This window comes from Spinacia oleracea, chromosome 2 (genome assembly GCF_020520425.1).
Source record: "Spinacia oleracea cultivar Varoflay chromosome 2, BTI_SOV_V1, whole genome shotgun sequence".
NCBI classification, from domain to species: Eukaryota; Viridiplantae; Streptophyta; class Magnoliopsida; order Caryophyllales; family Amaranthaceae; genus Spinacia; species Spinacia oleracea.
In genome coordinates this window covers 58,365,673-58,437,761 of record NC_079488.1, presented here as the reverse complement: position 1 = coordinate 58,437,761, position 72,089 = coordinate 58,365,673, and the positions used below count along the sequence as shown (strand labels likewise).

Genomic DNA, 72,089 nt, shown 5'->3' with positions numbered 1-72,089 from the left:
TCGTTAAAAACTGAATGGCGACTCCTATATTACTAGTCGATTGGGTGTAAACTCACAGGAAATCCAAATACACTTGATCAGACGACGTCACGCCCACGAGGGACGAGGTCATGCATTAGCCTCGTGCTTTTTCGACCCCCTCACACTTATATGCCCTTCTTCTACTACCCATCTCTCATAAACTAAAGCATTGGAATAATTTAAATAACAAAGTAAAAGGATGATAATATAAGAAAATTATAATATAGAATAATAACATAAATACAAATATAAAATAAATAAAGTAAAATAAATTAAGGAAATGCGTAGCGAATAAATTCGAAAACAAAGTTATTAATTCGAAAGAGATTTATATTTCCTAAATAACGAATTCTAACTCTTGAAACAACTAAAAAAAAATTTGAACTTCTTGAAAAAAAGTGTACTCATTTTTTTTTGAATAATAAATAATAAGAAAAATAAAAATGTCGAAAGTATCACTTTAACTTGAATAATAATTTGATTTCGAACTTAAATAAGAAATATAATATACTTTCAAACAAGATAAAAGGAAATCGGCCCCCCAAAAAAAAGTACCAATTTTTGAACACTATAATACGTAGACGCTCGATTTTTCAGAAATTTATTTTAAATAACTAGATAGTTAGTGAAGGAAATAATGCCCTTGGTCCAAGTAAGCATTCAATGTTAAGTCTAATAAATGCGGTTCAGTATTAATTAACAAGTTAATCATTCAGTGAGATCACATGAGCTGAATGCCTAGCTAGAGGCCGCTTCAGTTCAAGTGGAATTAATGATATTAATCCACAGCTTACTCTTGACTGAACCCGTAGGGTCACACAAATAGTACGTAAACGGATCAAGTATTTAATGGCATTAAATACTCCATCTATGGATATTCGGAATCGACGGATCTTGGTTTCAGTGGGAGCTGAGATCGTCACAGGCAAGAAATGAATACTCCGGAAACGATGATATTGCCGGAAACGGAAATATGGATCGTATCGGAAATATAAATATTATCCAAGTCGTAGATGTTACCGGAAACGGAAACATGGTACGTATCGGAAAATATTATCGGAAATGGAAATATTGCCGGAATCGGAAATATTGCCGGAAACGGAAATATTGTCTGAATCGGAAATATTATCGAAATCGGAAAATAATTCCGGAAACGGAAATATTAAATATTTGTTCGAAACGGAAATAAATTCCGGAATCGGAAATGTTAAATATTGTTCGTATCGGAAATGAATTCCGGAATCGGAAAATTAATCGGAAGCGCGTCGTACGAATTAGCATCGGACGAGCTTGCTAGACGAAGGCCCAGCACGAAGGCAGGCCCACGTCCAGCAAGGGAAACGCGCGCCACAACACGCCAGCCCAAGGCTGCGCCAGGCCCACCGCAAGGCAGGCCCAGCGCGCGCCCAAGGCTGCGGCAGTCGTGGGCTGCGATGCTCGGGCTGTGCGCGCGCGCGCATGGCGCCCCTCGTGGGCTGCTGTGCGTGCGTGGGTGTTTGTGTTCACATACGAAACCTAAAACGTACAGGATTCGTTTAATGATTAAATTCCTAATTCTATTTGATAAATTAATTAAAAAAGAGTTTTATTGTGATTCTAATTTAATTAATTCGTATCCTAATTCGATTCCAATTCTCTTTCCATACCCCTATAAATATGTGGCCTGGGTTCACAATTTATAACAAGTTTTCAAGTATTCAAAGTGAGTTTTCAAAAGAAAAATTCAGACACATTCCTTGCTCAAAAGTGCCGAAAATTTTAGTACCTTAAGGGCGATTCTAGTTGGTCAATCTTAAGGCGGATCCGGACGTACTGTGGACTATCTACGGAGGGACGACACTTGGAGTCCTAAAGACTTGTTCTTGTTCGGTTCGGGCGCAGCTAGGGAAGGCACGCAACAAAGAGTATGCATCTAAACTATGCTATATGATTATGTGTAAATAATATGTATTCCTGGCTAAATGGTTTTTCCGCATGATTTATGAATTGTCATATGTATCATAACCTAACAGTTAGGCGCCTAAAAATTTATTAAAGTAAAACCTTAAGCTCTGATACCACTTTGTAACACCCCGACAATTCTCTCTTTTCTAAAATAACCTTTTAATATAAAACGTAGAGAATTATCAAGGCATTATCGCCCGTGTGAAAATGTAACGGCTTATTCAGAATTTTGCAGCAGAAAACATAAAACTAACTTTAGGTTTATAAATAATCGATTACAGGTTTAATCCCAAAAACCAACCAACGAAAATAAGGAAATATAAATAGTACGACAAGTTTAAAGTCCAAATTAACTAAACCCAAATAACATAGCAAGAAAAAATCAATACAAGCTCTCTAATCCCGATCCCCATGATGCATCATCTTCAAACTTGTAGATGGGCAACGCTTATTGATCCTTAGAGACTGCTCACCAAAGATGGGTCATCACAGGATCAATAAGGCATAGCCATGATCAACACACACAAACAAAGCACGTAATCAGCAAAGCTGAGTACTACATACTAAAACAAAAACAATCCTAACATGATACTAATAAACGAACAACCTTAACATGATTCTAATGAAACATAAGTAAGGGCAAACAAAACATATTAATTTGAAGACCACACTTGACTAGACTAGGCTAGACTGGACTAGACTTTTATAACAATAACATTATTTTAATTGAAATAGTCAATGGACCGAGTTGCTACTAGAAACTTCTTCTTCTTCACTAAGGAACACGAGGTACGGGCGCGACTCCGTAAACCCCAATGACCTGCGATTTCGAGGGACTTTTGCATAAAATAGAACCGGTGATCAATCCGGCCCTAGAAAAAGCGATAGGCGACCCATGACCCCAACTCCTGATTGTCCGTCACTTTAGACGTGCACAGTCTAAAGCTATTGCTACTCAGTTTCACTTTACATGATTTACAAATTAATTTCTGTTGTGACTCAACAATCATACAAACAACATTTATTCACGACTGTTTTTATCTTGGAATTAAGTAAGTGATCACAAGGGTATTAATCAAGACTCATTCCAATTAAATCCAACCTTTCCTTTAATACTGATCAACCCCTCTATATGGGTATAAGGTTTCAACTTACTAAACAAGGTCCTCGGCCCTCATAAAGTAGTGAAAAGCTAAAAGGGAACAATGAACAATCGATCTGAATCAAAATATATAATAATCTAATGTTCCCAACCAACATGTTCGCATCAATCATCTACTAACATGTTATAATTCTCATAACGAAATACATATGCTTAACATGTCCATCCAACAATATTAAACATGCACTTTCAACATAACCAAGTTCATCAACAATTTCAACATAACCAAGTTCATCAACACTTTCAACTTGGTTTCAACAAATAACACACATTCCAAGCACACAGGTATGTACGTACCTTGTGTAAACAAACTGATAGGCCACTTTAACGAATTCAAAAGTCGCCTACAAAGAATTCTCCGCCTAAAACAACCAATAAAATTCCCCAATCAATATCCAACAATTTACAACAATACTAAAGTACTCTAAATACACCCTAAACATATTTTGAACCATCCCCAATATCGAAACTTAACTAAATAACCTCCAAGCATAATAACTATTAAACTAATGATCCCAAAACGTTCTAAACTCCAATAAAACATCCCTTTTAAAATTTCCAGCAATGTAAAATAATTTCAAACGTCCACAAAACATAATCAACGTTCTTAAAATCATAAAAATAATAGCTTTAATAATATATAATCATTCTATTATGATTTTAGAATATTAGAACCTTAAAAATCCATGCTTTAATAATTAAATTCCTTATTTCAATTCAATTACATAATCTGAAAATTAAATTTATTATTTAAACATAATATATAATCTGAAAATATAATTTAATCATAATAACTTATAATCTGCATTCAATAATCATGAATTAAATCACTAAACTAATTAAAACCCTGACTTATATATTAATCAACCAAAAACTGAAAATAATTAATTTATAATATCAACACCAAATCTGAAAATTATAATTTAACTATAAAGATTAATAATTTAATTCAAGAAACATAAATTCAAATTAATAAAATTAATTAAAACATTTAAATAACTTAGGGTTTAAGAAATAACCAAAAGAAGAGAGAGAGTGCAAGCCGGCGGCAGGGCGGCGCGGCAGCGGGACCAGGCAGAGGAGTACGCCGGACGGCGTCGGGTGGACGCACGGTGGTTGTGCGGTGGTCGCGGAGGCAGAAGACGCGTTTGGAAGGGAGGAAGTGCACGAACGGGAAGGAAGAGCAGGAGGAGTGCTGGTGGCAGCTTGCGGCGCGACGCAGGATGGCCGACGGCGCTGCCTTGGTGGTCGCGGCTGGGCCGCGGCGGCTGTGCAAGAAAAACAGAAGCTTGAGGAGGGGAGAAAAACGAAAGGGAGAAACAAGAAACAGAGAAGAAGAGGAAGGAGAAGTTACCGGCGTTAGGGTCGCCGGTGGCTGTGCGGCGCGGCTAGGTCGATGGCGGTGGCCGGTACAGCAGCCAGCAGAGTCACGAAGAGAAGGAGAGAGATGGGTTTTGTTTTGGGGTTTTCACGTGAAGTTTTCAAAGGGAAGTGTTTTTGTCTTCTTTTTTTTTCCTTTGGTTTTACGTGAAATAGGAGTAGAGAAGGTAGGAAGGAAGTTTGGGTTTATTATGTTGGGTTTTGCCAACTTGGGCTAGGATTAGAATTTGGGTTTTAGTGTTTGAATCAAAAATCGAATAGGATTGTTTTTCCGAATTCAACGTGTTTTCCTAATTCAAATTCTTTTCAACATAAAATTCTAAAATTATTTTTGATTGCACAAACCGTTAAAGTATTTAGAATATATTTAAATAGAATTAAACATACATTAAATATATAAATATAATAAAGTTCAAAAATCGTTAAATATTTAGAACGTACTTAAAATAAAATAAATATACGTTAATTATATATTCATTACTAAAATTCATAAATTCTATTTAAATATAAATAATGTACGTTAAAATATATTAATAAAATTTATAAATTTACGGGGGATTACAATAACTATAGAGAATTATCAAAGTATTATCGCCCGTGTGAAAACGGTACGTAATGGCTTATTCAGAATTTTGCAGCGGAAAACATAAAACTAGCTTTAGGTTTATAAATAATGAATTACAGAGTAAAATCAAAAACCAATCAACGAAAATAAAGTGATGTAGCTAGTACGACAAGTTTAAAGTTCAATTTAACAAACCCAAATAAACTTAGCAAATCAAAACTAAATACAAACTCTCTAATTCTAATCCCAATGATGCATCATCTTCAAACCTGTAGATGGACAACGCTTATTGATCCTTAGAGACTGCTCACCAAAATGGGTCATCATAGGATCAATAAGGCATAGCCATGATCAACACACAAACAAAGCACGTAATCAGCAAAGCTGAGTACTACATACTAAATCAATAATAATCCTAACATGATTCTATTAAACGAACAATCCTAACATGATACTAATAAAACATAAGTAAAGGCAAACAAAACATATTAATTTGAAGACCACACTTTACTAGACTAGACTAGACTGGACTAGACTTGGATAACATTAATATTATTTTAATTGAAATAGTCAATGGACCGAGTTGTCCAACCAGTATGGGCGCGACTCCGTAACCTCAGTGACCTGCGATATCGAGGAACTTTTGAATAAAATAGAACACGGTGATCAATCGGGTCCCAGAAAAGGCCATGGGCTACCACCATGAACCCCCAACTCCTGTTTGTCCGTCACTTCAAACGTGCACAGTCTAAAGCTATTGCTATTCAGTTTCACTTTACATGATTTACCAATTAATACTTTGTTATGACTCGACAATCACATAAATCATAAAATCAACAAGTATTCACAACTATTTTTATCTTGGAATTAGGTAAGCGATCACAAAGTTATCAATCAAGAACCCATTCCAATTAATTCAATTGTTGCATAGGTTTAGTTATCATGCTTTGCCAATCTTAATATCCTTTTCATCGAATGCCTTTCGAAATAGGATGATAAGATCTTTTGAGTATGTTTATTTTGTGATATAGTCTTTCTTGCTTCTATAGTGGTTGTACGCATTTTGCGATGAAGAACCATCAAGTAAGCAGACATGTGATCCACCCAAGTTCAATAAAGAACTCTTTGACATAAACAACTCTGTTTTATTGCTTCTTAGGCAATAAGTACTTTTACTTCAACTGTTTAGGTTGCTAGTGATGCTTTGTTTGGATTTACTTATCCAAGCAGTTCCCGGATATGTGCAAAACTTCCCAGCTGTATCTTAGAACACATAAATTAATATTTAATTTCCCACGCATTAAATCATGGTCTTTCTTCAATGTTGCCATCTCAAAACACGATGCTTTATAGCTCGTCCTTGTCGATGGTTAACTCCAAATGGATCTTGCTTGATCCTTTGCTAGTGTTTATGCGTGTAGTATCAATATTTAGCATATCTTCATTTCCCTTAATCAAGAACTATTCCTATGTACCTTTTCAAGTACCATAGGATTTTCTTGTTCTCAATCTAGTTGATCTTAACTTAGATTAATAGAGATTGGTATATGTTCATCATGCCTAAAGACATACGATACATTTTTAGCGATCCTCATATTATATCATACATGATAAATTCTTTTGCAGAATAATTTCCAATTGAATTCTATTCATGTGACTTTAGCTCATCCAATTTCAGATGATGCTGAATCTAGCTAAATTCTTTGACATGTTAAGAATCACATTTAGACTCTTTGATGTTTAACTAGTCAATTCTTATACATAGTTCAAAAATTCATTGCTTAGATTTATTCACATGGGTCGAATATCTCCAATGCAATCTTTCGTGTTTGATTTAGTAAATTCTATTACTTAATCCCAAACAATATTCTGAGATATTTGTAAATAGATCTTAATACCCAATATGTACTAAGTTTCGCCTTGGTCCATCATTGATGAATAATTTCAAATCTAAGTCATTAGCATTTGAATGTTATTTCACAATAGAGATATATGTGTGATACACATAGGACGAATTGAGTTTTACGTACTCCCACTAAAATTCTTATATATTTATAAGAATCATCTTCTTTTTATGAAACTAAAATACTTATTAGCTTCACTAAAATACAATTTCAATTCTCAATTGCTTGCTTAAATCTGTACTTAGATTTCATAAGCTAGCTATCCTCTTCAAGCATTTATTTGGATCCACAAATCCTATGACATTTCATGTACATAGTTTCTTCAAACATTTGATTGAGGAATACATTTTGTCATCCAATTTCCATATGTACCAATATGCAATTATTGCTTGATTTATAGACTTGACCATTATGATTATGCATGAAGTTACAACACAATCCACATCGTGAATTTGCTTGTAACCTTTTAGCAACTAATATAGCTTTGTGTGTAAACACAATTTCATGTTTGATGGTTTTCATCCTTAAAACCAATTTGCAACCAATAGGTGTTAAACTATTCTTGCAAATCAAGAAAATTTCAATTTTGTCATCAAGACATTGAGTATGTTTTATGGCCTTTAACCATCTAAAACATTGAGTCTATATATGGTCTTTAACCATTTTAGGGAATCTGGGTTTCGTCATAGCTTTCTTACAAGTCACAAAACTCATTTATCTTCTAATAATAGTTTGACTGCAAGTTGTAGGTTTCTTCACTATCTAGTAGAAGAATCTCGTAGTTTCAGTGACCTGAACTCTATGCCTACATGGGCATAGAACATCAAACAATAGAATATCAATAGCCACTTGAAAGTACTTTGAATATTCTATTCTCCTTGAAGCAATTGTAAATTCTTTTAAGAGATGTCTATTCTTTAAAGCCACTTCTAAAGTCCTTAACAGTAAGTGTTAGGATTTTATGGAGAACTTCGAAAAGCCTCTGGAACGTCCGTTTATGTTTGTTGTTCGCCTCGAAGGCTTTCGAGTTCTATTTTCTCCCACTTGTCATTTTGGAAACAAATCTTCAAAAGGACAATATTTCGAGCAAACAAACATTATGTTCTCAAAAATTCGTGGTAGAAACAATACCCTTGTGTCTCATTTGAATAAATCACAATGAAACATATATCTATACTTGGGTCTTATTTTGTCGAGTAACAAACACTAAGCTCCCACTAAGTTTAGGAACTCTTTAGATACATATTATTGAAAAGATATTCTGAAATTATTTTTCAATAGCTTTGACGAATTTTAGTTTGGTGGTAGTTGAGCATTTTGTTTTAAAAATTATAGGACAAATATTTATGATTCATCATTGATCGAATCAAGTACCAATTGACTTCGATCATTCCAACTTAGACATACCATATCTTGTGAAGCTAGATTGTGAAATTATAACTCACACTCATTGATGATCATTTTTTGTCTTAAGTAATCATCATCATGATCTAACCTAGATCTTTATGATTTCTTGCCAAGTGGATTTTATACTTCTGAATATTTGAACTAGCCAAACAAATTCAAATTTATATCACATTGAGTAAATAAACCTATATTAGTGTAGCCTAGCTTCCATTGTTTGAGTTATTACCGAAGTATGAAACTCAAGCGGTAAATGATACCAACGAAGTTTGATTTCTAGGTCACTTCTCTTTAAACATAAACTTATAGGTAGAAACGAAATTGTAAATTCCTTTCACTTATTCCTTGTTTTCCTATTTATTGTACCCTTTCTTATAGTCATAAGAATTGATTTCTATAGTGTTGATTTTTATACTTTGTTAGACATGTCCAATGTCACTCCAACAAAGTTCTTACCATTTTATTTGTGTTGAATAGTTTGCTTCAACTAGATGATCTTACCATAAGCTTCTAAAGTTCTCTAAGCATCGATCTATTCGAATGTTTAGGGACTAGACTCATTCGAGAATTAAATACAAAGATATTAAGTTGTTAACCATTGGTAAAGTTGAGTGTTAAACTCAATGCTTTATGATCTCAAAACTACATTGTATTTTGAATCCACAAGCACCAATTGGTTTGCCATTCGACTTTGATAGTCGAAAACAACCATAAAAGTCTCTATAAGAAATGTACGTTTTAAATTGCTCATTTTCTCTCATTTTCGTGAATCGTTCTTGGATTCACTACCAATCGAGGAAATATACTGTGACCCTTCTGAAAGGATTTATTGCAGTGGAAGATATTTAATTATAAACAATAATTAAAATATACATTGAAGCATGCAAAGTCTAAACATTTATCATGAATAATAACTTGAAAATTAAAGCAATCATGCAATTTAAACAAGTCATTGGCATTTTATTCGAAATATTTAGTACGATTTGACTTAATTCTAAAATCTTTTAGGTAAGCAAATCCGTTGCTAATAGTCTAGAAACTACTCTTGGTTGATCGGTACGTCTAAGAACTTATTAGGAAAACCTATCCCATTTGCCACGACATAAAAGGACTCCTTACTTATATCGTTGAGTTCAACCAAAATCAACTTGTACTCACACTAATGTGTACCTACGATCAAGAAGTGACACCTTGTTATGGCGTAAAACTATCACTTATTGTAATCCCCGTAATTTTACACATTTTATTTATATATTTTAACATATAGTTAATTATATTTAAATAAGAATTTACGGATTTTAGAAATAAATATATATTTAACGTATATTTATTTTATTACATTTATAATATTTTTAACGATTTACTAAATCAAAATAATTTTAGAATTTTAAGTTGAAAAGAAATCAAATTACGAAAACTAATTGAATTTAGAAAACGATCCTATTCGGTTTTTGATTCAAATCCTAAAACTAAATCCTAATGCTATCCCAATTGGGTAAAGCCCAAATAATAAGACCCAAACTCCTCCCTTCTCTACTTGTATTCCACGTGAAAAAAAAAAACTCAAAACCCTCATCTTCTCCCTTGCAAACTCACGTGAATTGCGTTCTCATACTCTCCTCCTTCACTTCGACGTTGCTTCCCTTACTGTTGCTGTTCACGGCCGCCGTCACCACCCACGGCGATCACCCTCACCGTTGTCCCTCCGTCGTCCGGTAACTCTCTTTCCTCCTCTCCTCCTTCTCTTCCCTTTTGTTTCGTGGTTTCTTGTGTTTCTCTCATAATTGGTCATTTCTGTTGTTGCGTCAGCCACCACCACCGGTCGGCTCTCACCGCCGACGTCCGTCGCCCACACCCGTTGTCGCCGCGTCTCAGTCAGGCCAGCGCTCTTCTCTTCTTCCCCCTCATTCGTTCTATTCTCTTTATCCTCCTTGCTTGCTGCACAAGTCCACCGCGACCACCACTGCCGCGCAACCGGCGGCCACCACAGCCCTCGCCGTCGCTTTCCCCTCCGGCCGGCGTTCTCTCTCTCCCTCACTTTTGGTTGTTCCTTAAACCCTAAGCTAATTAACGACTTTAATTACGTTTTAATAATTTAAATTATGTTCTTGAATTTAAATTATACGGTTTTATAATTCAATTAGAATTTTCAGAATTGTATATTATGTTTAAATAATATGTTTAATTTTCAGATTTTATAAATACATTGAAATATTAATTTTTGATGATTTAAAGTATGAATTTCAAGGTTTTAATGGTTGTAAATCATGGTAGGACGATTGTGGATTATTAAATTTATTGTCTTGATGTACTAGGAACGTAAATTGGCGAAATCAAATATTCAAGTTTGGATATTGGGGAAGATTCTAAATATGTTTAGGATGTATTTAGAATGCTTTATTATGGTTGCGAATGATTAGAAATTGATTGAGAATATTTGTTGGTTGTTTAGGCGAAGAATTCTCTTTAGGCGACTTTTGAAAGTGTTAAAGTGGCCTATCAGTTTGTTTACACAAGGTACGTACATACCTGTGTGTTTGGAGATGTGTGTTATTTGTTGAAACCATGTGGAAATTGTTGATGAACTTGGTTATGCTGAGATTACATGTTTAATATTGTTGGATGGACATGTTGAACATATATTTCGTTATGAGAATTATAACATGTTAGTATGGATGATTGATGCAAACATGTTGGTTGGGAACACTAGATTATTTTATATATATATATTGATTCAGATCGATTGATCGTTTTTCCCTTTTAGCTTTTCATTACTTTATGAGGGCCGAGGACCTTGTTTAGTAAGTTGAAACCTTATACACATATAGAGGGGTTGATCAGTATTAAAGGAAAGGTTGAATTTAATTGGAATGAGTCTTGATTGATACCTTTGTGATCACTTACTTAATTCCAAGATAAAAATAGTTGTGAATGATTGTTGATTGTATTCCTTATGTGATTGTTGAGTCACAACAGAGTTTAATTCTGTAAATCATGTAAAGTGAAACTGAGTAGCAATAGCTTTAGACGGTGCACGTCTGAAGTGACGGACAAACAGGAGTTGGGGTTCATGGTGGTAGCCCATGGCCTTTTCTGGGACCGGATTGATCACTGTGTCCTATTTTTTATTCAAAAGTTCCTCGATATCGAAGGTCATTGAGTTTACAGAGTCGCGCCCGTACCTCGTCTTCCTTAGTGAAGCTTCTAGCTAGACAACTCGGTCCATTGACTATTTCAATTTAAAATAATATTATTGTTATAAAAGTCTAGTCCAGTGTAGCCTAGTCTAGTCAAGTGTGGTCGTCAAATTAACATGTTTTGTATGCCCTTACTTATGTTTTATTAGTATCATGTTAGGATTGTTCGGTTAATAGAATCATGTTAGGGTTATTATTGATTTAGTATGTAGTACTCAGCTTTGCTGATTACGTGTCTTGTTTGTTTGTGTGTTGATCATGGCTATGCCTTATTGATCATGTGATGACCCATTTTGGTGAGCAGTCTCTAAGGATCAATAAGCATTGTCCATCTACAGGTTTGAAGATGATGCATCATTGGGATCGGGATTAGAGAGCTTGTATTTATTTTGTCTTACTATGTAATTTGGGTTTTGTTAATTTGGACTTAAAACTTGTCGTACTATTTACATTTCCTTATTTTCGTTGATTGATTTTGGGATTAAATCTGTAATCGATTATTTATAAACCTAAAGTTAGTTTTATGTTTTCCGCTGCAAAATTCTGAATAAGCCGTTACGTTTTCACACGGGCGATAATACTTTGATAACTCTCCATAGTTATATTTAAAAAAAGGGTAATTTCAGAAAAAAGGAGAATTGTCGGGGTGTTACACTTATCAATCGAAAAAAATACTCACAAATAATGTGTACCTTACCCCTTTAAAATCAATAAGTAACACCTCGCTATGGCGGAAAACTATTACGAGATTGATGTAAAGGTTACCCAAGTAAGTGTTATTTTGGAATGGCACCTTTTAACTCAATTTCAAAGTTTGGAACTTAGGGCTCTTACTATGTTGGTTGGATTTTAAGTGAACTAAAATCCTTAATATATCATGCAACATAATCAAACCACAATCTCATGCATAATATCAAGACATATTTAAAGCAATAAATATCTTAAACATGCACAAGATTTAAATGTGATCTAGTATAGCCCGACTTCATCTTGAAGCTTCAACTTCAAACTCCGTCTTTGAAAATGGATGGGAAACTCCGTCTTGAATTTCACCATGGGAGGCGCCATTTTCTTCAAATAGGACTTTGCTAATTAAACTAATTAAAAAAAATTGATGGTACGCAGACCATATTTAAATAAAAACTATGGTGCATTAGACCATATTTACATTCAAATTAATGGTACGCATACCATATTTATTATCCTATTTGGGTCATACTAGTCACTTTCCGCAACCTGCAAAACAATACATTTACAATATACCATTCATCCATTCATTTATCAATGATTGGCCCACTTAGGAAGTTAGCAGAAAAATATGCATCACATAAACATTTGCAGCAACTAATCAAGGTTCCAACAATCTACAAACTATTCAACCTTATTAGTACTAATCGAGTTGATTTAACCTTAAAGGAATAAAGATCTAATCAAGAGCTTATGACTAAAAGCTCCCACTAAAACCAAGAAATTTACATGCTTTACTAATTTTATACATAAAATTATATTTTCTAGTCCAACCGGAAACTACAAATTTAATTAAAATTTAAAGCTCACATAAAATAATTTTAAATCCCTTTATTAATTTTTTGTTGATCAAAATTAATTAATTAAAATTTTATCAATGTTTTAATTTTATTAAATAAATCCATATATATCCTTTCACAAGGAAAACTTGTTTTTTATTTTAATTAAATCCTACGAGGAAATATTTTTTAGAAAAAATACCTTATTACTATTCGTTATATTATTAGTTATAGTATTGGTGCGTTAGTCCTAGTCATACTTAAAAATATAAACTATAAGAATGGCTCGCTATTTCTTCGGTTTCTGAGTCATAATCATTGTGTAGGAGAGATGGCCGAGTGGTTGAAGGTGTAGCATTGGAACTGCTATGTAGTATAAAATAAATTACAATAATTAACTTAAGAAAACTAAATTCCGAGAAAAAATATAAGTACGAAATTAAAATTAATTAAAATCATTGCTCAAAGAAAAAAATAAAATGAAACAAGTCATTGAGCCGAGGCAAGGCTCATAGACGCAAGGCCCATGCCTCGCCAAGTTTGCAGCGTTACAAGGAGCAGACCGCACGCATGGCCGAAGCCATCGCACAGCCCACCCCTCGCCAACGCTTTCTGCTTGTGCTCGTTGGGCGTGCGCGCATGGCACGAGCGCATCAATCGATGCCTCGTCGCCAAGGCTAGCTAGGCGCGACACAAGGCCAGCACATGCGCATGGCACGAAGGCCATCGTTGCTGCTCGTGTGCGCGTGCCACCCTTCTCCTTGCTCGTTCACTCACACCTTGCACACATCGCACAGGCACAAAGCCCGCGTGCGCATGCTCGTGCCTTGCTCGCTGCCTAGTACCGCATGGGCGACGAGCTCCCTTGCTCGTCGTCGCATGCCCGCACCATTGCAACACCCCTTAAGGGTAACACTTAGCTTCCATTGCTTCGTGCGTGCAAGATTGTGAACGATTTATAAAAATTGAAACTTTTATAATTAAATTTAACGACAAATTAATAATTCATATTAATTTCATAAATTTAGGCGAAAAATCGAAAATTTATTAGTCAAATTAATTTCCGATACATGATTTCTTAGGGATTAAAATCTAGATCATAAAATTTTAAAATTTTCCAACTTTAACAAATTTTGTGGTGGTTTTAATCATAGGATCCCAATTAAATTATAAATTAACTATGCAATTCAAAACAAATTCTAAATTATTTGAAATTCAATAAATTAATTATAATTACAAATTAGGTTGTATAATTAACAAGTTTAGTCCTTAAAATTATTAAACATATACAGTAGGTCAATTATAAATTCAAGATTTACATACAAGAATCGCAAACATTTAGTTGGAAAAATTACTTTAAATAATCCGACCTTTCGACGATTTCCTGTTAATAATCCAACATTTGGATTATTATCTAATAATCTAACCTTTGCACCCCATCAACTTTTATTGCACCCAATAGGTCACCAACCTGATACAACAGGTTACCCATACACGTGTAATGCAATAATTTGTTCTAAGTTTTTTTTTTTCTTTCATCTTCCTTCTTAATTTTTTTCCTATCATCTTCCTTGCTCCTGCAACTGGTAGATTCCTTATCTCTCTCCTCTTTCCTTAATGTTTTTGTTGTCTTTAATTTATCCTCCATTCCTCCTCCTTCCCCATTTCTGCATTTCATTAATTTGTTCATCCCATCATCTCTTTCTTCCCAAAATCAAAGGATCCGGCCCAATCCATATAACATCAATTTCACTCAAAAAATCATACTCCAAGCTTTCCTCAACATTTACCCCCCTTTCCCCACAACTTCGTCTATCTGAACCTTTTAGTTATCCAATTTTTTGTGATCGATTCCATCAATTGCAAAGGAACCGATAACATCATACTCAATGACTCGCGTAATCCTAGCTTGAATATCTAAAATGATTATGATTCGTGGTTTATTGCAAGTGTGACAAACTCATAATCAATCACAAAAACAGCACCATCCATTTCAGTTTATTTTTTGAAGAAATCAACAACATAAAAGAACTTACAAAGTTTATTTGGTATTAGAGATAGACAATGAAGAATTGACGAATTTCTATTGAAATTTTATAAACCACTGAGTATGAGCAAGGATATCTATTATTATATAAAGAACGAAAATGTGAAATCGAATGGGTGGGAACTGGGAAATGGAGATTTCAAGGTAGGCCAATTGGGTTTATACATATATGAAGGTGCAAATGCGGGTAGGCTGCAATGTTAACTAACCACCTTTGCTTCTGTCACCTCCTTTATTTGGTTATAATCAATCCACACCATCTCAGAACAACCCATCAAAAAGTCCATAAAATCAAACAAAACCCAGTAATTAACTCTTTTCTAAAATTTACAAACCTAAAAATGAATTACCCAAAAAAAAAAAGATTTGATTTTTACAGAAATTAAGGAAAAGAGCTAGGAATTTAACTTATTGTAGGATAGAGATGAAAGAATTGATTGTAGGGGAGAGAGAAAATGGTCTCCGAGAAGAATAGGGAGGAAGAGGAAGGAGGTAGAAAGCTGAAAAATGGAGGGAGCAGAGGGGGAAGGAGAAAGAACAGAGAAAGGAGAGAAAAAAAGAGTTACCTTCTTACCCAGTTACCGGTCAAATAGGTGCAACAAAAGTTAATGGGGTGCATAAGTTGGATTATTATATAATAATTCAAAGGTTGGATTATTAACGGAAAATCGTCAAAAGGTTGGATTATTTAAAGTAATTTTTCCTATTTAGTTTAACATCATAAAAATTACAAATTTTGCATTCGAAAAACAAAACCTCCGAAAAGTCATAGTTATGCTTCGAATTGGGGAATTCTGGGTTCGGCATCAAATCTATGATTTTTGTCAAAATTTTAAAACGCCGTTTACATGTGAAATTCACTATAAAAACATAAGACTTCGACCATTATTTACAAAACTGCCGAAAAATCCTGCGAACATATAACCAAATAATCGCACGAATTTGCAGTTAATTACAATCACGAAATTAATCACCCCTTTAATTCAATTTCAAATTTATAATTGTTTATGGAATTAATTAGAGGCTCGTGATACCACTGTTGGGTTATGAACAATATAAACAATATAATTCATGCGAAAAAACCATAAAGCCAGGAATCCAAATTAATTGCCACAAAGTCAATTAGCATAATTCAGGATACATACTATGTGATGCGTGCCTTCCCTAGCTGCTCCTGAACCGAACAAGAACAAGTACAAGACTCCATGTATCATCCCTCCGTAGATAGTCCACAGCACGTCCGGATCCGCCTTAGATTCAACCGACTAGAATATTCTCTAAGGTTTTATGTGCACTCGGGAAACTCACAATACTTGTGATAGGAAATTTTAATTATAATATTGATGTATAAATTGTGATTATGAACCACATATTTATAGGGTGGAAATAAGGACTTAGAATTCTACTAGGATTTAATTAACTAATCCTATTAGGAATCTAGTTAATTAGTAGCACTATAATTGTAGGACTAATTAAACACTAAGTGTTTCAGATTTATCCCAAATGTCTAATCTTAGTAGAAATAGGAAAACCGATTTCTAAGGGCCTAAGAAACACATAAGGCTTGGCGCACAAGCAAGCTTGCCGCCAACGCAGCCTTGCAGGCCACGCTGGCGCGCGCGCTGAGCTCGGCCCAAGGCCTTGCGCGCTGCAGGCTTGGCTTTGTCCCATCGCACAAAGGCTAGCAGCGATTGTTGGGCGCTTGGCCTAGCGCTGGCGTTGGGCCTCGTGCTCGGCGTTGGTGTTGGGCCTTGTGCCTTTGCTTGTCGAGCGATGGGCCAGCTTGGTTGTCGGCTTGTCGCTCATCGCGCTTCCGATCGTTTTCCAATTCCGGAATTTATTTCCGATTCGAACAATATTTACGTTTCCGTTAATATTTCCGATTCCGGCAATATTTTCGATTCCGACAATATTTCCGATTCCGGTAATATTTCTGTTTCCGGCAATATATCCGATTCCGGCAATATTTCTATTTCCGATAATATTTTCCGATTCAAACCATATTTCCGTCGGAAATATCTTCGACTTGGATGATATTTATATTTCCCTCATGAAACATATTTTTGTTTCCGGCAATGTCTTCATTTCCCGTAATACCCTTTATTTGCCTTGTGATGATTTTAGCTTCCACTGGAACCAAGATCCATCATTTCTGAATGACCATAAATAGAGTACTTAATGAATATTATATTCACTCAAATACTTGATCCGATTTACGTAATATTTGTGTGACCCTACGGGTTCAGTCAAGAGTAAGCTGTGGATTAATGTTATTAATTCCACTCGAACTGAAGCGGCATCTAGCCAGGCATTCAGATCACTTGATCTCACTGAATTATTAATTTGTTAATAAATATTGAACCACATTTATTAGAATTAGCATTAAATGCCTTTAATGCAAACTTGGACCAAGGGCATTATTTCCTTCAGAAACAGTTTGCGAAGACTTACATTAAGCATGTAGTGAGGTTGCATGGGGTCCCAACCGATATTATCTCAAACTGTGATTCGAGATTCCTCTCGAAATTTTGGCAAAAGGTCCAGTTGAACCTTGGGACGACATTGAAAATGAGTACGAAATTCCACCCTACAACCAATGGCCAGACTGAGAGGACTAACCAAACAATGGAAGATATGTTGAGGGCCTGTGCTATTGACTTTAGGGGTAGTTGGGAAGATCATCTAGACTTGATTGAATTTTCATACAACAATAGTTATCATGCGAGCATTCAGATGGCACCTTTTGAGGCATTGTATGGATGGAAGTGTAGAATTCCCACATGATTTCAGTGATAACATAGTATTGGGAACATAATTAATCGAAGAGACTGTCAGGAATGTGAAAATGATTCAGGCTAGAATTCAGGCTGCCCATGATAGGCAACAGAGCTATGCAGATTTGAAGAGAACAGATGATGAGTTTGCAGTAGGCGATAAAGTATTCTTGAAAGTATCACCAACCAAAGGCATGATGAGATTTGGGAAAAAGGGCAAGCTAAGTGCCAAATGGCCCATATGAGATTCTGCAACGAGTAGGGAAAGTAGCATATATGTTGTCTTTGCCAATGGAGTTCGAAAATATGCACGATGTGTTTAACATTTCCCAACTAAAGAGTTATATCCCTAATGAGTGTCATATCTTAGATCCTGAGAGAATCCAGATTGATAGTAGCCTCACATACGAGGAAAGGCCTATGAAAAAATGAAAATCCTCGATAGGAAGGTGCGTAGTACACGCAATAAAGACGTCAGCATCGTGAAAGTGCTTTGGTCGAACCACGAATACGAAGAGGCAACGTGGGAAGTCGAAGCTGAAATGAATACTTAGTATCCAGAGTTATTTTCTGAGGTGAGTTACGAGGGCGTAACTCATTTTCTTTAAAGGGGGTAGAATGCGATAGAAATTCGCGTTTTTTACCTGTATCTATGGCGTTCTATGCATTTTATGCTCAGTTTTTAGCAAATTATACATGTTGATGCAAGTAAATAGATTCTCCGCATAAGAAAAAGGTGTTCATGAGTAACACAAGAAACTTTAAGTTGGGAAAAGAGTGCACATGAGTGGCACAAGTACTTCTCCATTAAGAATAAGTTGAAAACTTTCGAAAAAAAAGTGTGAATTTTCGTGTCAAGTTTCGGGACGAAACTTCTTTTAAGAGGGGTAAATTGTAATCTCCCGTAAATTTATAAATTTTATTAATATATTTTAACATATAGTTATTTATATTTAAATAGAATTTACGAATTTTAATAATAAATATATAATGTATATTTATTTTATTTTATTACATTCTAAATATTTTAACGATTTATGCAATCAAAAATAATTTTTAGGGAGAATACGAGAATTGCTTGCGAGGGTTCGAAGAGAGAACCTCCTTCGTCGCCATGGCAAACACGCGCAAGCAAGCTCAGAAACACAACAATGGTGGAAGCAAGTCAAAGAATAAGACAACTAAAGTGCAACAGAAGGGCCGACCTAATCCTAAGCTTGACAAGGGTACATCAATGGCAGATTCCGATGATGTTTCCGAACACTCGATAAACCCAGAAAATCAATCGGACGATTTCAATCAAATATTAACCCCAAAATCAAGCTTAAGAGATTTGCAACAACAATCACAAATCAGAGGAGACTTTAATGCGTGGCTAAGTGGATTACACAGTGGTAAGGATGTTCGTACCCATTTTTCACATTCAAATATTGGCGGGAATGGCAATACTCTGTTTCAATCTATGAATGATGATGATAATCTGTCTCAACATAATGTTGTGATTCTTGATGAAAATGTTGTTAATACTGTATCTAGTACCCAAACCCCCATAGTCCAGATTGAATTTGATGATATTAAAGATGAAATTGCTTACTGGGAATCAGCTGTTGTTTGCTATGTGATTGGGGCTAACCCACCCCAGAATGTTATGGAGGGCTATGTGCGCAGAATCTGGGGGAAGTATGGGGTAGATAAGGTTGCACAGGTGGGAAGGGGTATCTACATGGTACGCTTTACAACAATGGAGAATTGCTCCAAGGTGTTGCAGGGGGGATACCAATTTTTTGATTCCAAACCACTTGTGGTGAAACCTTGGTCTGCTGATGTTAATTTTAGCAAAGATCCTGTTAAGAAACTGCCTATTTGGATTCAGTTGCATGGTTTGGATGTTAAGTACTGGGGGGAGAAAAGCCTAGGCAAGATTGTGAGCCAACTTGGATCATTGATCAAAGTTGATCAAGCCACAAAAAATAGGGACAAACTGATGTTTGCCAGAGTCATGATTGAGGTGCAGATTGATCAAGAATTCCCTAATGTGATCCATTTCAGGAATGAAATAGGCATTATGGTTAGCCAGCAGGTTAACTATGATTGGTTACCAATTACATGTTCTGTATGCAAGGGGATGGGCCACACTCATGATCATTGTAGCAAGAAACAAACTGGAAATGCTACGAAAATTTGGGTAAAGAAAGCAACTCAACCAGTCACTGCACCTGTGCCACCTCCTGTGCCACTAGGAGATGGTTTTGTTCAAGCCACTAAGTTCAGCAAGACAATCAGCAGACAATTGAAACCAGTGGTCACTGCAAACTCATTCCAAACATTATCTGATTCCGATACTGAGGTTGTTCATGAAGAAAAGGAGGTGTTGTTAAGCACTGTGAGTCCATCAGACAGGGGGGTGACATCCCCTTTGTCTAATGGATAGAATTCTTTGCTGGAATGTCAGGGGGTTGAACAAACACTCAAAACAGATTAATGTGAGACAACTGATCCAATCTCACAACATTAAATTGTTTAGCCTCCTGGAAACAAGGGTTAAAGCACCAAGAATGGGTGATTTGTATCTCACAGTTTGCCCAAACTGGTGCTTTACCACCAATCTAAGTTGTCATTATAATGGTAGGATTATTCTTGCCTGGGACCCTGATGTGTTAAAAATGGATATCATCCATATGGGAAGTCAGTTGATCCACACATACATCACTGTAAGAAGCTCCGATAAGGGGTTTTTTTGTTCATTCATTTATGGTTTCAACACTCCTGCTGAGAGAGACCTTTATGGTCCACCTTGTCTTCTTTTGCCTCCCTTAACCAGTATGCATGGTTGATTATGGGAGATTTCAATTCCATCATGGAAATGGAGGACAGAATTGGCTCACCTGTGAGGTTGGCTGATATCAAACCAATGAGGAACTGCATGGCCACTTGCAAACTCTCACAAGTCAAGACAGTTGGAAGGCATTTCACTTGGAATAACAAGCAGGAAGGGGAGGCTAGGGTTTTCTCCAGAATAGATAGAGTGTTGTCCAATACTGCTTGGGATGACATGTTTGCTACTGCTGAAGCAATGTATCTGCCAGAAGGGACCTATGATCATTGCCCTATGATATTGAATACCTTCACTACCAATCAGTCAAAGAAACCCTTCAGGTTTTATAACATGTGGACTTCATCTCCTGACTTTCTTCCACTGGTGGAAAGACACTGGCACAGGTTTGTCTATGGATGCCACATGTTTAGAATCACTCAGAAACTCAAATGGATCAAACAGGATCTAAGGGTCCTGAATAAATCTGGTTATAGTAATCTTGAAGCAACCAAAACTCAACTGCAACACCAACTTGCTGCTATTCAAAACAAGCTCCATAATGACCCTACCAATTTCACTCTAGCAACAGAAGAAAAAACAATTGCTGCTGCATACAGAACTGCAAATGAGAACCATCTTTCTTTCCTTCACCAAATTTCTAAAGCTCACTAGCTTCAACAAGGTGATGAGAATAGCAGAGCTTTCCACCAGAGTATCAGACAGAGAAGAAAACACAACAACATCCACTCTATTCAGAATTCCACTGGTGAATGGGTGAATTCAGTGGAAAAAGTTCAGGAAGCCTTTATGGATTTTTACAGAAACTTATTTGAGGCAAGAATGGATACTAGATCTCCTATCAAGAAGGAAATCATGGATAGAGGGCCAAGACTGACTGAGGATCATGTTAATATGTTGAATTGCAATTTCTCCATGGAGGATATTAAAAGAGTGTTAGATGATATCCCAAGCACTAAGGCACCAGGATTGGATGGGTTCAATAGTCACTTTTTTAAATGCACTTGGGATCTCATTAAGAATGATATGCATGCTGCCATTAATGATTTCTTCAGAACTGGGAAAATGTTGAAGGAGATTAATGTGACTTCCATCACTTTGATCCCCAAAGTCAGTGTCCCTTCTTCAGTTGGTGATTTTAGACCCATAGCATGTTGTTCAGTGCTTTACAAATGCATTTCTATGCTTCTTTGTGGGAAGCTAGGTGGAGTTCTCCCTGACATTATCTCCCATAACCAAGGAGCATTTGTTTCTGGCAGATCCATTCTTCACAATGTTCTTGTGTGTCAAGACATTGTCAAGATCTATAGAAAAGGGCAACAGCAGGCTAACTGTCTTATGAAGCTGGATCTTAAAAAGGCTTATGATATTGTTGAGTGGGATTTCATTGAGGAGATTATGCTTGATCTTGGTTTCCCTAGCCATTTTGTTAAACTCATTATGACTTGCCTCACCACCACTCAGTATTCCATCTTGATTAATGGTACCCCTTCTGCATTGATTCATCCTAGAAGAGGGTTAAGACAAGGGGACCCCTTGTCTCCCTTGCTCTTCACCCTATGCATGGAGTACTTTTCAAGGGCTATGCAAACAGTAGGTGAACACCCCTCTTTCAAGTTTCATTCCAGGTGTAGACCTATGAAACTTAATCATTTATGCTTTGCTGATGACCTCCTCATGTTCTGTAAAGGAGAAAAGGAAACAGTTCAACTCATGATGGATGGGTTTGGTGTGTTTTCTAACACCACTGGACTCATGGTTAACCCTCACAAGTCTTCCCTATACTGCTGTGGAATTCCAGATCATAAACTCCCCTCTTTTACTGAGTTGACTGGTTTTGGCATGGGTTCTCTCCCATTCAAATATCTGGGTGTTCCTGTCTCCCCTCTGAAGTTGAAAGCTAGTGACTGTGATTCTCTCATTGTTAAAATGACCTCCAAAATAAAAACTTGGAGTTCAAGACATCTTTCCTTTGCTGGGAGAGCTCTATTGGTTAATACTGTGCTTATGAGTGTGACTGTCTATTGGTCACAAATGTTTATTTTCCCCAAAACTGTCCTGAAAAGAATCAACTCCATTTGCAGATCCTTCCTTTGGTATGGGAACTATGATGATTCCAGACCTGGCCCTGTGGCATGGGATAAACTTTGTCTTCCAAAAAATCAGGGTGGTTTGGGATTCAGAAATCTGCTTCTGTGGAACCAAGCTGCAGTGGGAAAATTAGCATGGGCTATTTCTAGAAAACAAGACAATCTGTGGGTGAAATGGATTCATTCTGTTTATGTGAAAAATAAGAATTGGGATGACTTCATTGCCCCTACTGCAGCAAGCTGGGTGGTGAAGTATGTTTGCTTGGTGAAGAACAGTTGCAACACTCTTTTGCATTCTCACCAGTGGCTGAGAACATCTAAGTACTCTATCAAAGAAACCTACACTACTCTATGTCATCAAACTGATAAGGTTCATTGGCAACAATATGTGTGGAACAGACTTTCTGTGCCAAAACACAGATTCATTCTTTGGCTTACTATGCTTGATAGACTGAAAACAAAAGACAGGTTGTATAAGTTAAGGTAGGGTCTGATGACCTTTGCCCCCTTTGTGGTACACATTCTGAAACAGCAAACCATCTCTTCTTTGATTGCCATTTCAGTGTCAACTGTAAGAACCAGATTATGAGTTGGCTGGGTTTCCAACACAGCAGGAATTCTGTTGCTATCCTCCTCAAACATATTCAAAGATATGCCAAGAGCAAGGTACAGAAGACAGTTATGTACACAGCTGTAGCTGGCCTAGTTTATCACATCTGGAAAGCTAGGAACTTAGCTGTTTGGAGAGCTCAAGTACCAGTGATCAAGAGCACTGTCAAAATCATCCAAACTGAAGTTAAGAGTAGAGTGACAAACTTGCTTAGTCAGAAAACTTGTAATAGAGATAAGGATTGGTTTTTTAGCCTTTGAGGAGCTAGGGTCTTGTTTGGCTTGGTGTTCCTAGCCTTTTGTTGTCCTGTTGCCTGTTTGGTCTGTTGGGACCATTCAGGGGACTGTTTGTAATGGTTGAGTTGGTTGATCAATAAAATTATTACTTGCTTGCCAAAAAAAAATAATAATAATAATTTTTAGAATTATACCTTAAAAAGAATTTTAATTACGAAAATACGTTTTAATTTGGAAAACACTCCTAATCGGTTTTGGATTCAAACACTAAAACACAATTCTAATCCTAGACCAATTGGTAAAGCCCAAAATAAATAAACCCCAAAAAGCTACCCATAATTCTCTCTCTTCCCCTTTCACTTCACGTGAAAATCAAAACATCAAACCCTCCTCCTTCATCTTGTTGTTGCACGTGAACAGTTACTCTCAAGCCTCTCCTTGCTTCAGCCACCTCCGTCGGTCAACCACCTCCTTTGTCAGCCGTCGAACCACCCTGCCACCACCGTCGTGTTGTTGCGCCGTACTCTCTCTTTCCTCCTCCTTTTCTTGCTTCGTTCTTCCTCTCGTTCATTTTTCAACGACCTTACTTGATTTTTTTCTGTTTTCGCATAGCGCGACCACCTGTGCTCGCCACCAGCACTTGCCGCAAGTCGGTCGTCGTTCCGCCACTGTCGCATCCCTGCGCCGCCGTTCAGCCCTCCTTCCTCTCTTCTTTATTTGGTTAATTTCTTAAAACCTATGCTAATTTAATGTTTTAATTTATGTTTTCTTGAATTAAATTTATGATTTTTATGATTTATTCATGTATTTCAGATTTATATGTTTGCATAGTTAAATTATTAATTTTGAGATTATATAATTTGATTGAAATAAGAATTTTAATTATTTAAAGCATGAATTTTAAGGTTTTAAATCATGGTAGGATGATTATGAATTATTAAAATTATTGTTTTTATGTTCTAAGCATGTTAATTTGGTCTTGGCGAAGTTTTAAACGATTTTATATTGCTGGAAATTTAAAGAATGGTATTTTTATAGAGCTTTTAATGAATTTTAATCATTAATATAATAATTATTATGCTAGGAGATTAAATATCCAAGTTTTGATATTGAGGAAGGTTCTAAATATGTTTAGGGTGTATTTAGAGTACTTTATGATTGCTGTGAATTATTGGAAGTTGATTGGGAAATTTTATTGGTTGTTTTAGGCGGAGAATTCTCTGTAGGCGACTTTTGAAATCGTTAAAGCGACCTATCAATTTCTTTACACAAGGTACGTACATACCTGTGTGTTTGTGAATGTGATGCTATTATTGAAACCATATTGAATATATTTATGAACTTGTTTATGTTGAAATTTCATGTTCAATGTCGTTGGATGAATGCGTTGAGCATAGAATTTTATTATGAGAATTATAACATGTTAGCATGGATGATTGGTGCAAGCATGTCAGTTTGGGAACTTTTATTATTTTATATATTGGTATAGATCACGATTGATCGTTGTTCCCTTTTAGCATTTCACTACTTTATGAGGGTCGAGTACCTTGTTTAGTAAGTTGAAATTTTACACCTATATAAAGGTGGTTAACCATTATTAAAGGAATGATTGAATTAATTGGAATGAGTTCTTGATTGATTGCTTTATGATCACTTATTTAATTCCAAAATAAAAATAGTTGTGAATACTTGTTGATTATATGATTTATGTGATTGACGAGTCATAACAAAGTATTAATTGCTAAATCATGTAAAGTGAAACTGAATAGCAATAGCTTTAGATTGTGCACGTCTGAAGTAACGGACAATTAGGAGTTTGGGTTCATGGTGGTAGCCCATGGCTTTTTCCTGGGACCGGATTGATCACCGCGTTCTATTTTATTTAAAAAGGTTCCTCGATATCGCAGGTCATTGGGGTTACAGATTCGCGCCCCTACCTCGTCTTCCTTAGTGAAGGCTTCTAGTTAGACAACTGGGTCCATTGACTATTCCAATTAAAATAATATTAATGTTATAAAAGTCTAGTCCAGTCTAGTCTAGTCTAGTCAAATGTGGTCTTCAAGTTAATATGTTTTGGTTGTCCTTACTTATGTTTTATTAGTATCATGTTAGGAATATTTATTCATTGATTTAGTATGTAGTACTCAGCTTTGCTGATTACGTGCTTTGTTTATGTGTGTTGATCATGGCTATGCCTTATTGATCATGTGATGACCCATTTTGAATAGCAGTCTCTAAGGATCAATAAGCATTGTCCATCTACATGTTTGAAGATGATGCATCACTGGGTTCGGGATCGGAGAGCTTGTTGTGTAGTTTTGATTTGCTAAATTAACTTTGGATTGTTTAATTGGACTTTAAACTTGTTGAATTAGTTACGTTGACTTTATTTTCGTTGGTTGGTTTTGGAGTTAATTCCGTAGTTGACTATTTATAAATTTAAAGTTAGTTTTTTGTTTTCCGCTGCGAAATTCTAAATAAGCTGTTATGTTTTCACACAGGCGATAATACTTTGATAATTCTCTATATTTATATTTATTAAAAAGGTTATTCTAGAAAAGGGAGAATTGTCAGGGTGTTACAAGTAAGGTCAAGTGTAAAGTTAAAGAGTAAAGTCAAGAGTATTGTTATCCATCCAATTATGCATCGCATGTTGGAAGGTCAAAGAGTAGTTGTTAGTGATCATTAAAGTTATCAAGTTAAGCATGTTTAGTTGCATTTCTATTTCATATATGTACTCGGCTTTGCTGAGTTCGTGCTTTCTTGATTGTCTTTGTCATGGCCTATGCCTTAATGACCCTGTGATAATCCATACTTTACCTTTGTAATTATGGTGAGCAGTTCACAGGTGTGAGTGTGAGTGTGAGTGTGAGTGTGAGTGTGAGTGTGAGTGAAGAAGCATTCAAGTTTATCATTTTCATTCGGGTTTGAGTGTGAGTGTTTCGTTATGCTTCGAACGCTTCTTATTTAAGTATTTATTTCAAGTATTGATTTCAAGAATTCAAGGATTTTTAAAGGTTTTGAATTAATGGTTTGTGGGCTTTCATGGTTCCAAGTTGTATGGACTTTAATTCAATATAAGACTTTACAAAGCATATTAATTGTAGTAGTTAAATTCCGCTGCAAAATTCTGATAATAGCCTTAACCATTTTCATGGTGGCGGTAATGCCTTGATAATTCATTTTATTTATTAAAGAAATATTTTTAAAAAACAAGGAATTGTTAGGGTGTTACAATAAGTCAATAACTATGTTAAGGACAAATTGGACGGAGAGTAGCTGGAACCTGAAGTAACCAAAATGAAAAATCCAAACTAGTATACAGAAAGCCGATCCCCCAAACTTTCTGAGGTAACATGACAATAACAAGTAATATTCAACCCATCTGAAGCAACGTGCATAACAGGATAAGGAGATAAGTTCACGAAATGAAAAGAGAATCTGCTCTCGAGAGAGACGAGGTCGAGGGCAGCAACACAACACTTCGGTGATAAAAGCGGAAATATCGATCCCCAAACCTCGAAAGTGGCCAAGAGAATTCCTACCATGAAGCCTCTGGGAGCAGAGGAGTTCTAGAAAGATTAGGGAAGAAGATCATGACCCAAAAGCCATCTCCAGTACCCTGGCTAGTGGAGGAGAGGATAACCAAGGCCAGACTAACGGCTCGCATAACCTATGGTTGACTCACTGACCCGAAGGACTACGTGACCGTCTTCGAAGGGCGCATGTACCTCTTCTCATACTCAAAAGCTACCTAGTGCAAGTATTTCCCAACAACGTTAACACACTAGCAATGACACATGTCATCTTCTAGTGTGTAATTAATTTTCTTTAATTATTTTTAAAATATGTCAATTAAAGAAACTTTTAAAAGCTCTATATTATCTTTTAAAAAAAAAATCTCTTTTAGATTTTTACATATGAAAAATATTATGATTCCATGGATTATAAAATAATACGCTAATTTACTGATTTGAAGAATATAAATTAAGCATGGAAACAACCATAAATTGTGTCTATCAATGATTTTCTAAGATTACATTTTACTAATAACAAAATTAAAAATATGATGATTATAACAATCTTTACATAATAGCTTTAAATAATCACTACACTATTTTAATAAATAAGTTATGTGTTGTTGTAGATCCATACGTGAACATGAGTTTTTTTTTCTCTACTAGATCTTATTTAACAAAAAAAATTGTTCACAACAATTTATAGTCCCAACCCAAAAACTTGCATAATCTGTATCAGATGATTAAATGTGTATGTTCAAAATTCACTAATCATGCAGTAAACTTTAAGAGATATATTTCGATTAGATAATTTCAAAATATCAGTGCATACACGAAAAATATAGTAAATAAATAACACATGTAGAACGATAATGATACTCCATACTGATAAAATCTAAAACAATACTGGCTCATCTTTTTTTTTTGCAACAATTAGCTCATCTTCGTTGTGTCTATATAGATGATGTACTTTCACAATCCCAATATGCTACAAAACACTACAGTAGAAGGCTTAGGTATTGAAAAAGAAAAGTCGTACAAGGGCGTTGTTTTGAGCTTGCATTTAACGCAAAAAAAGAAAATTTTAGCTACAAAAATCTAAGTAATAAATTTGTTCTCTTCTACAGACACTATCCTTTCATCTTTCTACTCCTTGTCACATATCAGATGAAACAAGCCACTATCTCCAAGCATAAAATATATCAATAGAAGGATGCTGGTATTGACCTGTACCTTAAATGCTTGGCCGGACAAGAGAACATCCCAATCAAATCCCGATCGAGTAGCCTTGCAGTTTTCGTCATTAGACAATTCAGTTGTTTCTTGTCCTTCAAACCAGGCATACTCTTAGTGCGCTCCATAGGTAATGTATACAATGAAGAAAATCAATAGACAATTTCTGAGGAAATTTGCGTTGTATTTCAATCATCCAGATCAGAAATCAGCCAGTGGCTGCCATTCTCTTTTCAAGCAATGATTCCAAAAATGTAGAACATAACTTAGTTAGTGGTGGTAGGGTATGTGAAGGACCATTAAAGATGGTTTCCCATGGCCGCTCTGATACTGTAATGGTAGATTGCCTAGTTTCCTTGGGGTCAAAATCTGGCAACTCCCCGTAAATAGAGGCGTAACCAGATTGTGCTGAAACAGAATATTGCAAATCTATCAGTTTATAAAATAAAATAAAAATAAAATAAAGTGTAGCTGTGTCACAAGCAATTGATACTCCCATTAGACAAAAACTCTCGGAAACAAATGGTGAGATCTAAAGCAATCTAGTAGAGAGATGCTCCAGTGTATCAAGGCCAAAAGTAACAAAAGAAGATAATCCCTACTCCCCTTTCTACACGACTACACCAGCCAAGCAAGCAGGCGGCTGAAGTCAGGGGACATTACAAAGGCTCCAACTTGAAGACATTCGGAAGGTAAATAAGCTATCTTTACTAACTAAAACCACTGAAACCATCTACTAACAAGTGCTCTATTACCCGTAAGAATCAGTTTACAGAAACGCAGTGCCTTTTTTTTGGCCAAGTGAGGCGACTTCAGAGTACTTTGTTTAACTTCACAGAAAATACTTCAACCGCTCAAACCAACTGACTAGGGATGTCACAGAAAACGGAAGACCCAAGTAGGTTGAGTCCTTAAATATAAATAATAACACAAGGACGCCCATAATTTAAGAAACCCTGCACACAATTTGCCTTTTTCAGAAAATGGGCATCTTTGAAGTTGTGCATCTTATCCCTGATAGCCTAAGAAAATACGCTAATTATTCCCTCTATCCCTATTTACTTGACTCGCTTTTCTTATAGAGCTATCCCTATCACTTGACACACTTCTCTTTCTTTCTTTACATAGCATGCACGCACTACTTTTTTTATTATTAATCCCACTATCCACTAAATATAATTAAAAAACCCAACAACCCAATTGGAAGACTTCGGACCTTTTACCCACTAACGATAATGAAAATGTTCCCCACTACCTACTAAATATAATTAAAAAAACGCAATTACCCACTAACTATAATAAGAAAAATTACTTCAATACCCACCAACTATCACAAAATAAAATAAAAAGTCAATTCATTTGCCTAAAACTATGTGCCGCTCAAAGTGAGTCGTGTACATAGGGAGTACCAATTTATTATTCCCTCCGACCCATAATTATAGCAACACTTTCATTTCCAGCGTCCCAAACTTACGGTCTTGTTTCACTTTTTTACTACTTATAGCCGTTAAATTATTCCCAATACACCCTTATGATTAATTAAACAATGCATTGAAAAAACAACAGAAAAAAAAAACTATATTACACTTTCCCATGTACTCCCTCCGTATTTTAAAAAGAGGATACACTTTGACCGGCACGTAGTTTTAGGAAAGTGAGTTGAATTTATTAAATAAGATGAAAGTGGGGTAGTGGGTGAATTATTTATTATAGTAAAAAGATGATATAGACTACAAGAAAGAGAAAAATATTAATATAATTGGAAGTGGGGACCAAGAAATGTCAAAAAAGGGAAAGTGTATCTCTTTTTAAAATACGGCCGTTTAAGGAAAATGTATCTCTTTTTAAAATACGGGGAGGGAGTACTATATTCCACGTTCCCGTGCAAAACAACTACCCTGTACTATATCCCACTTTACCATGTACTATGTCCACTTTTCTTAAAACCCGTGTTTTTCCAACAACTGGTCAACTGGACTATAATTATGGGACGGGGGGAGTTAAGAAAAAGCATTCTGTCTTAAGAGGAGGAATTCTACGACGCATCCTTTATGATGGATTTCCTTGTGAACTTTTACACAGATGTCTGACTTTCTAGTCTTCATCCCTCCCTTCTCTCTTCTTCCTGGTAAAACACAATTTCCATCTTTACTCTCCGATACTGTTTACCTTTATGCCAAGATAGAGTACACATAAAACAGGTATTCTGATCAGCTTAGGCCAATTTTTTTAACCTGAAAGTTAAGTTTCTGCGAATTGTTCAACAGGATAAATTCAATGAAAACAAATATTTTTTGATGGTAATGAACGTGCTGAGAACCAACTCAGACCTACACATGCCAGAAGAAAGAGTAATAGTGGTATGGTAAATGGCCCTTGATGGTTTGTCACAAAATCAATTACAAGCGGAGGTGACAAACGGATTTTTTTGACAAGATTTAGAGGACAAAAAAGATAAGTTACGGTTCGGGGCATGTGAGACATCGACCAGAAGATGCACCAGTAAGGAAGGTAGAGGGTTGGGGAAATGGAGGTCTCAAATGTAGTCGAGGAACGCAAAATATGACTTCGATGGAGGGAGTTAAAAAGGATATGGAGAAAGTGGGTTTGCTCGATGATGTAGCATTAGATACAACCTTATGTAGGAGAAGGATATTTGTGGATGACCACATCAGATAGTCTTTCAGTTCATGCAGCCAACAAGATCTCTCTCGGAATAAGGCTATGTATTTCTCGTTGTTGTTTAAATGTGAAGTTCCATATCAGACTATCAATCTATAGAAGCACAAAGCTAATAAAGAATCAGATATGGTACGTATACCAATGCACTTCTCTTTTATCAGTCAGACAATACTATACAGGGAAAAAAATCTAGCAATTTTTCTATTGTTCTTGCAGAGGAACTGATGCAGTTCAAAGGGCTTATATGTAATTCATACCTGCTTCCTCGAAATTCTCTACAGCCTTTTTGTGATCTAGATTGAGTTCAAGTTGTTGTTGGCCGAGAGGGTCAAAGACAACATATTCATGGTCCCTGTCAACGTATGCCAGCAGAGCAGATGATCTTCCGAAAGGATGATTTTTCTTCAATGGAGACAACTGGCTTACTTGGAGAAAGGCCAATCCTCCTCCCTTTGCCTAGCATTCAAGTATGTAATGCAAATCAACAGTTGCATAAATCATAAATAGCAACAGTAGAAATTACTAATCATAAACAAGATTCCCTCGGTTTCATAATATTAGACCCCTACTACTTTTGAGGTTGAACTTCAACCTTTGATTTGGTCTCAAAACATACTGATAAAGACCTATATTATCTGGAACTGGGTACAGGTCCGTGTCTGATTCACCAGTTAAAAATAAAATAAAAAATTGGAGAAATAGGACTTTGCCCTATATTTGGCCACAGGTAAAGTACAGGTGCAAGACAACACGACAATAAACACATAAGAAACTCATAATGATACATATATCAAAAGTTAAACATGCACATGATTTGATCAAAGGTTTGTGTCCTATATTTACCCACGGGCACAGGTGCAACACAACTCTGTATGTATCAAAAGTTGAGCATCCAACATGATTTCATCAAAGTCACACCATTATCTGGGATCTAATAAATGTTCATCTCCATCAAGACACGGGCAGAGGTGCCTTCACCATCTTCACTCCCTCCCCCACCCCACCAAAAGAAAAAAAAAAAATTTGTCGTGTTTGATGATACAACACTAGGGGTGTGTGATCAACTGATCACAAGGTGAACACACACTGTGTCTCCTTTCCACCGACCATAAGTAAAAAGGTGGATAATAAGTTGCCTCAGCAGAAATTATTTCTAAATCTAAACTATGGAGAACGCATGGCTAAAGCTTAATACATGGCGATCAGTGATCATCCAGAGCGAATATTACCTTCCTAACCAACCATGTACCAACTGGGACTGGAGAATTGATATTGAATAACAAAATTATGCCATCTCCTGAAGAAATTGAACTTCCATTTGATTCAGTCGGTACATAGGACTCTGAAACAACAGCTAGCACTGCAAACAATGGATCATCCTCCATACAAGCAACAGCTGCACAGCCAAAGTGAGAAAGGGTAGGTGTCAGAAACAGGATGTATTTTCAGCCAATTAGATAACTTTCTAGTTCCACTTATTTAAGCAGTATTAACAGTAGTATAGAGATGTCATTTGATTTGTGACAGAAGAAAAGAGAGGGTAGGTGGGGGGTGGAGGAATCAGACACTACAAACTTATCAGAAATTTGATTTTGATAAAAACTCCGGATCTCGACAAAAGTGGGGGTGAATCGCATCCCGGCGCAACAACATTGCTCTTGACCGAAGCATTCAGTCTCAAAGGATCTCATCGGGGAAGCGCTCTGTCCAGCAGCGGTTCTGGATTTTGGGCGTCGTTTTCCGTCGTTGTGGTCGACACGAAAAAAAGCGAGAGGCGAAGAGCAAACCAAGAACGGAAACGTGTCCCCCCTCAGCTCACCCTACCCCAAAAAATCAAACTATGCATGCGAGGACCAAATTAATCCCAACCATAAGCCTACAACATTGGATGTGCATTTTTCCAAGATGAACGACATTAATAGAAACAGTATATGGGTTGCTGGAGATGGAATATTTACCCTGGAATAGTGATTTTTGCCAAAACCAAAAATTCTTCATTAATAAAGAACATGATTTGGTTCACTAAATTAGAAAAGACCATGTTTATATAAAAATAAGCATAACTGATGAAAGCATTTTAAAAGTTTGCAAAATTTTTGACTTGATCCCTTTTTAGTTTTTATAAAAGCAATCATAATTTATTAATACATTTTAATTTCGAAAACAACTTTTATGTCAAAATTAACTTCTGATTTCATAAAAAAATGAAATTTAAAAGAAATATTTATTTATGAGAAAGCAACTAGAACTAATAAGTGGTTATTGATAACCAAAGTATACGAATTCTTTGAAAAAATATGATTTTCCAGCACAAAGTAATCATCACCGGCAAGTAGAGATGGCCACTAGTCTGGGTCAACCACGACCCACATGGACCAGCCGGGTCTATCTGTCAATCGGGTTAGACGCGCTTCCCAAACCTTGAACCACCCAGCCCCTGACGAGCAACTCAGTCAACCCACAACCCAGATCAAGGAGGGTTAGCCCCAGACAACCGGGCCAGTCCTGGGTCAGGAACTCAGGATGCCCCGGCCTAACCCGGACCGGCATGGTGGCAGTACTTTCCGCAATAACTATTAGAGTTGGACTTGTTCACATCAATATTAATGTTGTGATTATGATTTTATAATCCATCACAGTTTGCACTACGTAAAACCCAATTTCCATAAATAGCAATTGCAAAAGAGCTTTAAATATCTTTTGCTAATTGAGTACATTGACAGTGTCAAATACAAGAACGACAAGTTTTGGCTAGTGCAGTCCGCATAATACAAATCTTAAATGGGAAATGGGAAGAGTGTGTGAGTAAAACAATGATTGTGAGTGTTTTTACGGGGACGGGGATAAAGTAGAGGATTGTTTATTGAAAAAGTGCAAATAAAAGTGGATGTGGGGATGGTTGGGTGGGTAAAGCAAATTTGTGTAAGAAAAAACAATCATGATTTACGGAAAAGTGGGAAGTGTATGTCCAAAAATAGAAACAAGAAAAGTAATGGTAACGCGCATTTAGGAAAACAGGAAAACAAAGGAACGGAGGGAGTAATGTTTCTTGTGCTTCCTGAATCTATGTTGAGTTTTCAACTTTATGTATTTTGAAATTTGAAGTGGTTACATAAGAAATGTTGATTAACATATTCAAATTCTGAAATTTTAAAGAAGAGTAATGTGAGTAATGTGTTATCTTTCTGTGTCAGCACCATTTTAAGGAATACCAAAGCAAAGTTAGCTAACATAAAAACACCTTGAGAAAGTAGCAGAGTCAAAGAAAAGTGCAAACCTTCAACTACCAAGCTGTAAGACCATGTTCTTGACCGCTTTGATAAGCACCAGAGAGACAATTCGGGCCTTGAACCTTGTGAAGTAGACACAATGTACTCTGACTTTCCGACAAAATTAAGGTTCACAATAGGCTGTGAGGGAAACATAGTACGAGTGTTAAAGAGAAGGGACCGAATATTCGAGAAAAAAGAATAAGATTATAGTTCGCAATAATCAACTACCGTAGGAATATATGTTATCAAAACAAGCCTTTGATCGGTTGAACCAACTGCCAAAATCATGTTTTCCGTTATGATTCCTAACAGAAACACCATCAATCCTCATTTTTTATTATGCCTTCCTTTTATGACTTTAACTGTCCCCTATCTAGAAGTGGCCATAACAATTGATCGGTACTTCTAGTAACGTAATTGTTAAAAAAAAGTACAGAAACACCCTGAAGTGCGAAAGCTATTATGACAAACAGGCTAGATGACTCCTACCTAAAGTCCTAAACGGAAGTTCAAATCACAGGATCACAACCTCTTCTCAAGATTTCAAAATAATCGCTAATTCTGATTCTGTAGAAAATTTATTACAGTCATCGACACAAAAAGAGTCAAACAAAACGATATATGATTACCATATAAGTTTCTCCGACTACATCCACAAGATAATTCCTATCTGGGTCCCAGAGCGTTATCACAGTTTCAGCAGCAACAGCCAATATGGAGCCGTCAGCAGAAAAGGTAGCAGCAGTCATAGACTTGCCCCTATCAACAAAAAATAATGATCAAGTATATTAAGACAAGAGGAAATGATCAGGGTAAACAACTGCAAAGATGGAAGCAGTAATAATGAGGATAACATACAAACCAAGAAATGGGTAACAACAAAAACGAAAGAGCATATACAATTGCAGAGAAAATATCAAAACGGTTGATCCAATTGCAGAGAAGGTGCATATATATATACTTCTTTAATTGTATAAGACCCATGATCAAGTATATTAAGACAAGAGGAAATGATCAGGGTAAACAACTGCAAAGATGGAAGCAGTAATAATGAGGATAACATACAAACCAAGAAATGGGTAACAACAAAAACGAAAGAGCATATACAATTGCAGAGAAAATATCAAAACGGTTTATCCAATTGCAGAGAAGGTGCATATATATACTTCTTTAATTGTATAAGACCCAACTGCATCTTTTTCATGATTGATCTTAAAATGAGGGCACATTTCATAACAAACATACTCCCGAACATGTTTTAAATAAAATCATACTTGTAAGAACCAACAGAGTGGCAGACCCAGCCTGAGCTACCATCAACACCACCCAAAGTAGTATTACTTTGTACCCAAATCTGAAAAGGTTAAAACAAGTTGTAAGAAGTGAAATCGTCTCCAAATCAAGAATTCAACATAACAACTATATCATGCTTATTCCAAACAAATACCTTGAAATCACCACCATAAGAAGAACTGACAACCATTCGCTTTCTAGGATGAAAAACAATAGCGGAAATAGCAGCATCCCTGCACATTATTTAATCCAGCAACACAAAGAAAAAACTTCAGTAATGCTTTCAAACATGAAAAACTGGAAGAAGAAAAATTTACCGAGTACAAAGATTTGAACTGTTTGACATCAAATGTCAGACATAGCACTTTTTAGAAAATAAATACAAATATCAAGTTAATTAGTGCTCGCTTTTTTATCTTTTTTTGATAGAAAAAGAGATTATATTAACAGTAGGAAGAAAAGAGAAGAAAACAATGAGGACAAGCAGAATTTGTGCTCGATTTTGAAACAGCTTCATCAGTACAGAACGGTCCCAAGGTAAGTCTGTTGAATGCTGTATGCATAACAGTTTTTGCAAGCCTGACAACAGCAGCTTAGGAACAAAGACGAACTGATCAACGAGAAAGTGATTTGAGAAGGGCCCTTCTGAATTTTGAAGCAATGTCAAGAGCAACGGTCAAACTTCAGAAAAGCAAGCTAATTCCAGTTGGTTTTCTTAAAAGATTGGAGTTACAAGAACCCCAACCTTTTGGTTAGAAGGTGGACCCTTTCCACTAGGCCAAGGGATTGCTTGGCTTATACATGTCATATACTAGAGCATAGGTTGTATACAAACTGAATATTACTTTAACACAAACCAAAGGAAATGCATTTCCTGTCAGATGTGGTGTAACGGTTAAAAAAATTACTCCTGGGTCACCTATTTATACATACTGGGTACTATCTCCGTTTAAAAAAGCTAACTATTTTGGTTGTAGGGTTGAGTTCTCATTCAAGTTTTTGAGTCTTCTTTTAGTTGACCATTCAAAGTGCATGTCGTTTAGCATCCCTAATACTGGAATATTCAAAGAAGACTTGTAGCATGAGAATTAAAGCTTTTCTTAGGTTGTATATTGGTAAGCACCCTCTCTAGCTTGTGTTTTAAATCAAGTCCACATTCACAATCCCGATTAGTATGACTTCAAAAAGCCATAAAAGTCCAAACGGGAATTCTTATGCGTTAACAGTGATTCTTATAGAAGTTTCAGGGGGTTAGTGCGAAGATTCAGACCAAGCATGCTAGAGGTCTTGGCAATAGGACCATCCATAATTATGAATGAAATTCTTTACACAAAGTGGCTATGAAGGTTGCAATTAAAGATGAGGCATAGTGGAAGAACATCATCAAGTTCAAATACGATACAGTGAAGACAGTGAAGTGAGAAGATATCTGCTTCTCATGTTTCAACTCCTTGCCCAGTTTCAAGATAGAGACTTTTTTTGAGGGAGGTTTCAAGACAGAGTGTGGTTCAACCGTTCAAGGGTTCAGTTGTGCGCATTACATAAGGTACGGGAATCATCCCCCAAAAGCAAATTTCAGATTTACAGATTCCTCTATTAGCTATAAAATTTTAGAAAAAAAATAACTGCAGGATGACACAACATATCTTACTCAAACATTAAAATATACTAAAAACCAGAACCATAATAAACTAGTAAAACACAAACATCTAAACCGAAGTAAGAGAAAAAAGCTCGTATTATTCTTAAAATTACCAAAAGAAAAATCACCACTTTTCTTATCAAGGCCGTACAAAACCACTTTCCTTGCCTGATGAAACTACTAAATAAGAAATACTCCCTCCCTTTAGGAATAACTGGCACACTTCCCTCTTTTGGCCGTTTCTGAACAACTGACACACTTCCTTATTTGGATAAAACCCACCATCATTAGAATGTACTTATCTCACCTACCATGCTTCGTTAACTTCCACCAGCCTCACATATTCCCTTTTCTAACAACATCAACTTATTCCACTAACTTCACTTTAAATAACTCACTTTATAGTACCCACCCACCAATATTTTCTTAAACTATGCGACCAAATGAGCATGTCCATTATTCCGAAATGGAGGGAGTAGTGTTTTCCCAAGCTACATGAAGGAAAGAACCATACAGAGCATATACAAAGTGAGCTAGCTAAAATAGTACCAAGACCCTTTTAAGTTTTAACAGATTTCATTATAAAAATCTAGGCTAAAGAAGAAGCTCCAAAATTAGCACAATGGCTAACTGAGTGGTAAAGGCCTTCTATGATTAAAAACCTAACCAAAAACTACAAGCAAGTCACTCAACTGCAGAACCAAAGCAAGTGGGGGCTTTTTGAGAAGAATGGGCTTTGCTCTACTGGGGATTCTGCCTGAATAGACTCTGGAGAGCATTATGTTTTAGATTTGCCCACTCAATCTTTCACTCCTACACATGACATTCTTCTACTTTACTTCAAAAAGCCAGTAATAGGGGCATTATCAGAAAATTCTAATTATTGCAAAAAACTCATCAACTAAATCAGCGACAGGTGTATACTACTTCAAAGTAATTTCGCTGAATTCTGACACTAGATTGGAACTTGTTTTCTGCTTGTCCAATAATTATACAGAGACAGGACGTATCCTATTGGGTTTTAGTTCGATTCCTATCATGTGGCGCCAAGCTCATTCTGTTGTCAGATCCTTTGAATCTCAAAGGAAAAAAATTCTCTTTTGCGCACCATTCACATTTAGATAATCAAATGTACCCAAGAATGAAGGATGTCAAAACAATAACAAAAGTAACGACACGGGCCTCCATCAGCAATATGTATAAACCTTCATCATTCATATGAAGCAGCTCGCTGACAAACGGCTGTGGTGGAATGACAAGGAAGGTCAGCCTAAATTTAAGCCAGCAATCGTTGCACGGCCAAATTCTTATTCCCATTAAACAATAAAAAAGTAATAAAAAACAAGTGTGGAAGATAGACATTGCATTGATTTCCAGGTCACACAACATAAGGCAAACGCTTTTTAGATTATTGACCAATTAGAATTGTTGGTCTAAGACAAACCATAATATAAGGTGTGTTCCAAATAAACATGGTGCCAGAAAATACAGCTGACCGATGTCTCTCCCTGTATCAGTGAACTTAGGAATCAAAACATAAAGATGCAAAAAACAATTCTTTAGCATGTATGATAAAAGAAACAAACCTATGAGGTTCATAAACTATGGTAGACAGTTTAAAATCCTTCTTCTGGGTTTCAGAAGCCCAAATCTTCAAGCAAACAAGAGCTCCTACACCATCTTCTGCCAGTCTACTTTCAACAGTACTCATCAAAGAACCATCATGTGAAAGGGCTACTAAACTCACTACCACCTGTAAACAAAATGTAGCAAGAAGATCAAAAAAATACCAAGCTACTTTAAGTTCCTCAATGGAAATAAGAATGGGGCCAAAAAGCCGGGGGGGGGGGGGGGGGGGGGGGGGGTGATTATATACCCGTCTGGTTTTTTTTAGTGTACCCACTTAATGAGACTTGTTTCTAGGAGAACTAAGTGGGTGTAAGAAAAAAGTTTGATAAAGTAGGGGAGAGGAAGTAAAATATAGTGGGTGTAAGAAAAAAAGGTGGATATAGTAGAATTGTAGGAGAGACATAGTGGAAAGGTGTAAATATGTTTGAAAAAAAGGGTATGATGGTAAAATGTGTTCGCCAAAAATAGAATAAGTAGAAGTGCGTAGAACAAAAGAAAACACCCCTATTTCGAATGTAGGTACATCAAAAAAATGAGGAAAGGCAAGTTTTTAACATATCCAGCAAACTAACTGTCATTCAAAGTTACCAAGGGGGGCACTTAATACACCAATGCCATAAAAGCCCAAAGACAAACTACAAGCAAAATCACTCACATGTAGCTGTTACATGAGATGAAAAAATTCCAGCCATAGCAGAAGCCTGTAGGCAATTTACTACGAAAACAATGCCAATATATTTGAACTTCTAAAGTCATACTCCCTCCGTCTACACTGTCTCTCTCTTCCCACTAACAAAAGTTTAGTTCTCACACCCTCTCTCATTCAATTAAAAAAATAAACCACTAACTCCTATCACATCCACTTTTTCAATAAAATAACAATTGATAACCAAACAACCACTTATCAACTAAAACTTTGTGCAAATGGGAGTTTAACGAGTAATGTGGGACGGATGGAGTATTAAAAAAAAATACTTGGACACAAATTCCATGGCATAACAAAAGGCTGTAAAATAACACAAAAAAATTCAAAGAAGAATGGATGAGGAAAGGGAAATAATTAGCTGCCCTTACTAGAGTAAAAACGTAAAATACACAACACAACTATGTTACCTAATACCTACGTTACCTGGAATCGCCTAGGAGCTACGTAGCCCGGGTACGGCTCCCAGGTACCGTATCCCCTATCGGGTACGGGTACGGTACGGGTACGGCCCAAATACGTACCCAAGACGAATCTGAATAGTGGGTACGCGGATTGAATTTGGGTACGGTTTGGAATCGTTTTTGGGGACGGGTGGGTACGTATTTTAGGTTGAAATCGCGAATCCAGAGGTTTTATGGTGGTTGTGAACCCCAAATTCATAAATTAGGGTTTATTTTTCAAACTAACCAAATTGGGGCAAATTCTCTCTCTCCTGTGTCGTTGGTGGCTGTTGGTCGTCGCCCACTCGCCTCCGGCCGTTTCGCCTTGCCCATTTGTATCGCCGGTCGCCGGCCGATTCTTACCTCTTCTTTCTTCGTGTTCTTCTCTGGTTTCTTCGAGTTCTTCGAGTTCTTCTCTGGCTTCTTCGAGATCTTCAAGGAAGCTTCTCTGTTATTTTTTTTTCCTACTTTTTCTCGATATGTTTTGGGTTGTGATGACTGATGGTTGAAATGAATGTATTTCTGTTCTTTATTTTTTACCTTTTATTTTAAATAAAAGTACCACTCACATATAATTAATTATAAAAACAAAAGGTGGGAAGTGGGTACCCATGTGGCCACCTTTTGTCTACCACGGTACTAGTACATCAGTACTATTCATAATAAATCAAAAAAGAAAAGCTAGGAAGTGGTACCCACGGGCCACTGATTTTACTTTTTTGTTTTCTACCTTTTTTATTACTCCTTTTAAACATCAAAAGGTCTTGCGCGCACAAGGTGTACAATAAATTTATTGTACACCAAGATAACTTTTACCCATTTTTTTGTAACTTTAATCTAGTTTTGATTAACTTTTATATTAGTAAAAAAAGTTGATAGATAAATATTTTAAAGGGTTAGATGATTAATTTTATACATTATTAGTGATTTTGAAAAATTAAGTTTTACTAAAATAAAAAAATTTATCACCAAAAAATAGATAACTTTAACATATATATGCTTAACTTTTAGGCATTTTGAGTTAACTTTTACTCTGGTGTACAATATTTATTGTACACCCATTGTAAATAAGAATTTGTGTTTAAACATAATTAAACATAGTACTCCCTCCATTTCTTTTTGATGTATCCAGTTGGAATCTGGTGTGGTATTTAAGAAAATTGGAATCTTGGTTTGTATGGGTATAAGTGTAATGATTGGGTGTAAGAGAAATGATTGGGTGTAAGAGATTATAATAAATAAAGGAGTGAGAAAATAATAAAGAAATAAGGTAAGAGAGAGTAATGATAATGATGGGTGATAAATGAGGTGAGAGAGTGGGTATATGGGGAAGGGAAAAGAATTAAATATTATGGGTGGGGAAAATTAGGTGGGAATATGGGTAGAATCTTTAGGTATTTTGGTAATTAGATAGAAATGTAAGGATATTTTAGGATAAAATGTATGTCCAAAAATAGAATAGATTCTAAATGGATACAACAATATGAAACGCTTAAAATGGAAACGGATACAACAAAAAGAAACGGAGGGAGTATTATTTAATTTAAGGTATATATATATATATATATATATATATATATATATATAATTATATATATATATAATTAAAAAAAAATTGCCGAATCCAAGCCGTACCCGTTTTTAGAAATTTTGGTTTTTCCGTTTTCCGTCCCCGTACCCGTATCCGTTCCCGTATCCGTACCAGTGCTACCTAGCCTAGGAGTGTCGGGTACGAGACCCAGAGTGTCCGATGGAAATAATGTGATTCCTAAAATCAAGACATGGGAACATTGTCCAAGGTTTGGACACCGGTATGGGACACGGCAATTTTTGGTGATTTAAAAAAAACAATATTCTAATTCAAAATCAATTGCAAAAGTATGAAAATTGCCACATAAAAAAAAAGTGTACTTTGTACTAAAAAGCCCAACATTTCCCTGCGAGAAAGTCCAGCCAGGCCAAGTTCTTAAAAGCGACCCACCTTTATTAATTCAAAAGAAGAAAGATGCCACTTGCTACTGCCAGGCTGCCACTCGCCATAGATATTTATTTTTAAATCAGAAAATTTCATTGCCCACCGGCCCACCCCCACTAACTTTTAAGTTGTGATTGTTTTCCTCAATAAGCCGAGTCGGACACTTGAACACGTACCCATGTCGGTACCTGAGTCTGAGTAACATCGCTCGACTATACTACATGCTACATGGAAGCGTTGTTAGAGGCATTGAAACAACGATATTTTGATGTCCTCGGCATAAGAATCTAGCTACAAGAGATTCTACATCTACCAAGATGGCTTGAACAAAATTACAAGAGAGGGAGATAAGTGAAAAATATATAAACGAAAAACACATATAACACACTAACAATTCAGATGAGTACAAGACCCCTATTTGAATACTTTCTAGGTGTTGTCTCAACATGTGTATATTGTATGCTTTGATAGTTGTGAGTTAGCGAACCACTAGTTCTTGCATTATGATGAGCTGACAACCTTTGGCATAGACGTTCCACTGTTGGGACTTGCACCGCCTGTTTCAGTCTTTCAGATCATTTGAATGTCCACTATGTAAAACTTTTGAGGAATATAAGGCACAGAATTCTGGTGTGCTCTTGTGCTCTGCTATTTTTTTCTGTTATGTGGATGATCTGATTGCAAACAAATGATAAAATCCTCAAAAGTTCGAGTGTCCATTATGTCCTCTTTGTGGTAACGGGTAGCACTTTTAGCATTTAGCATCTCTGTCAGCTCATTCTCATGGACTCACTCATCCTCTAATCTGTTAGGGAAAACTGAAGAAAACCTATTTTTCCTTAATACTTAATTTTAGACCACTTCAGGTTTCCCATTTCTTTACCCTTTTTTTCTGTTGATAGAAAGTTTCTGGTCTAAAATTATATCCCAGTAATTAGTTTCCTTATCCTATGCTTAAATACAGGATTCGCATTTATATTATAGATTATCAACAAGTGAACATTATGTGCATGAAGCCTCTCTCTCCACAGCCTTTATATTATAGTGATTCCCATCAGTGAAGCTGTCTTGCGTCTGTATATACTAAGCAGTTTAGCTAATATAACAACTTTTCTCTGAGAAAATATAATACTCTAAACTAGAGATGTAACAGAGCTGAGCCGAACCGAGCCGTCATGTTCATTTACCTTAGGCAAGCTAGCACTTAAGCCCGAAGTTTCTAGCTCAAAAACCACTACTGATTAAGGGGGCACCGTATACTATTAAAAGGATACTAGTAGTTTAAAAGGAGTACCTTGCACAATTAAAGGGGTACTGAGTTTAACAAGGGATACCAAGTACAATTAGAAAGGCGTGCTGTACAAATATCTATTCTCCATACAAACACATATATACACACTACTTTATTACATTTATGCATATACATCAAGTGCCACACAAACATATACTTCCTCTGCCACTTTTCTTTTTTGGAAATTGCATATTAGTTGCACCATTTCCTTTTATGGTATACATTCACATGCTTTTGGTATGTTCTCACACCAAATACTCATTTTACCCTTACATTTATTTTATATTTACCATTAATACCTAACTTTTTCTACTTAATTTGTTTGTTATCACATGGGCATTCTTTGATATTACTTATTTTCTTAATGTGTCCAACCCAAATGGGCCAAGTAAAAAAACAACGGAGGAAAATATATACACCGCTTAGTTGTAACGGTTTATATCTAGGGATGGCAATTTAGGGAGTCCGACCTAACGTTACACGGAACGCAGGTCGATTGGAACGTGGTACGGGAACAAGGAACGCAACCTCTAAAGTTCCTAGAAAGTTGGGTTCTTTTTTTATTTTTTTATTTGAGCGTAATAATGTTTGAAAGCTTAGAAGCTTGGTAAATACCAATTTTATAAAAGCAAGCAAAGCCAAAGTAAATAAACAGTAGGAAATATGTTATGGCTTTAACCCACAACCCTAACACTGTTGACGAACCTAAAGCATTGCAGCCCTAGTAGCATGAAAGAAAAGAAAAAGGAGAGAGAAAGAACAGAAACCCTAAAGCATACTACATATAACCAAGCCCTCGGCTGCATGAAAGAAAAGAAAGAGGAGAGAGAAAATTCAGGTTAACCGTTAACAAAAGAAAATAAAAAGATGGAGAAACGTTGAGCAGCCGCCAATGTATTAAAAAGCGCAAGGGCCGTAAAACGATAAGAGCCCTAGAGCCTAAGCGCAAGGCGTGCGCTTCATCGAAGTGAACCGCACGTTTTTAAAATGAAAGGTTTCTTTACTATTAGGCATATATATCTGATTAAAAGAGAGTATTTAAACAACAAAAATATATGAATATCAGTTTTACTTCCTTATTACTTTGTTTTAACAAAATATAGCAAATAATATAGTGTTTACCATGTACTATCCACTAGGAAACAAATATGCTAAAAACAATGTTGATTGTTGTCTTCTTCTCTGTTACTTCGACACGGCTAAATAGCCCTCGTACACGGGTCGACCCGACACGACAAGGATCCCGGTATAGAATCCACATTGGAACCTTGTATGGTCAGTCGGACACGGTGGGTAAAAATAAGAGATATTGTGATGAATACAGAGAAGCTATTTTATTTTATTTTTTCAAACCCTAGATCTGTTAATTGTGTTGAAGATTACCTAATTTCTTGTTGAAATATTGGGGCATTTGTTAGAATCATGATTCCGAACATCGATGGCACTCGCCGACGGCAAGGAGAGAACCGCGGTGGTTTTGTTCTGTTTTTTTTCATGTTTTGTTGCACACGTGTAAACACAGCCACGTGACATTATTTTATTATTTCTCTTTTTATATTTTTATGGGAAGTACTTTGTTCTTTTTCCTCATGCAGTGCAGCTAAGTTTTTTCTTTTGATGGAAATTATAGCTACACGATTCTTTCTCCCTTAATTACTTATTTGAACAATTTTTTCTTTTTGACTTTTCTTTCCATATTTTTTAATTTTCCATACCCCGTACCTTAGTTTAAAAAGGCGCAAGGCGCACAAGGGCCATGGAGCCTAGGTGCAAGGCGCAAGGCTCAGGCGCGCGCCTTTTGGATACAAGGCGCACATTACTTTCTAATAAACTTTAAAATTCGGTATAGAAAAAAATTAACACAATTTATTAACATATTTCTATTAGAGTGCCATATTTTCTTGCCGGTTCATGAGCATTGCGTGATCTTGTCGATGGAGTGCCAAAATTAGAACATTCCATGGTAATTACAAGCTGGAAATATGAAAATTAACTCATATTATGCTACTTCCACTACCCAAAAAGCTAAGGTTGTAGAGATATGACTGTTGATAGGTCACATGGGGTGCGTTTATATCATTAAAAATGAAAAAAAAAATGTAAATAAAAGATCCACGTCATCTTATTGCGCCTGAAGATTGAAGGCGCACAAAGCGCTGCGCCTTGTGCCTTACCTAAGGCGCACAAAGGCGCACGAAGGCGTGCGCCTGATTGACATCAGTGAGCCTGGAAAGCTCAAGGCGCCAAAGGCTGAGCCTAGGTGAGCCTTGCGCCTAGGCGCGCCTTGGGCGCGCTTTTTTAAACTAAGCCCCGTACCCGTATCTAAATTTAGGACAAGGTCCTCGTGTCTTCAAATTTCAATTTTTTCGAGTCCGACATTCGGATTCGTACCCGTGTCTGACACCCGTACCCGAGTCCGAGTAACATAGGCTATATTACTCAAACACGAGTGGTGGTGTCGTGTCGGACACGGGTGCGATCTAAATATTTGCAGACACTCCGACACGGTTAAAGGAGTCTCTTGACTTATTTTTTAGACACGGCTCCCGTACAAAGTGTCGGATAAAAAGGCCACACTTTATCTAAAAATACAAAGATAGTTGTTAAAATTAAAAAAAAAAAAGTAATAAATAATAATTGATAAAGTAAAAAAATGAATGATTAAATGAAAATAAAAAAATAAAAAATAAAAAAAAAAAAGAATGGAAAGAAACCAAATAGTCAGGCACGTGGGTACCCAGTGTTCCTTCCCAGTTCCCACTTCCCACAATCCCACACCTTATTAATTTATTAGAAAAGGTAAAAATAAGAAGAAAATGAGAAAAGTGCTGAAAATTAAAAATTAAAACAAAAACTGAGATAAGTAGCCATGTGCCCATATTGATGTGGCAGATGTGAGTACCTACCACCTACCATTCCAGATTCCCTACCCTTTACAATTATTTATTTATTTTTATTTTATTAAAAGAGTAAAAGAACAGAAGATCAGCAAACCAGCAGCAACAGTTTTCATTCCTCTTTTCTACGGTCATCGACAAAAATTTCACCCTTGTACTCGCCTCAACCTCGCGAACAAAAGCCCTATCATTCCAACAACTAATCGAATATATAACCCTTTTCGACACTGCAATTCGGACCCTTTTCCAACAACGGTGTCGACACCTCCCACTCTCCCAGGACACGTGTCGAGTGTCGTGTTGCGGGTCGGGTCGTGTCGACACCGACACCCACCTCCCACCGAGTGTCGGAGTAACATAGAACATAGGTCTTCTTCTTTTCTTCCTTTTCCTTTTCTTTGGGACTCTTGGCCAACATTTTGTTGTTAAGGATTAATAGGGTGTGATCCAGAACAGTAACAACATAAAAAAAAATAGAAGATTCCAACATAAAGTAGAAACACAAAAAAGAATTTCAATCAAGCGAAGAAAAGCACGCTACATGCGCTTCGATGCGCTTCTTTCAAAACACTTTGCCTAGGACTACTTAAGCGTTGTGCGCTTAAGCCATGGATTAAAAACTCGGCCGAGTTAACTCGTACCGGCCGTGTTGTACCGGATTTGGAGGCTGCCGATCCGATATTTGCCGATTTATCACGGCGTTTTACAACACAACGGTATCTCGTCCGATATGACCGTTCCGGTCAAAAATCGCCCGTGATATACCGATACTCGCCCGATAATACCGAAACGACTGCAAATTGGCCGATTAAGAGGATGAGAAATAGAGAATTCATATAGAGAAGAAGTAGAAGAGTGAAGCTCACCAAGTTACTGCCATGGATGTTTGAGGAAGGAAAAGAAAGAGTAAGGGGAGACGGAGGCGCCGACTTGTAGTTGGGGTGTTGGGCGGCGGGGCTTTAGGGTTTTTAGGATTCTTTTCTTATGGTTAATAGGGGTAGGTGGGGCTGTACAATATTTTCCTTTTAATAAATAAAAAATAAAACAGGTGGGTGGGGTTAGGATTGGAGTTGGTGGTAATTGGGGAGTGGAGATTGACTTTTTTACTTTGTTACTGTAAATATAACAGGTGGCTGAAAGCCCAAAAACCAGATCTACTCTTTTTTTTTAATACTATATTCTTTTTAAGGGAACTCTTTTATTTAATATAATAATAATAATAATAATAATAATATTAACATCATCTACTCTTTTATACACGTGCACTGCATTATTTTTTATCTATTTAATTCCCTTAATAATGTACTCTTTCTATACAAGTATCCTTTAATTTTTTTTTTCTTTTTAATCCTTCACTTATTTACTCTAATTTTTTAATTAATTTTTTTTCCTCACTAATTCATCCTGTGAGACCACCGCGACCCGATCCGCGACCACCGAGACCGTTTCGTTACCGCATCACCGAAACGATTCCGCGACCGCGACCGATACCGCATTTTTACACCATGGCTTAAGCGCGCTTTTTCATACACTGGCGGCAGCAGTAACACACTCATCTGATATTCTGATTCTGTCCTTTTCCCTTGTCAATCCAACGCCATGACCAAAGCCATCAAGAATTCAAGATAACTTCGGTTTTCTCTTTCTCCTCCTTCAATCCGGGTTCGCCGAACCGGATCGCAAACAGGAAAGCGAATTGCAGCGACCCGGAACGAGCGAACCTGGTTTGCAAAACGTGGTTGCGTTCCACGTTTTCGGACCCGATCTAAAGAAAAAAGTCCGATCCAAATCCGATAAGACAGTCTAAGTCCGAAAAAAATACTTTGAATCCGAATAGGAGCTGGATCGGACACGTATCCTGCTCAGAGGGTCCGAGCGCCCCCCACCACAATAACCTAAAACCAATACGTTTAGAGATATACACTATTTTCTGTATAGAGTATATAAGAAATAAACCTATCCCGTCATTTTTCAATTCCGCCGCTACTGTATTATGTTTTCTCTCTCCACCCTCCTGCTTTCCTATTATGCTTTCTCTCTCCAACCTTTCATCGCCACCTTCCCTCAATGGGAAACGCTAGCTAAATCTCTTCAAATAAGTGAATCTTACTCACACCCTCTAGGACTCTTCCCATGCGTCACTAACAATTGAACAAGGTTGTGTTTGATGACCCCCAACATCAATAACACGTGACTTTGAAGATCAAATTTGGAGAAAATACTATTCTTCATTGGCTCATAGCTATTCTATTGATGTTTTGGATCTGTGTAAATGTATGATTGTTTAGATGGAATGTCTGATTCTATGAATAAAAGTGATAGTTATTTTGCATACTATCTTGATAATTTCAAACTAGTCGTTTGTTGTAAATGAATATCAATTTATTAAAAAATGATATTAACACTCGGATTAGGATCGTTCGAACCGTTTCGGGGTCAGATTCGGACTCTTAGGTCCGTTTGGTAATGGGTCGGTGTCGGATCACACAAAATTTGACCCGTTGTCATTCCTATTCATATCCATCAAGTGCCACAGAATAAAAGCTCCTTTTTAAGACGTAGGGTCATCAGTCTCATCACTCATCAGGAAGTGGTCAAATATATTCTATCCTTAACACCAAAATCTACAAGAGCATGTGTACAATCTTAATCAGATGTAAATCACTAACCTATAGATCCACAACTAATAAGTACTACTATCTAAAACAATTGAGTGACCCATATATGTTACTTTTATTGTGAATCACTATCAATTTACACTTTATACATAAAAACTACATGCATTGTATAAAGAACGAAGAAAAATTAAAGCACCTCATGTTCGTTCATGATCATTTCAAATTATAGAGGAAGAAAAGTGCAGAGAGACAAGTACCATAATATCGTCACTTGGTTGATGATTTCTTTCACATACTTGAACCTGTAGATAAAGCATTATAGAGGACAGTGAAAAAACGTACTTGGGGATCAAACAATTAAATTATAGTAAAAAGATTATTTAACGACCAAGGTGCATTTATGAAAAAATAAAAATTAAGAAAAGGGGCTCCTGGTTGAAAACACCACAAACAAGTCTTAGAAATTGAAGTAACTCCTGATGTGATAAGATCATTTCACTAACTTCATAATTTGTGCAGCTCCAACATAGTTTTGGTTATCTAACATTTCGATATCTCTATCCCCACAAAAAGGTTAACAATTAATATACTGATTTACATTTATGCGGAATACAGATCTCTATAAACACAAATTTCAAAATATCTTTGGTCCTTGTCATTTTCTCCTCCTAAATGTTTCATGATAACTCCCCAAATTATAATAGTAACTATTTTACAGAAGAAGATTCAAGAAGGACAATGATGTTGTTTGAAAGAATCAGCACATCATCTGGCTTACTATAATGTACCATCCTGAGCCAGTATTTACAACAGGAATGATTCACCTTTTCCTACTTTAAGTTTATCGAAGACTAACCCCAAAAGAGGACCTAGGGCAAATTATGTTGCAGCACCAGGAGCTTGTACAGATAATTGATAACACTTCATAACTTCACAAGGAATTCCTTCTCCCCACCCTCCCCCCCCCCCCCCCCCCCCTCTACCTTTCAGCAAAGCTTTGCACTAACAGAAATTATGAAAGATCTAACATAAAGAAGCTACACATGAATAACAAAGGGTACATCACTTCAAGAAGTTCATAAATCTTTACAGGCAAATAAAACCCAGCACCCATCAATCCTTCACAGCAAATATAAAATTTATATTTGAAGCAAAAATTATGGCCTATCTAAAATTACAATTAATTCAATTAACAATAAGCAGCATAAGAAAGAGAGAAAACAAAAGGCTAAGCACTATGACCATAATCAATAGCAGGAATGAGGGAACCAGGCCCAACATATAGCAAAGCATAAGTAATAGACTAAACATTAAACTACCAGGCAATACCCCCTCACCAAAGGTATCGCTTTTCAAGCAAGCTTGTACCCGTGTGTCACAATCAATACTAGTCAATGCATTAGATGATTTCAACAACTTTCGGGTAATAAGATAGGGAATGACCAGAACAAGCAAGAACATTGAGTCAACAAGATAAATCAATTACTAATTGCACCTCTGAAATTTCAGTGTCATCTAACAAGCTGTAGAACTGGATACGGTAATCATCTGTCGGCAAAGCGATTAAACCAGCTGAATGATCAAAGGTAAATCCACTAGATAAGCCATTCCATATTTCTGGAAAAGAACAAGGAAGCTGCAAAGTAATGCATTAGAATTTCATCACAAAAAGTGGCAAGACAAGACTGCATATATTCAATCAAGAAACCAAAGGTAACAAACTCTATGCTCTATACATGGCTGATTAGTTATACAAGATATAGCCAAAATATATATATATATATATATATATATATATATATATATAACAAAAAGAAAGGAATAAAAGACACAGCATGCAAAATAACATTATGTCAAGGACAGGAGAGTATAGTCAATCAGACAAGCAAACTCAACATCAAGAAAATGAAACAAGATGCATATAAGTCAATACATACACGTTTACAACCAAATTAAACGCAGATTAATTAACACTGCAATGAAGCACCAAAAGGTCTCACACCATTACACCATATCCCAACAGAAGGCTCTAGCACATACGCAAAGTTTACAGGTTAGAAGAGATTATATTTATATACTATCAAAAAATGTCCAGACATTCAGAGTCAAACCATTACAACATTGAACAAACCCAACACTTCGCATGTATAGACAGACATCCACTCTGTAGCATAAAATCGCCGTGTTGAGAGACAACCCCCAGAAGGCACTAACACTTCCCACTCTTTCATTTCAAAACAAACTCTAGCTTACGCATATATTCTCCAGTGAACACAATGTTTCATGCTTAGATCCCCTTCTGGACACTTCTTTCCCTGGCTTCCAGAAATAGAATTCTAGGACATGGTTACGATTGCGTTAGAGGTCGTAATTTTGTGATAGCCGAAAAGGCATCTCACAGGGTGACAAGGGTACATTGTGCTTTTTTATTCATCATGTGTTCATGGCACGAATAGACGAATTAGAAACTTTCACATTATTCATTTAACTTGAGAGTTTCGGGGCTTATATTTGATATTATAGTAGAACACCTACCTTTTTTGAAATATTTCTTAGTTTATGAGAAATTAGAGATTCTAAACAATTAAAAACACAAAAACATGACTATGCGAATCTCTTATATATCAGTTCAGTAGTATTACTATGGCATAATGGCCTTAATGACAAACGATAACGGCTGATGCGGGTAAGTAAAGGTCTATAACAGATTAACAGGTCTCGTGGTGTGATTTTAAAATACACGTTACAGAATGTCTTTTTATGGAAGATAAACTGAAACGGTCTTGATTTAAATGCATGCAGTTCCAGCACTTATTTAAACCTATGACATATGTGAGAAATATCAAGAACTCTTTTTTTGTGTTGCTTAGAGTCAATTATCCTCTAAAGTTTACATTCACAATAGGAAATGTATCTCGTATTATTTCAGCTTGCATATTTTTGACACTGCAGAAACAAAGAATATTCCACTCACAGGCATTCTGATTGTATACCCACAAATATGAAAATTACGCATAAACTTGCGCGCACACACACACGCACACACAACAAAGATATGATCAAGCAGCACCAACCTTGATTCCCGCTATGGGCTTCAGAATTTCAAATGATGGCATCTTCAAAAAGTGAATCTGATTATCTGCACAAGACATCTGAAGTCCTTCTTTTCATAAGCTAGGGAATACAAGTAGAGTTCAACCAGGGGAAAAACAACAGAAAACACACGCACATAAATGCGTTATTTTCTTTTAATAATAGAAGCAGTCAGCATCAAAGTTTACTTACCGCAGAGAGCGTCGGGTCTGGAGAATGCACAAAATATAGAAGGGGAGAACCAATTCGTGGTAGAAACTTCCGCTTCCCAGTGTCCAGCTGCCACTGGACAAGAACTCCTTCATTTCCCCCTGGTCATTATCAATCAGAAAATTATTATTTAAAGTCATAATGCTGGCTGACATTCAGGTTATGCATGACCAAAGATTAGAAACCACATAACAGACAAAGTACATAAAAAAGAACGTAACAATGACAATCTTGACAAGTCAGTATATGTGAAATGGAGATAAAGTGTGATAATCATGATAACAAAAATCTCAGTGGCAATTCTAAAAGATTTCCATCAACAACACATAAAATCCAAATCTTTTCTTGGAACAAAGGAAAGTAAACTTACAAAAATACAACGAAGTCACAATAAAAATAAATAAATAAAAAGTGTTATTGCCTATCGGATGGGAAAGAGGTCTTCACAACTCCTTGCGATATATTCACGTCCAATTGGACTCAGTTTATTTCTATAGTTTCATCCACAACAAGACAGCTTTTTTATATAAGAAAAAAGGATTTATATCTTAATGTGTTTCCAAAACTAAATTCTGGAATAGCTTCTTAAGAAAGGTTGCTGCTTTCAAATTATAATATCTTTATTTCAAGTTAGCAACAAAAGATATAAGAATAAAAGACAAAGAATGACATTAAATAAAAAGAAACATTAAACAAGGCATTACCAAGATTAAACTGGTCATTCAACAGCATCAAACAAAGCAATCAGGCAGAAACATGGAAGCAAACAAATTAATTAGATTTACCAACCCCTGCTCATATGGGTCACATATCAGGTGCAAACAACAGCAGACAAATCCTTCAAAGTGAAAGCAAGGAACCAAAAAGCATAATACTTGATTATATATTTAAGAGTAATCTACAGCAACCACCTTCAAAATCTGGTGAATAAAAACCACCTTAATCTTCTTTTCAAGAAAACCGCTTAAATCACAATTTTTGTTAACAAAACCGCCATACGGCACTGTCTTATCATAATTGATTCGTTTTCCCAATGCAATTTTGCAAACAGATGTTATACCTTGGAAAACCCCACATTCAGCACCTTTTAATTAGCATAGAATTAATTTAATGGGCCAAAAGGAATCAGTCAGGATTTTTCACCAAAAAACAATAAAGGTGTTCACCAAAGGAAATAAGGTAAACTATTACAAAATGAAAGGCTGTATTTCTTTATGAAGTTTGGCCGTAATTTTGTTACAAAAATATATTAAGCTAAGCAAACATCAAGAACGACAACATACCCTAATACCTCCAATTCTCTAAATATGGTTTTGCCAAGGTTGGGGTGAAGGGAGTCACATGCACACAACCTTACTCTTGTAATGGAGAAATTGTTCCCAACTGATTTTTAACTTGACAATGAACAATTCATAGGTCGTACAGTTTCACAATACATAAAAATGCAAGTGGTTTAATGTGACGTGTTAATTTAGTCACTTACAACCAAAAGCCAAAAAGCAACGAATTTTTGACTCCATTAGAACTCATCAAAATATATGTAACAAAAAAAATTGCCACTTTTACCGTCATCATACATAAGATCCTCCATTTATACAGCTTACAAATATATAACAATACTAATGCATGGTTAAGTTTTGCTAAAAAGGTCAAACTTGGCCTAGTTTTCTAACATAGAGAGATTAGTAAGTTAAGTAATTCTTTCCCCGCAATCATCAATGAAACTAGTATCTAGTGATATCACAATTTCAATACTTTAGAAACATAGTTCCATATACAACAATTAGATGCAAAAGACCTAGAACATATGCATAAAGAAGAACAAGAGGATAAACAAGACAAAGATAACATGCATGAGATTGACCAATTTTACACAATTTAAGATTTCCATGTAAGCTTAGTTTGGACCACCTTGAACCAATAACAAAAAATTAAACAGATGATTAAGAAATGAGTATAAACAATCCAGTCGAACTGGCTTGTACCTGAGTACAAATTGGCTCCATCAGTAGAAAAAGCAAGAAACTTCACTTCAGATGAGTGCCAATGCCATGTAGAGCATGCTTCAACATCATTATCTCCTCTAACCCCAGCTCTTTCATCTTCAATCTTCATCAGGTTTGCATTAGCCTGGTCATTGCCTTTGAAAAATGTTCTAATACCGAATCCCCTCCAGACACAAATCCTCCCACTTACATCACCAGTAGCAATAATGTTGTCATTCGGGTGAAAAGCAAAGGTCGTAAAGTTCTTTGTATGGTGTAATTTCATCTTCTTTACTAAAGCGCGCTCACTTTCATCAGCTTGAACTTTCCAAATATAAAGTGAGCGTTTGATAATGATGCCAAAGAATTCTCCGGAGGGACTACAAGTAATAAACTCAGGCCGAGCAGTCTGCGGAAAAATTTAAATATGTTACTATTCTAAAGATGCCTCATAAAAGTAGGAAATTTTGTTTTATACCACCTTTTAAAAAACACAATTTGGTTTTTACCACCATAGTTAATTTTTATTGCTTTCTACCACCTTAAAAAAAATGTTTTTGCCACCAAGTAACTTTTTACATTACTCTACAACTACACAAATTAACACATTTTTGTGACGGAAAACGTTATTTGGTAGCAAAAAAACAATTTATTTTATTGAAGGTGGTAAAAAACAAAATATGTTTTTATAAGGTGATAAAAAACAAATTGTGTTTTCTTAAAGGTGATAAAAAAAACAAAATAACCTAAACATAAGATAACAAATTAAAACAACGCTGCTCGCCGGGATCATCAAAAGTAATAACCACGCCTGAACTCCTGCAGAAGCATGCTATGGTACATTGTTCTGCTACAAAAACCAAACAACGCGTCTCCATCTAACAGCACAATGTTGTGTTAAACACCCTATATTTCTCCTGGTTTTTAGCAATATATGATCCATGTATTCTACATTTAGAAGCTTAACCAGATGCTCAAATAATTACTCAAACCCCAAAATGGAGAAAACAGCCTTCTTATACAAAATACGAGTACATGACTTAAAGGTGTAAGTTGCAGTAAGAGGGATTTTTTAAAAAGTAGAACAAAATGAAAGGCATTGTGGACTGCATTCCAATGAGAATTTATACTTCATAATAGGGGTCAGAAATGCATAAAAATTGAGCATTAGAGGATTTAGCAGAACAAACCTCTTTTAATATCACTGCAGCAGCCAGCTTAGATGTAGTTAAGTTGCACTTTCTAATTTTCCCAAGCAAATGTTTCGTTTTTTCACCAGGATCACTTGCATCTTCTACGGATATATAAGCAAACACATCAGTTGGTTTACCACCCCCATCGTCTTGCTGTGACGGAAATTTAGGGATCACCTGGAATAGTAAGAAGAGAACACTTAATAAAGATTATCATATAAATCATAGAATATATAAGGCCGGACAAGGAAGAATCACCATTAATAGTTCCATATAAACCTCAAAAGACAACATCTCCATTTCATACCTCTTTCATGTGTGGAAATGGCAACAAGATTCATAAAATCATAAGCCTTAAACTATACACTTAAATAGCATAGCTAAAGCGAGACTCTCCATAAAAGCTTGTGGATACTATACTTGCATCTCATCGATAAAAAAAACAGAACTACAAAGCCATTGCAACACCATTTTCAAATGATCTAACCACAATGCCATATTATCTTCATCCAAAAAAAGAGATTATGTGATAAGCATTGCAAATATATGCCCCTAACAATCAGTAACTATGCCCCTTGATTACCAATCAGTATCACTTAACTAAACATAATTTTAGCCTATCATTTTGACGCAACTGTAATTGTGCACTTAAAAGATACATCCGATAAAGTATATAGCAAAACTGAAAAGAAATTACTAGTTTTATAACAAATCCTACTAATAGGACACAAAAATCAATTTCCCAAAATCCACTACCGTAATCACTTAGGATTAGGAAGCAAATAAAAATCACATATTGAATACCCATCACATCCGAAAAACGTTGTATTAAAGGAAATTCCAATCAAATAACCAAAAAAACATTGAATTGCTAACTATTTTATACCATTGAAAAAATGGGGAGACGAATATTGACAGTCTTCATCAATTCGGACAACGCGAAATCCCAGTAGCGAATAGTTCCGTCGAGGGAAGAAGTCCAACAGTGGCACAGAAGCTTACTTGAGCTGGGAACCACCACAACAGACGTAACAAGTGCTTTATGACCATCCAACTCAGTTATCTATGTGAAAAATGAGATACAACAAGAACAGAATTCTCAAATTAATCATAAGAATATGAATACGAATACTTCGTAGAGAGTACTTGGGCGAAAACTGAGTATGAGGAGAGAGAAAGAGGGGAGAGATACCTGCATGCTGGTGGAGGTGCTGAAGACAGAGACGGTATTGCCGGAACAAACTAGGAGGCGTTTTCCGTCGTTGGAGAACGCCGGCGGCGTGGAGACGAAGCTTTTTCCGCCGTTAATCATTTTTGAGGTTTTGGTTTGGAGGCAGCGAAGAGAAGGAAGAGGGAGACGGGGACGAGGAAAAAGGAGGGTTTAAGGGTTTACAGCTTTACGCAACAGTCTCGAACGTTGCCTATTTTGCCAGGTAAATTTACCGTTCTTGAATGTCAGTTGCCCTCCGCATCGAGTTTTTTTTGTTTTTTAAATACTCAGGGGCGTTTGATTTGCACGAGGTAAACGGAATGGAATCAACAAAGGGAAAGAAAGAGAATGGGAATGAATCCCTTTGATTTAAAATGTTGTTTGGTGATACTTTGTTCAATACTCCGTATTTCCTACTCTCATAAGAGCTCCACCCTTGCAGCAGCCGCCGACGACCTTTTTCACCCTAGCAATGACATCTCCCTCGTCGGCTTCTCCCTCGCCGTCTCCACGGCTTCACCCTCGCCGGCTTCTCCCTCACCTTCTCCACCCTAGCAACGTCTTCCCCCTCACCTTCGCGCGACCTTCTTCCCCCTCACCTACGCGCGACCTTCTTCTCCCTCGTTGTGCGCCACCGAAGCTAGGTAGGGTTTCTTTGGTGGCCGATTTGTGGCGGTTGGTGGCTAGGGTGGAGTTTTGGTGGTGTTAGGTGAAATTTTGGGTGATCTATAATGTGACAAGGGTGGTTGTGTGGTGGTGAGGGTTGGTTACGTGGTGGAGGGAGACGAAGGTGGCGGGGTTGCGAAGGAGAAGGTGGGGTGGTGGGTGGGGTTAGGTGGGGTGGGCCGACGGTGAAGGTCGTTCAGGTGGTGGTGATGTTGTTATAATGGTGGTCAATGGTGGTCAACGGTTTTGGGTGGTGTGGGAGGAAAGGGATTGGAAATACCTTGGGGGGTAGGGTTTCAATGTAGAGGACTTTTGGGGTAAGTCAAAAAGGAAAATGAGTAAAGGGAATGACAAAAGAGGCTTACCAAACAACAAGAAAAGGAATCATACAAGTTAATTCGCTTTCCCTTTGATGAATACCCCCAACCAAACGCCCCCTCACTCTCTCGTCCCTTAATACTCGTCCGACTTTTCTTCTCTTAATACTCTCTCCGTTTTTATAATTGGAATAGTTTTACTAATATTATATTACTAGATTTTAGCCCGTACGATGCACGTATTCTATTAAATTGTTATGTTTAAATAAAAATCCTATGTATATACCACTTTTATATATTAGATTATATTAGTTTTTGATTTTGCATTGAATTTTATTTTAGATTTTTTTTTATTATGAGTGTTTGTTTTTGGATGAAATTGTATATGCGTAATATTAATAATTAATTAATAAAAAATATCTGCATGACACTTAATCATTTCTTTGCGTGGCACTCGACTTTTTTAATTCAAAATTAATTTTGATATCTTATTTTTCATTGGCCAAAACCATTAGATTTTTCTACCTGGCAGTGGCGGAGCCAGGAATTCAACGTTGGGGGGCGAGAAAAAAAATGAAACTCAAAATAAGGGGGGGCGAGGAAAAAAAATAAAACTAAAAAAAAAAATATGGTATAAGGATTTGAACCCTAGATCATGGAGTATAAATGACTTATTAAAGTAGAAAGAACCATTGAGACAAGTAGTATTTAGTGATATATTTTAGTATTTATTACTATATATTAGGAATTTTTAAAATTGTTGGGGGGCGGCCGCCCCCACCCCCCCCCCCTATCTCCGCCTCTGCTACCTGGCGCTCTAGTATTGGATTAATGTTTGATTTTAAATTGAATTTAATTTATTTTATTTTAGATTATTGTTTGATTTTGGATGAATTTTATTTTAGATTTATTTTTTAATTATTAGAGTGTTTGATTTTAGATGGAGTTGTATATATTAGTAATTAATTAATTAATTAATTAATTAATTAAAATATTTACGTGGCATCTAATTAATTATCCACGTGGCAATTGATTATTTTTTACTTATTAGAGTGTTTGATTTTCGATGGAGTTGTATATATTAATAATTAATTAATTAAAATATTTACATGGCACCTAATTAATTATCTATGTGGCACTTGATTTTTTTAATTCAAAAAGAAATTAGAAATCTTATTTTTCATTGGCCGAAACCATTAGTAATCCTAGGTGGCGCTCTAATCTTTCAGCAAATATGCCTCCTTTATATATGTATATTATATTTCTCTCGCTTAATCAAAGACCCATTTATATTCCTACTTTCTAAAAAAAAACATTAAAAAATTCAATCTCCACTCTCTCCTCAAAAAGGTTTTACACATTTCCCACTAACTATATTAAAAAAAAATATCACATTATCAACTACCACCTAATAAATTAATAAGTCAGTTAAATTGCCTAAAAACTTTGTGTCAGCCAAATCGTGGCGAGTATTAAGGGACGGAGGGAGTATTTCTTTTTACAACTTTTCGTTATTTATCCAATATTTATCCCCATTATCTCTGTTATATAAGGAACGCCTAAGAGATGAGGTAGCGTAAATAGTGATTAATTTACCCTTTATTAAAATTAGAAAAATAAAAATAAATTAAACACAAAACATTTTATAATACAATATAAAAGGGAAACAATTTAAAAAATATTTACTAAAATCACCAAATATTAAAACTAAGAAGAAAAAAATTATTAAAAAAGGGGGAAAAAGTACTCCCCCCGTCCCGGAATACTCTCACCGGTTTGACCGGCACGTAGTTTAAGATAATTTAATTGACTTATTATTTAATTAGGTAATAGTTGATATTAGGTATTTTTTTAATATGGTTAGTGTGAAATGTGACAAATTTTTGAGGGTGGTAGGGGTGGGGGTGATTTTTTTAATGTTTATTTAGTTGTTAGGAATACAAGTGGGACCTTAGGTAAGTGAGAGAAACAATATAAAAATAGAAAAATAAGTCATTCATAGAAATGGTGCAGTGCAAGTATTCCGGGACGACTTTATAAGGAAAGCGGTACGAGTATTCCGGGACGGAAGGAGTAATTAATGTTGTGAAATACAGAAAAAAGAGAAAAGAAATTGGGAGAGAACAAATGTGTATCTTATTCCATGAACAATTGGAAAATAAAAACCCTAAGATCTTAAATATTCCTGAATATAAAGGGCATCCATATAACATTTCATAACACTCTCCTTGGATGACCATTATTGAAGATATGCCCCATTCAAAACTTACTAGGAAAACCTTGTGGGATAAAAACCTAGTGAAGGAAAAAAAAAGGCACACCATTTTTCATAATACGCTACAGATGTTGTCTTATTAAAAACCTTACCAGGAAAACTCAGTGGGACAAAACCTTGGTTAAGGGGAAAATAGTATCTCTGTGTAACGCCCCGACCTCTAATTCAAGTATTAAAGCATAATTGGCAGCAGAATTAACCTAATTCGGTCGGGACATTACTGCCGTAACTCCCTCTTGGGAATTACAAGGCAACCATCTATCATAAGCTATTAAACTCCAAAATTAACATAATAATCCTTTTTAATTCCTTAATAAAAGTACATACTTAATCAAGAATCTTTACTTAAACTTTACAACTTAACATTAACTTAGGTGAACGTTGTAATAGTGAAATTCTCGCCACTACTCGTTTCTGTGGTCCCCAGCAGTACCTAAACCGGAAAACAAAACGGTGAGCCGAAGACTCAGTAACGAGTTACCCTAGCATCGTAACATCATTTCAACTCATTTTATTTAATAAACAAGGAGAATAGAATATAGTAAAACATTTAATAAATCATCATTTCAGAAGCATCATTTTGGAAACATCATTTCAATTCATTTTATTTCACGAATATCATTTCAGGAACATTATTTCAGGAACATCATTTCATTAATATTTTTCCTTTTAACAGTATTATTCTGGTCGTCAGGACTTTACAGGAAAACATGGTAGGACGTCTCCTACGAACAGGGGAAGCCAGTGCTTTATAACAAGGGGAGCTGCTCCATAACAGGGGAAGCCAATGCTTCTTATCAGGGGAAGCCAGTGCTTCTTATCAGGGGGAACCTTGGTTCCATATCAGGGGAAGCCAGTGCTTCTTATCAGGGGGAACCTTGGTTCCATATCAAGGGAAGCCAGTACTTCTTATCAGGGGGAGCCTGTGCTCCATATCAGGGGAACTTGACCAGTTCTTACACTTTCATTTATCATGTTTTCATTTATTTTAATAGAACATTAATCAGGAAAATCTCATTCATTCAGGGTGGTTCAATAAAACCGTTAAATCTCGTTGCTTCATAAAATCATTACTTTCAGGAATATTTCATTAAATCAATACTTTTGATAAAGCTGCATTATCATAAACAATTCAATCAAATCATACTTGTAATCCCGCAAATCATAAAACAACATCATAAAACATCAATCATTCATAACATCATTTGTACATAAATACATTTCGAAGGGATTTCGGGTACTAGCAATAACCGTTACCTCAATTCCATGATTGGCTAAGCCTTTTTCCTTGGTTCGTTCGTCCTGAGCTCCGAGCCCGAACTCTTTCAAAAGGTCAAATTGAATTATTGAATTAGTTACTAAAACGATAAATACTTTAAAACCAATATTTTATAAATAATAATTTTATAGATAGTGGATTTTGAAATGATGAATTTAATAAAAATATAAATGTTTATAAATTCTTGAAAATATTATTAAACGAAATTTCAATCAAAATATATATATACACATTTCATAAATCAATTTACATGAAATGTTATTTAATTTCATGAATTAACGAAATGGAAATGGAAATGTAAACTCACTTTGACATATTTGGGCCAGCAATTTAGGGCTTGGTATGGGAAATAAAAGAAACAGTTCCAATTTGGAACTTGTTTCCTGGGAATTTCGAACAAGAACAAAGGAGGGCAGGGCACGAGGGAGGAGGGAAACGGACGAAGAGGAAGGGGGGGAGGGGAACGGAGGTGGAGGCTGACGCCTGGGAGGCACTGTGGCGAAATAAAGCGACGGTGATGGTGGTGGTTGTGCGACGGTGGAGCAGCGAGAGGGAAAGACGAGGGAGGCAGGGGGGGCGGCTCTGCGGGCCGGTTTGGTCGAAGGAAAAGGGTGGAATTTGTGGCGGTGGTGGTCGACTACGGCAGTCGGGCGGTGAGGCTGGTTGGTTGGAAGATAATGGTGGTGTTTGCGGTGGTTTTTGGTGGCGGCAGTTACTGCCGGTGGTGGTTGTGGTGGCTCGAAACTGAAACCAAGGAAATTAAAATGGTGAAAGCTCCATGGTTTTTAATGGTGAATAATTGAAATGGATTGTTGTTTTATTTTGCAGATTCTGAATAAATCAAGGAGATATATAGCAATGGCATTGAACAATAATCTACGTAATTGATGACCCAATTTGTAAGAATTTTAGATGACAAATGTAAGAAAATAGGAAAAAGGAGGTGATGAGTAATGAAAGCTAGGAGTTTTAGGGGAGTGAATCAGCAAGGCTAGAGCTAATAGGTGAGATAGGTGGCAAATTACATGGTTGTCAAATGCTTGAGGCTCACGCTAGAGAAGAAGAGAACAAAGAGTTGACTTGGTTTTGGTTTTATTTAATGAGTGCAAGAGGGTATTTTGGTAAATATGAAAAATTGGATAATTTTCAGAAATTCTTATTGCTATTTTTGGACATCAAACGAAAATGGAAAAATGACCTTGAGTAAAATCAATTTCCAAAATAACAAGTGCTGATAAAATAAATTTAGTTTTCACATAAAATTTGTCGTTTAATAAGAATATTTTTGAAATTATTCAAATCTTTTATATATTACGAAATGTAATATAAATTTAAAAGGTAGCTTAAGCTCGTAAATATGAAATTAAATTATAAAATCTGAAAAATAATAAATCATGTAACGATATTAAAAGTTAAAAGTTAAACTTCGTTAATCAAAATAAAGTTAAAAAATTTGGATTTAAAACGAATTTAAGCTAAATAAAAATAATTAAGCATAATTAATCGAGTTTTAAATATTCGGGGTATTACACTCTGTCCCTGATGAATACATTATTTGATATCTTCTAGTTCAACTAATCCAATATTGTTGGGTAGCTTCTCAAATGTAGCAGCAGGGAGTTTCTTGATAACTGATTCTCTAAAAATTGCCTGAATCTTCAAATCTTAACTTAAATAGGTGAGCTAAATGTTCATATCACCATTTTTTTTGAAAATAATACATGTAAGATGTGTTCTTCTCTCTATCTCATTTGATATCTCTGTTCTCAAGTTGTCAAATGCATATTATAATAATACTAGCTACCTTATAGGTCATCAATTCTTTTGAGATAAATACATTTTGTTGTACATGACATTACAAACTTTTAGCCACTAGTGATATTGAAATAAATCGGTAAAATCACATTAGTAAATAAGAAAAGCGATGAGAAGGGAAAAACCGGGAAAATAAACTTAGCAAAAAAAATATAACAATTAGATAAGGATTACGTAATTCATCACTATCTATGTGAATATGTTAGGTTGAATCCATCTGCGTAAATTACAATTTTTGCGCAACATTGGATCAATTTTTTTTGTTACATCCCTAGTCTTTTTTATTGTTACCTCGTATGACCTTTTACAATCAGCTACTATTCTATGAGCCAAAAACAATGTAACAAGCCTATTGCTTTGGTGCCAAATCCTTGGAGCTCTTATCCTACATCATGACAAATCCTGTCATAGTGCTATAAGTAGTGTACTATTTCAGGTTGTTCCTCAAAAGGATGCACCAAATAAATATCCTTGATTCCTTGTTGTGAATTGAATCTACTTCAATGAAAAAATATCATCACTATTCACAATAAATAAATAGTGAGGACATTTATTTATTTCAAAGGGATGTACCCTTGCTATGAATTGGCCAAAAATACACTCAATGACTAACAGGCCACCTCCTACAGTTGTGTTATTCGGCAAAGTTGTGTTATTCAGACAATTTCACCCGGTTGTGTTGTTTTGTCACCTGCAACATAAAAGAGAGGGAGACACTACTCCAAGCATGTCAGAAAAAAAGACATAAAAATCAAGACGGGATGATATTAACGACCAATAGTACTCAAAACTCGCCTCCTCATTTAACTGATTTTCGTAGCTTAAATGTTTTTCATCGTTCATAATAGGCAATTGAATGTGCCTTTGCATGATTCTCATCTTCTTGTTGTCTCGTGTGACATTTCCAACCACTTCCGGAACCTGTTAAGTCATGATCACCAATATATAGTCAGCTTCAAATTCAATCATTTAAATGTTAACAAGTCAATGTAAATTCAAGCTAAATAGCTTTGCATTAAAATCAAAAAAATTAAGTTCTTGAATACCCTTAATTTCCATATAATAATAATAAAAAACATCATTAAGCTCTGCAAAAGTTCTAGAGGCATAGAGCAAAAGGTCCAATGATACGAAACAACACAATCGAGCTCGGACTATGAAAGAAACGGGAGTTTCTTTTCTATCTAATCATGGTGCGCGCTCACTGTTAAAATAGAATATTGTAGTCACTGTTTGACTTTTAGTCCATTTCCTCTCACATCTTTTCTTATCTCCTAGGCATATTCATGTTAGGACACTAAAGTCCTCCTACATCAAGATTATGAGTAGATAATAAGCTGTTATTTATTGTTTATGTTTCTCAAGGAACCGGTTTAAGAGCCTAGTTTATACTCAACCCACATCCAAATTGAGCTGATTAATCAAGAAAGTTACAAGGCCAACGTAACTCGACTCCTAGATTTCTCTTGCTTTCTCTAATTCTTATCTTCAAACCATACTTTTTACCTAACTTTCTAAACTGTCCCTCAACTTCATTATCTTTCTCCTTATATCCTTACTCCTTTCTTAAGAATGTAGTCTATCTCTTCCCCATTTATACTATACTACAAAAACGGGCTCTTAAAGTGCTCCCCATCTGTGCTTCCCTTTTGTCCCGCAACCTCACTTGATATTTTAGCTCTCCTTCACATTTCAACTCCCTCTCCCTTTTTGTCCCCCCTCTTATCCCCTCTTCCCCTTCACTTAGTAAGCTACGTCCTATAAAAACAGTCTGGTAAAGTGCTCTAAAATAACAGGTACTTCAAAAATGGTCTATTAAATTGTTTCCCCCCCCCCCTTTCAGTTGTCCTCCCCTCCTTACTCGTATTTTATGATGTTTACGAAATTGAGAAAGTCTATGCCCATTTTCCCCCTTCCTCATACCTTATTTTTTGGTTCTCTCCTTCTTTCACCCGTAGTTTACCTTTTTCAAAGGAATTCATTATCCTTATGTGCTTAAATCTAGTTCAGCAGCACACGTTAATTTTTTTTGTTGGCATGAGGGAAAAAAAACTGGTATACCTACTTGCTTACAAGTACCAAATAATACAAAATAAAAAAAAAACAGATAGTGGTATTATCATATGATCACAATCCGACTAATTAGCTAAAGAGGAGACTTATTGACTGTGATTAATTACCCTCTACTTTGGCTATTTCAGCAAAGCAAAATAAATAAATAACCTGTTAATGAAGCTAACATGTTAACAATCCGACTACAATCTCTTTCAATTAAAAGTTTAAAACCTTTAACTTCCTATGTGACAAAAAGTTCTAACCAAATATAACCAATCTTCTAAAGCATCAAAGTCAAATTTTAAGAGTACTAAGACAAACCCCATCTTAAAAAGCCCAAGATATCCATCAAAACCACAACAAAAATAAACGCAATCACCGGTATAACTCAACTGAGATCAACAAATGCACCCAGATCTCTATCCCTTTTCTGATTTAGTGCTTCCCTATGTGGCTCTCTATACACTAAAAGTCTAAAACTGTGAAATTTTGTTATTTTTAATCCCTCCCTCTACTCCTACAATATTTCATCCACACAAGCTCTCTAATCCTCCATTTTAATTTTGTAGTATGGAAGTGTAAAAGTATGGTGATCAAACGTTGAATCAGTTATCAACCAAAATCAAGCCTAAAAACATGAATAAATCTAGAAAAGTAATTAAAAATAAGATGATCCTAAAAGACATGCCACAAGAAAAGTAATTAAAATTTTATACATAGAAAAATGTTCCATCTTAATTTACTCGTTGTTAAGGAGCGAAGATTGATACATAACGTCGTGGGACAACCACAATGCAAGAGTAACAGACTAATTTCTCAGGATATAGCAAGAAAATAAGAATGATACTTTATCATGCACCAAATCAACACGACCTAATAATACTAATAGTCTATGTCTGGTAAGCTAATTGAAGACAATTAAACTTCCAGGTAAAACTCCCTCTGATTCTTTTTATACAAACCTCCATATTCTTCGAGGACTAAATTCTGATTGTTTATTACTTCTAATACACGTTGATAAATGATTTGAGCATAGTACTTTTGGAGATGGAACTAACGTGATAGTTTCTATAGCTATTACCAACATACTTTAAGAGATATAAGTAGTCGAAAGCTGTGCAAGCCCTAATCACAAGATACAGAGGGGGTAACGATACACAAAGCATATTGACTAAGATCTGATGTAACAAAATCATACTCCCTCTGTCCCTAAAAGATTGTCTCATATACCTTTTTGGGACGCCTATTTGTTTGCCCCATACCTTATTTAGTAACTTTTTCCACTTGCTATCTCTCTCCTCATAGGCCCACTCTACCCAACTCATGCACATTACACCCAAATACTAACAAAATAAAATTTTCTCTATGGGAAATCTTTTAGGGACGGGGGAGTATTTCACAGGAAATGAAATTTGCTCTATGGCCAAGCTTACTTTTTATAAGATTATCATCATCAGCTCACTACTGTCGCACACGTACTAATAGCATAGATGAAGAAGTTCACATAATTAATGAACTAAGGAGAACTCCACAAATTTACAAAAAAAAAAAGAGTCTCCGACGTCAAAAGAGTGATTTAGATTGATTTAAGGAGCCTAGCAATATCAGTCCAGAGATTATCTTATTAGGAGTGATTAATAAAACATATTATGTGAATAGATTTATATGGTGGTAAAAGCGATAAAAAAAAATAGATTTCAGGTTACAGTATAGCGTAGGCTATACTGCAGTTCTCAGGAACACCAACCACTTGACTTTGCTAGTTTTCCTTTTAGTTTTCGAACCTCCTGGTAAATAACTGATTGCGGGACGGAATTCTTCCAGAGTTTTGAGTGTTTAGGCTAGGTATTGGGACAGATCTTCGGTAGTACTCGAACTTAGCAGGGCAATCGTACGGGCAGAGTCTGCTTAACGATGTGTTAATACGGTTGAATGTCGAGAATACGAGACAGAGAGAGAATGGCTAAGCTTTGGTCAATACTAAAGCTTAGGGTTTTTTGAGGGGATTATGTGTATTTTTCGGTGTTTCAGAGGCCACTATTTATAGTGTAACAGGCCGAAATAAGATAAGATCTGAGAAATGAGAGTTTCCCGAAAATTTCTAGCGTTTTGATCAGCAGCGCTGGAAATTTTCAGCGCATAGCAACACAACGCCAGATCTGTATTTTTACAACTGAATTAAAATTTTATTTTTGCGTGAGTATGTGAGAACCAAATTGCAGCGCCAGAAAATTATGGCGCTTGTGTTGGTGCGCTAGAAAATTTGTGGCGCGTGCCTACTAAGCGCTGTAATTTTCCTGCGCTGGTGTTTTACTTGCACTTCTCCAGTTTTTTATCCGAATCTCACTCACGTTTAATCTTTTAAGAATATTAGTTGGTGTGCAACTCTCTATTCTTTATCCAATGATTAATTGTAGTGCTACATAATCTCTTGAATATTTATCTTATACGGTTACTATTCTGGGCAGCAGTTAAGCATAACAGTTACTATACGTAGCAATTTCTAAAAATGGAAATGTGATTTTCGGGATTGTCAATTAGTCACAGGCTGTTCGTCGCATATTAGGAAAGATTAGTCAAGCAGTGTTTGGTTTCATCATCGAACACACCGCTTCGGGCATAGGGACAAATGTAGGCGTCTACGGGATGACAACAAAATACAGAATATAGAATACGGGATGACAACAGAACGCAAAATACGGGATAACAACGGAATACGAAATATGGAATACAGAATACGGAATACGAAATACTGAATGCAGAATGCAGAATACGGAGTATGGAATATAGAATGTAGAATACGAACGCAATGCGGAATGCAGAATACTGGAATTTTTATTAACGAGGAATGGACATACCTCGAAACAAATTATGGGACGCGGAATGCGGAATGCAGAATACTGGCATTTTTATTAATGAGGAATGGACAAACCTCGAAATGGAATGCGGAACGCGGAATGCGGAATGCAGAATACTGACATTTTTATTAATGAGGAATGGACAAACCTCAAAACAAAATACGGAATGCGGAATGCAGGATACTGACATTTTTATTAACGAGGAATGGACAAACCTCGAAACCGAATACAGAATACAGGATGCGGAATAATGAAAACCTCAAAACCGGGTTTTTAGGATTTTTTTTAGGAAAATTCAGTAAATATAAGAAATGAATTTTTAGAGAACTGTTTACCTTAATGGGCCACAATTATTTCCCGGAACGTCGTTGCCTGTCAGTGGGCTAACGAAATAATTTATTATTTTTTTGAAAATAATAATTTTTTTTCTTCTGAAATACCAATATTTTTTCCGCGGGAAGGAAAATAAAAGCAGTTGGACGGTTATTTGGCGTGAAATGGGTCGGAGTGGCCCAATATTCTGTCTGAATGAGAACAAATGTGCGCTGGAAATTTCCAGTGCGTGTTTTTGTGCGCTAGATATTTTCCAGCGCTCAACTAGATATTTTCCAGCGCGTGCAACTGAGCGCTGGAAATTTTCAGCGCACATTCTCTTTAAAGGCGAACAACGCAACGGTAGTTCTCCATTTCTATCGCTGTTGTTCTTCATTTTTTTCGAGTTTTCTCTCAAGGTTTTTAGTCGATTCTTGCTCGAATTGGTTGTTTGCTTCACCAAAATCGTTCCCTAGTCATCATAGATCACATATATGTAAGTAATTTCGGATTTAACTTGAGTTTTTGCTTAATTTCGAGTAAAAATTCGTGTGAAATTTCATGCTCAAATTGAATTGAGGTTTTTTTTTTTAGTTTGCCCCAATTTTTTGCAATTGTTTGCTTGCATGTGATTTTTATAACATGTATAAGTGTCTAGGCATGTTAATTTTTGCAAGTATGTTGATTTGGGAAAATTTTGAACTTGTTCAAAATTAGCCCCCAAGTGTGCGTACGAATTGGTATTGGGGCGCAATGTAGCTATTCTTGGTTCATTACTTGCGGTCTACATAGTCTATGGATGATAGAAAATGCATTAATTTGATATTCGGAATGTTTCGTGGTCAATTTTGCATGTATGAATTTCATTACTAGTTTTGAACTTAGTAAAATGTTCATACATAGGGAACAAAATTGTTTGATGCCACTGGCTTTATTACGCTCTGAATTTTGGGAATGTAATTGCATTTTTGGGATTAAGGTATGATGCTTTATGGTTTTTCGTGTTTCTGCAAAATTTAGCATGTTAGGTGATTCTTCATCCTCCTTTGAGGGGGATGCTTCGGATTACGTGGTACAACCACAAATAGTCCCTTCTCGTTCGATGAGATGGGAGTCTACTCGTCGGGTTTCCCGGGTCTCTCGGAGGATGAGTGATGGTTCTTCGACTCCTCCATTGGAGTCTACAGGGGGAGGGGATCCTGACCCCGAGGAGGAGCCAGCTTGGTTGGGCCCGCTTGAGTATGATGGGGTCGATCTACACCATGACTTGGAGCATCACGTGGTGTCCCGACTTCGGACAGGTAAAGCCAGGTCGCATACGCCTTGTCGTCCTTATGGTGGGTCCATTTTTGTGGAGCGCTTGGCAAAGCTGGACGAGTGGACTCGTGGGGTAGTGGAGGAATGCCCCTTGTTCCCGATCGTGTGCGTTTTCAGGGAGGTGGTGGGCCCGAACGCGTCTAGGCGGTTCTTGCGTTTGATTCTGGATTGGTGGTGGGATACCACCAACACTTTTCACTTTTCTTGGGGGTAGATGAAGATTAATCCTGAGGACTATACTGGCCTTACGGGTCTGTCCTTCACGGGTACTTCGATTTTCAATATTAGGGACCGAGAGATGCCGTCAAATAAGACTGTTAGAGAGTGTATCGATGAGGAGTTGGTTGTGGAGGTGGCCAAGTATGGAGGGAAGGGGATGCCTTACTCCTTGTCGGTGTCTGTCTTGGCGGAGTGCCACCCTTCTGATGTTTCTGCGAGGTTATATGCTCGCATTTTCTACTTGTAATTCTTGAGTTCGACGATCTTGTCGAACCGTTCTGAGAGGGTGGATCCTTGGCTGATTCCGTTGGTGCGGGATGTATCTGAGCTGGGTTCGTTATGCTAGGGCGAGGTAGCCTATGCGAACCTGATTAGTCATATGAGTGTGGCTGTGCGGGTCCTAGACGGCCGGGATAGGCCTAAGAGGCCTATTTCACTGTGCGCCGTGCCGCGACTCATTGAGGTACGTGCCTTATTATTATCGTTTAGAACTGCTAAATGAGCTAGGTATTTGTTCTAACTTGTTTTTACTATCATTGTTTTATGCAGTTGTGGGCTTTCGAGCGCTTACCGTTCTTTGTCCCTCGGTCCGGTAGAGCGGACATGGGTTACCCTGTGGCCAGCTGATGGGGTGGTGCCGGGATGCTGAAGAGACGCCCTCCCCCCCTATGAAGAGGTTCAGGGATATGATCGCGGTTGGGCGCCCCGATTTGGTAAGCATAATTAGTTTTCCTTTTAACTTTATCTCGTTTTATGCGAGTTACTTGACATGTATGTTTTTTATTGGTTCTGCAAACAGGTGGGTTGATCTTGCTGGGCCCAGCTGGAAGAGACAGAGGCATTGGCGGAGGCTCGACGCTAGTCTCGGTGCCGGATTATGTACCAGGGTCCTAGGGGTCCTGCCTGGTTCTTAGGGGAGTGAGTCCTTCGGCAGACGTCAGAGCTCACACGAGTACCTTGGTCGCCGCCCACTAGCATGTTGCTCCCTACGGGTATTATCTTTAGTCATTGGGCGGTGCTGCGACAGGGTGTGCTTGCGGGACATCTGGTGCGGCTCGGGGACAACTATCCCGATTTCGTGTGCGACCAAATCCTGCTTCCCCCGTTCGTCGAGGTACGTGTAATCTTGGATTTTGTTGACATGCACGTGTTTTGTTCTTTCTTGCTGTGTTAGACTTAGTTGCTTGTTTGTGTTGCAGCCTGAGCCTACTGATCACGACGGTTGGGTGCCGCCTGACTGCGTGATTTGTTATACCATGGCGGTTGGTTCTCGGATGACAGAGGAGGTGCATGTCGTTCCTAACGAGGAGGGACTTCATCCATTAGCTCCTGTGGATGCCTGCGCGGTATGGTACTTTTTATTTTGCAATCATACTCGTTATGTGTTTCTTTTATGCATGACCGCTGACACATTTTTTTCCTGTCAGGTACCTGTTAGGATGGTCAACCAGGTAGTTAGGGTGGTCAACCGGTTGAAGGCCTAGTTGTCCTCGGTTCGGGTGGCTCTTTCGTGCAACAACCCGAGCTCGACTTAGGTAGTGTGCCTGATCATTTATCTTGATTTGTTAGTTGATTTTATGCATGCTGACTTGTCATATGTGTTTTGCAGACTGGAGCGCCGCAGGCTCGTGTATAGGAGACGGTGCGGACTGCTCGGAGGGACCAACACTCTTTTGAGGGTGATCGTGGTGCCTCCGGGTCACATGCTAGGCCCCACTTTCATGCTGGATTAGGGGGGAGACCCGCGCGATCGTAGACTGACCCCAGGAGGAGTTATACTGGTTCGTTCGGGCTGCCGCAGTCTCAGATGAGTTGGCAGGCTCCCTTATTTCAGCCAGTCCAGGCCGGTTGGCAGCCTCGGCCATTTCAGCAGCCTTTTAGCACCGGATGGGTGCCTGCACCGCAGACGCAAAGTTAGGACTCTCCTCAGCCCGATGCCTTGTTTAGTGGGTTAGATGGTTCGCAGGGTGCAAGCACGAGTAGAGGTGCGGGTACGAGCGGCGGTGTGCAGGATGATGAGGATGATCCCTTTCCTCCGGGGTTTACTGGGCCCTCTTAGTAGGCCATATACATGTATTCTCTTTGAACATGTAGTATTTTTTGTATTGTTATTCGTGCTACGATTTCGTACATAATTTGGTATTTTATGTACTTAGCATTTTCTTTTGTTCATGCAGATCATTTTGCGAAAAATAAGCCATTTTTCAGCTTCTTGTTGTAGTCGGAGGTATTGCCTTGCTTGAAGGTATACCGACTCACTTAAACAGAAAAAAAAACATAAAAGAAAATGACACATTTCAAGTTTTAGGGCAAACAATGATTTTTAGAGTCTTAGTTGAAGTGAAACTTTATTCAGAGATCGAGTTTGAGTACAATTACAAGTCCTTAGAAAAGTA

The 72,089-nt window shown here is 36.6% G+C and overlaps 2 protein-coding genes across 2 annotated transcripts; one reads left to right on the top strand and one right to left on the bottom strand.

The window, feature by feature from the left end:
* The first annotated feature begins 20,479 nt into the window (after window positions 1–20,479).
* LOC130467442 (uncharacterized) lies at window positions 20,480–21,411 on the top strand. The gene is made up of 2 exons (XM_056835948.1): window positions 20,480–20,635; window positions 20,746–21,411. The coding sequence occupies exons 1-2, from the start codon at window positions 20,480–20,482 to the stop codon at window positions 21,409–21,411; spliced, it is 822 nt and encodes a 273-aa protein (XP_056691926.1).
* Window positions 21,412–28,073: 6,662 nt separating this feature from the next.
* Window positions 28,074–56,787, bottom strand: LOC110785216 (uncharacterized). The gene is made up of 16 exons (XM_021989655.2): window positions 56,563–56,787; window positions 56,257–56,433; window positions 55,368–55,547; window positions 54,178–54,586; window positions 52,175–52,293; window positions 51,964–52,041; window positions 50,385–50,525; window positions 49,147–49,191; window positions 38,920–39,086; window positions 35,846–35,924; window positions 35,673–35,752; window positions 35,028–35,157; window positions 34,404–34,536; window positions 32,356–32,522; window positions 31,384–31,582; window positions 28,074–28,852 (listed from the first exon to the last, which is right to left on the bottom strand). The coding sequence occupies exons 1-16, from the start codon at window positions 56,680–56,682 to the stop codon at window positions 28,653–28,655; spliced, it is 2,424 nt and encodes an 807-aa protein (XP_021845347.1). The 5' UTR covers window positions 56,683–56,787; the 3' UTR covers window positions 28,074–28,652.
* Between the last annotated feature and the right edge of the window lie 15,302 nt (window positions 56,788–72,089).

Excerpts from the sequence above, each read along its gene's own strand:
- LOC130467442 (XM_056835948.1), top strand. The coding sequence starts at position 20,480 with ATGGGTGATTTGTATCTCACAGTTTGCCCAAACTGGTGCTTTACCACC. Across the intron at positions 20,636-20,745 it reads TGATCCACACATACATCACT|TATGCATGGTTGATTATGGG; the intron begins GTAAGAAGCTCC and ends TCCCTTAACCAG.
- LOC110785216 (XM_021989655.2), bottom strand. The coding sequence starts at position 56,682 with ATGATTAACGGCGGAAAAAGCTTCGTCTCCACGCCGCCGGCGTTCTCC. Across the intron at positions 55,548-56,256 it reads GTCTCCCCATTTTTTCAATG|GTGATCCCTAAATTTCCGTC; the intron begins GTATAAAATAGT and ends TTACTATTCCAG. Across the intron at positions 49,192-50,384 it reads ATGACACTGAAATTTCAGAG|GTTCAAGTATGTGAAAGAAA; the intron begins GTGCAATTAGTA and ends CTTTATCTACAG.